General features: G+C 36.4%; 1 protein-coding gene and 1 non-coding gene across 4 annotated transcripts; one reads left to right on the forward strand and one right to left on the reverse strand.

Annotated features, from left to right (window-relative positions):
* Positions 1–6,545: 6,545 nt before the first annotated feature.
* LOC112536290 lies at positions 6,546–6,653 on the forward strand. Its single transcript, XR_003080333.2, has one exon. It is a non-coding gene; the product is annotated as a small nucleolar RNA R71 (small nucleolar RNA).
* A 28,768-nt stretch (positions 6,654–35,421) lies between these two features.
* Positions 35,422–48,332, reverse strand: LOC8282117 (CBS domain-containing protein CBSCBSPB3). Of its 3 annotated transcripts, none has more exons than XM_048376658.1 (14): positions 47,858–48,332; positions 47,605–47,776; positions 47,388–47,520; positions 46,480–46,650; positions 46,114–46,174; positions 45,888–46,001; positions 45,675–45,741; positions 44,766–44,871; positions 44,637–44,695; positions 40,708–40,814; positions 40,501–40,631; positions 36,824–36,906; positions 36,642–36,731; positions 35,422–36,020 (listed from the first exon to the last, which is right to left on the reverse strand). In XM_048376658.1, exons 1-14 carry the CDS (start codon positions 48,010–48,012, stop codon positions 35,847–35,849), a joined length of 1,623 nt encoding a protein of 540 aa, XP_048232615.1. In that variant the 5' UTR covers positions 48,013–48,332; the 3' UTR covers positions 35,422–35,846. The 3 variants fall into 3 exon arrangements, with proteins under 3 accessions (XP_048232615.1, XP_015580161.1, XP_002528012.1); XM_015724675.3 differs by having other exon boundaries at positions 46,114–46,192; positions 47,848–48,332; XM_002527966.4 differs by having other exon boundaries at positions 46,114–46,192; positions 47,858–48,331.
* Between the last annotated feature and the right edge of the window lie 23,757 nt (positions 48,333–72,089).

Consider the following 72,089-nt stretch of genomic DNA (forward strand, 5'->3'; position numbering starts at 1 on the left):
CAATTTGTTCAACTTGGTTCACATTGCTCAAGCTCAGCGCATATTCACCAACAATTTTTGGGTGATTACAATTTAATCTTCGGACAACGGAAACAAGAATATTTTGATCGTAAATGCTGTTCCATGAAGAGAAAAGATCTAGAAACCCACTATGTTCATATGTCCAAACTCTATTATGAACTCACTGGGCCCAATGTTGATGATCTCAAATATACTTTTGTCGTACTCTCACTGAAGAAATGCGACTGAAATTCAACGCATGATGACAGAGACTCACAGAGATATCACTCATATTTCTCTCGGGGAAATCTGGCAATTCACTCTAGCCACTCTGGACAAGATGTGTGAACAGCAGAAAATATTCAAAAAAATTGCAAAAGGAGAAGCGTTGCTAAAGAACTTATGCAATGGGGACTATCTTCGGATCAAATGCAAAGAGAAACACTGTGATCGCAGATCAAAAAGAAAAGACATTTTTCTTCTTATTCCAAGGAATCCTCTCATTACAAGCGGGAAAAGGGAAGAAAGATCTGTTGGTTCGGAAAAAGTCAACAAACAAGCGTAAATCAGATCGGTGCTACATCTGTGGCCAAAGAGGACACTATGCAAAGAAATGTCCTAACAAGCCGAAACAAACTGTTGCTCTTCTTCATCAATTGAAAGATTCATGTCCAGAAGACCTATCTGACCATGATCTTGAATCACTTTTTTCAGAAGAAGAAATGGCTTCTTCCCAAACACTTTTTGCCTTTCCTTGCTCAGATTCCAGTTCAGATGAAGATTCTTCTGATGAAGAAACTCCAATCTTAACTATAGGACCTACACTCCAAGTTAAGATTGAACCTCCGAACCCACGATTCGGACTCCGAAAATTTTCACTGGTTATCTCCTTTACCATCACCGGGAAACCATCCTTGCAGGATATAGCCTATCGCATTCCTGATGAACCACATCCCTACATAATACCTACACCGATACAGTCCAACTCTTCTTCCTCAACACTATCTATTCCTAGTTTTCCGGAAAACATAGGAAGTCCATCTTCTCCGAATCTCCGAAATCACCACAAAGACAACCAGCTCATCCTACACCCCTGGTTTCTATTCACATCCTTCCCGGCAAATATGACAGGCCTGTTCTCACATCGCACTATTGGATCGGTTCTCATTGTACCATGTTGAATCCAGATGCTCGGCTTGGAGAAAGAAAATTTATCATTTCACGGCGGTGACGGCAAAAGATTCCAAACTACGATGGTCTCAAAAATAAAGTTGGAATACAGTTCTTCCCGCATCGCATCGTATGGATCTATGTCATTGGATCTTACTTATTTGGTAGAGATCTTCTTGTCGGATTCGACACCTATCATGTCATGGAGAAACTTCAAATTTTGCCAACAGGACTTAAGTATAAGCGTCAGTTTCAACCTTATACTCAAAGTCCCAATCAATTCCTCCATAACAGAGGTCCCATCCGATTTTGCACATTTAAAAGAATTATTTGTGCCATGCCGCTCGACTCCCACTTGAGTTTCCATCATCCCTCTCCTGCATGCAGAAATCCAAATTTCTTCATTACCCTTCCTTTCAAGCTAAATGAAGACATAAATCCAACCAAAGCCAGTCATCCCGGAATGTCTCCTTCCGACTTAGCTTTGGCAAGACAAGAATGTCAAGAACTGCTTCAACAAGGTTTAATTGAACCAACCCGGTCTCCTTGGGCATGTCAAGCATTCTATGTGGAAAACGAACAGAAAAGTTAAGGGAAAGAAAAGGCTTGTGATTGACTATAAGCCTTTAAATCATTTCTGTCAGGATGATAAGTTTCCAATTCAAAATCTCTTCCCTACTAGTTCGTCTTCAAGGAGCGACTCTCTTCTCAAAGTTTGACTTAAAGTCGTGGTTCGCGTTAGGCATTCACCCTAATGACAGATACAAGACTGCCTTCGCATTCCAGACGCACAATATCGTTGGACCGTCATGCCCTTTGGCCTTAAAACGGCTCCTTCTATTTTCAAAGGGCAATGATCCGGATCTTTGAGCCACTTCGGATACTTGTATCATCTACATAGATGATATTCTCCTCTTTCTAAATCCTGTCAAGGAACATGAAGAACTTCTTCGGCTTTCAGCCTTGGTTCATTCCTATGGTATAATGCTCTCGGAAAGGAAATCATACATTGGGCAATCCGAAATGGATTTTCTTGGCCTGAAATTAAAGAATGGGCAATATGAAGCAGGCCCTCATTTGGCCCAAGAACCGAGGCATTTTCCTGACGAAATTTATCAAAAAGCAAGTTCAACAATTTCCGGGCATAATCAACTACATTCGAGACTTTATTCCAAAGGCCGCAGCCCATACAAAGGTTCTAACCGCTCAATCAAGAAGGATGCTAGCCCATGGGCCCAAGCCCATCAAGCGCTAAACTATTAAAACAATTGGCCCAAAAGACTCGCCACTCTCTATCCCTGCCGATGATGCACAGTTGATTCGCAACCGATGCTAGTGACCTTGCTTGGGGTGCTCTCCTTCCTGCAAGAACAAAACAAGAAGGAATCATTATGCAAGTATGTATCAGACAGTTTAAAGACAGTGAACTTCACTATCATTCCAACATAAAAGAAATTCGCTAAGTATGCAATTCAAAATGTGAGTTCTTCCTTGCTTCAAGACATTTCATTGTCGGAATGGACAACTCCAATTTTCCTCGTGATTCGGAGTTCAAAGGTCGCAAAATTCCCGATAAACAGCTTCCTACCGAAAGAATGGTTCTCTCTATATGATTTTGAAGTTCAACACATCCAGGCAACAAGAACCTCATTCCTGATTTCTTATCTCGCCTCTCCAAGCCCTTCACAAATCCCCCTAGTCCTTCTTTCTTTATCTTTATGGCTCAGTTTAGCCATCGAACCACACACCCGGATCAACCAGCCAACCTGTCTATTCCTGAATTCGAACTTTGGGTTTACAGACGCATCTTAGCCTTTTATAAAGATGTGGTTCCTCATCCGGAAGACTTCTCCGCTTCATTTCCATGGAGACTTTTTCCTACCATAACAGTAGACATTTCCCTCAACATCCGAGCAATTCTGGTACCTTTGGTATCTTTCATGTCTATATCATCTTCCTATAGAGCTTCCACTACTACGGACCTTATGGTTTTTGCATAGGGAAGAAAATAAGTCACATCCCGCCCGGCGTTTTTTCCCGTTATTTGAAAATCATTATGCATGGCAACATCGTCTCGGAAGATTAGTTCATCAAGCAGCCTCCTCAATATGACAGATCATGCAAAGGCTTTAACCTACCACACCATCCTCTTTCTTCACCAACAACACAATAAAGAAGACACTGTCTCAACAACCATCACTCCCTGGAAAACCTTCCATGGCCGCTTTGAAGAAATGCCTTTCACTATCAAACATGCTCTACTTCATAAGGGGAATGAACTCAATCATTCAACTAATGAGGCATTTCCAGAATCAGCATGCATAGGAGACCCTCGGATCAAAGACGACTGATTTCTCCTACTTCTTCAACACCTTCAACTTCATCCAATCATCCAAATGAAGCCACATCATCAATGGAGTTAAACCCGGCTTTCCTAGAACCATGGTCGCAACCGGAAGAACCTCCTCCATCGGATTCTCAATTATTGTCTCAAGAGATATCTCGAAATCTCCTCGATGCCATTCATCCGACACACCGGCCCATCACGACGCATTCATCATAATTATGGCATAAGTGAGTCGGGATGACTCGATGAAGACTACTCGAACATGGACCCACCAATAAGCGTGATTTGGTGAAGAGCGGATAAGCACTCACAAAAAGCAAGATGCTCCACTAAGAAGATGCTCTATATTATTGTACTTAAAGTAGATATTTTGGCTTTTATGTCACATGTTTTTTGGCTTCTTATGTCACATGTTTTCGTCTTTATGAAAAGGAATATATTCCTTTTTACGCATGCATTAAGCATAGTACTCTTGCCAGGTGGCAAGAAATTGTTGTTTGTAAGTTTATCTTGACATCTCCCTTCCTCCTATATAAAGGAAGGATCGTCTCTCTTGTAATTCAAGTTGTGTAAGAAATAAGCACTTATATTTCTCTTATCTTTCATGGCTTTCTAATTTCTCTCTGTTCTTCTTCTCTATCCTATGGCAATGAATTAGCTGTTGCTACGATCTGTTTCTGTTATAATCCAAAAGGGCTAACTCCACCACTCGGCTATTCGAGTTTCAAAGAAGCAGGAAGACCCCCATGGCGAGGTGCCTCTTTGGTCTTAGCTTAAAGAAACTCTCTTGCCTTGAGTAAGGATATTCTCCTTGAGTTTACAGCATGAGGATTATAGCATGAACAGCTCTCGGCGTCATTCTGGTATCAGAGCCAAAAGGGTGTAGAGAAGAAGAAACTCATCTACAAACATGGAAACAACTTCAAGTCCTATTGTCCAAACCTCTTCTCTTTCATTACCTACTTCATGTAAACAGTACATTACAGATAAGATCGATAATTTAGTTGAAATATCCCATATTCCGGTAAACCGCTCAAATTCAAAATTCTCTTGTCCCAATTCTCAACCCTTACGCTCGCCTTCCGACGTAATCGGGCCTTTCTCTAGACACCGAGACATATTATTTCCGGACCATCCTGTCAACATAAAAGAATATGTATACCATCTTCTCTTCTCAAAGGTGTTCTTTCTTCCAGAACCACCGAACAAAGACGTGACTTTAGAAATTCCATCTCACTTCATTCAACAATGGAAGCAACAAAAATATACCCATCTCCATTTTGGTGCTATCAGACTTGTACTTTCCTATCATGGAAGACAAGGACTTCCAGTCACTGCCAGACTTTCTTTGTTAGATACTCGTTATCTAAACTATGAACATGCTGTGATTGGCTCTATTGTCACTACTCTAAATGCAGGAAGCGTTGTACTTACGTTTTTTCCTAATTTTAATATGTCTCTAGAAGATCCTCATCTCAGTCAAGCCCTGAAAGTACAGGTACAAATCACAGGCGCAGATCAAGTTGCTGACACAATCTCAGCTACTCTTCATCACCAGCTAGTCTACAGGTTACAAGACCATGCCATTAACCTACGGACTCGGCCTCTCTAACTTGATGCAGTTTTCATCTTTCACGATAGTGGTCTCACTCCTACAATAGTTCGGACTCCCGCATAACCCCGTGAAGAGTTGGAAAAGTTAATCCCTTCCTGTGGATTACAAACTATGAAAAGCTGCACCAAAGTTCTCGACTGCATAAAAACAGGATCCTATTTTTATCAAGCAACTTGACAAGACTGTTAAAGTCTCCTATTTGTCCTCCACAGCGACATCCTCTTCAACTCCTCATTCTATTTCCATGATCCAACCAGTGAAGAGGACTTACAAGAAAAAGATTCCCATTCATAGTTTCAGATCAGATGGGTGGGAAGTCTATGTCTCTAAGATCAATGGACACTTTATCTGGGATTGTGATCCTTCAAAGTGTGATCCCGGATGTGCTTGTCAAGAAGATCTTGATGATCTTGAAACCAGACCCAAAAGAAACTCTCTTGCCTTGAGTAAGGATATTCTCCTTGAGTTTACAGCATGAGGATTATAGCATGAACAGCTCTCGGCGTCATTCTGCAAGATCTAAAAATTTACCAAATTGTTGATCAACTTTATCCTGCTTGAGTTTTGCAGGATATGGAATGGGAGGTTGGTATGGCCTCAAGGGAATCTTCTTCGAATCCTCCTTCTCTTCAACTGCTCCCTTTTCTTTCTCTTCAGGCTTGTCTTTCTTTTCCGACTCATCCACCTGCAAGGCTTAAATGAGCTAGTAAGTTCCTTACCTGATCTCAAAGTAATTGCTTTGGCATGCTCCCTTGGATTAGACTTTGTGTTACTTGGAAGCGTGCCTGGCTGCCTCTCAGCCATCATCCTAGACAACTGCCCAATTTGAGTTTCTAAGTTCTGAATTGAAGCTTGTTGATTCCGAACGGCAGTGTCCGTTTGCTGAAATCTGTTCTCTGAAGTTGCAATGAACTTCATCATCAACTCTTCCAAGTTAGGTTTCTTCTCTTGACTAGCTCCTGGTTGATGGGGAATAGATTGCATAGGTTGCTGCTGATGCAACCTCTGGTATCCTGGTGGACCTTGGTTATTGGAGTTCCTCCATCCAAAATTAGGATGATTCCTCCACCCTGGGTTATATGTATTGCTGTAGGGATCATTCTGCTGCCTACCTACATAATCAACATGCCTACCTCCCGCATTACAATTGGCACTGTAATGCGGTCCACCACAGAATTCACATCCGGGCTGAACTGCTTGGACCGGCATCTGAAGTTGTTCTATCTTTTTGGAAAGTAGCTCTACTTGTGCCGCCAAGGCTGCTGTAGGATCTGCCTCAGCCCGATATACAACGGGCCTTGGACCTCTAAAGGTGTTTTACTATTAATAGCTCCCCCTGCAGCTGCATCTACCATTTGTCTAGTGGCTGTATTCATGCCACTATAGAATGTCTGCACTTGCATCCAGAGAGGAAGACCATGGTGTGGGCAACACCTTAACAAGTCCTTGAAGCGCTCCCAGGCTTCGTACATTGATTCTCCTTCACCCTGCACAAAAGAAGATATGATATGAATCAAGGCTGCCATGAGATTCCATTGCAAAGGCATGCACCAAAAGGTCCAAAATGGAAATGCAACTCATGCATGAAAACAAGAGTCCAACCTTATAATGAAGCATCCAGTCCATTTTGAAGAATAAAATCCATTCGGCTATGATTAAGCCTTTGGGCTTAATTCATATTTATATGGGTTCTTATCTTTTGGGTTTTAGCTTAAGTAATTGTTTTAGTTTATTTTTATTTAATTAAGGATTATTTTATTAGGTGTGAGTTATATGAGTGTTATGTGGAGTTACAAATGAGTGCACATATTTAGTTGTCATTGGGGAGTTACAAAATGAGGGCCATCAATGTAAAAAACAGCCATTTTTAATGAGTTTTTAAGGGAATTAAAGGGAAAACGTGGGAAAGTAGAAAAGACATCCATTTAGGTTTTCTTTGTCTTGTTTTGCCTATAAATATCAAAGCCAAATTCATTTGTAAACATAGAATTTTGAATGATAATCTTTGTTTGCTCTTTGTGAGTGTTTTTTGCTTAAGTTCTTGCATGAACTTTGAACTTATCAAACTATTTTTAGTTTGTGGCGTTCTCTAACCAAAATCTTGTGTTTGATTCATAACTTATCAAATCATACTTGGTTTGTGGCGTTTGGAGTTGAATTCAAGTGCTAGTTTCATTGTTGGAACTAGTTTTTCCTATCTTCACTTGAGGAGATCCTTGGGTTTTGGAATCATCTTGATTGGAGGGTGTTTTCTTGCATTCCATATGTATCATAACTCATTAGTTATTGGGGTGTGTGGTTGCTAAGATGATGATTTCCTATCAAGATATGTTATTTCGCATTTGAGCAGTCTTAGCAGGAGGAAAATACTTATTCAAAAACTTTTCAGCCAAAGAAGTCCAGGTAGTGATCGTTTTCGGTGGCAAGGACTGCAACCATCTTTTCGCTCTATCCCTCAAGGAAAAAGGAAATAGCCTCAACCGTATGGCATCATCAGTTGTTCCATAAATCTTAAAGGTATCACATATTTCCAAAAAGTTGGCGATATGCTCGTTCGGATCTTCGCTCACCAATCCTCCAAATTGCACCGTATTCTGGATCATTTGGATTACATTCGACTTTATTTCAAAATTATTGGCCGCCACGGGAGGCCTCACTATCCCAGTTTGCATCCCTGCTAGAGAGGGCCTAGCAAACTCGTACATGGTCCTTTCATCATTACCTCCATTTGCATTGTGGTTCTCCATCTCACTAGTTTCACGAACAGAAATCTCTGCTTCAATCTCCTCCTCTACTGCCTGCATATGCCTCCTTAGCAATCTAAGAGAGCGCTTGGGTTCAGATAAAGGCTCTGTAAGATTAGGATTAGAGCTCCTGGTCATAAACTACCTGAGCACAATAAAGAACAACAACACCAACAAACGGGATAAGAACAAAACTATACACAAAAAATAAATTATGAACAAAAAGAGAAATGACTAGACTAACAAATATTAAAATTTCAATTTAGTTCACAAAAACCGTTACCCGGCAACGGCGCCAAAAACTTGATGTGTGCTAAGTCATGCAAGACTATGACCTAAGGCAGTGTACCTATCAGTGGAGTATAGCTTACGGCGAGTACCAAGTGTCGTATTCCCCAAAGAACGTGTGAACCTAAATCTACTCAATCTTCTCTGTTATCTAATCACAGAACATAAATGGTGTTTTGGTTAGATTAATGTCTTCATTTAGCTTGAAAGGAAGGGTAATGAAGAAATTTGGATTTCTGTACAGAGGAGAAGGATGGTGGAAATTCAAGTGGGAGTCAGAGCAACATGGCACAAATAATTCTCTTAAGTGTGCAAAAACAGATGGAACCTCTGTTATGGAGAATTGATTGGGATTTTGAGTATAAGGTTGAAACTGTCGCTTATACTTAAGTCCTGTTGGCAAAATTTGAAGTTTCTCTGCAGCATGGTAGGTGTCGAATCCGACAAGAAGATCTCTGCCAAATAAGTAAGATCCAATGACATAGATCCATACGATGCAGTCTGGGAAGAACTGAATTCCAACTTTATTTTTTGAGACCATCGTAGTTTGAAATCTTTCGCCACCGAAATGATAAATTTTCTTTCTCCAGCCGAGTCAAGAGCATCTGGATTCAACATGGTACAATGAGAACCATTGTCCAATAGTGCAGTAACAGGGACAGGCCTGTCATATTTGCCAGGAAGGATGTGAATAGAAACCAAGGGTGTAGGATGAGTTGGTTGTGCTGTGGTGATTTCTGGAGATTCTGGAGAAGATGAACTTCCTATGTTTTCTGGAAAACTAGGAATAGATAGTGTTGGGGAGGAAGAGTTGGATTGTACTGGTGTAGGTATTATGTAGGGATGTGGTTCTTCAAGAATGCAGTAGGCTATATCTGCAAAGATGGTTTCTGGTGATGGTAAAGGAGATAGCCAGTGAAAGTTTTCAGGAGTTTGTGGACTGTCTGGAGGTTCAATTTTGACTTGTAGTGTAGGTCCTATGGTCAAGATTGAAGTTTCTTCATCAGAAGAATCTTCATCTGTACTGGTATCTGAACAAGGAAAAGCAAAGAGTGTTTGGGAAGAAGCCATTTCTTCTTCTGAAAAAAGTGATTCAAGATCATGGTCAGATAGATCTTCTGGACATGAATCTTTCAATTGATGAAGAAGAGCAACAGTCTGTTTCGGCTTGTTAGGACATTTCTTTCTAAACCAGCGTATCTTTCTTCCCTTTTTCTGCTTGTAATGAGAAGATTCCTTGGAATAAGAAGAAAAATGTTTTTTCTTTTTTGATCTGCAGTCACAATGTTTCTCTTTGCATTTGATTTGAAGATAATCCTTGTTGCATAAGTTCTTTAGCAACGCTTCTCCTTTTGCAATTTTTTTGAATAGTTTCTACTGTTCACACATCTTGTCCAGAGTGGCTAGAGTGAATTGCCAAATTTCCCCGAGAGAAATATGAGTGATATCTCCGTGAGTCTCTCGCCATCATGCGTTGAATTTCAGTCGCATTTCTTCAGCAGAGTCGACAAAAGTGTATTTGAGATCATCAATGTTGGGCCCAGCGAGTTCATAATAGAGTTTGGACATATGAACATAGTGGGCTTCTAGATCTTTTCTCTTCATGGAACAAAGATCTCGCGATCAAAATATTCTTGTTTCCGTTGTCCGAAGATTAAATTGTAATCACCCAAAATTGTTGGTGAATATGCGCTGAGCTTGAGCAATGTGAACCAAGTTGAACAAATTGTATCCTTTGATACTCAGATAAATGGGAGAACCATTCTCGTAAGGTGCCAGTAAATCTTGATGTGAATTCAGTTAGAACTGCTTGGAGATTAGCCTGAGGATTTATCATCTGGAGATCAAGCCAAGCATTGAATTCTAAGATTTTATTTCTCCATTGTGATGGTGGCATCAGATTCAGAGAAAACCAAGGACCAGAGGCTGGTTTTGGAGGGAGAGAAGTTTCTGGAGCGAGGGATTCTCGATCTTCCGTCTCTTCTGCGAAGTCTGGCTCTTCTGTGAGGTCTAGCTCTTGTTGTGTGTTCATTAACACATGAGAACCTAATACCTGGGATTCAGCTGTGGAAACAGAGGATCTAGTTTCTTGGTCAGAAGAGTAAGAACTAGATCGTTGAAGTTCAATCGAGATGATCCGAATCCGAAACATACGATTCGATGAGGAAGTTGAGGTAGGAGTTGTATGTCACATGGCAAAATGTGGCTTTGCAGGTCCTTTGTCTTTTGTAGGTTGTGAGAAAGAAGATGAAGTTTTAGAAGATACCCTTTTTGCTGGCTTGGATGCTCTGGGCACCAGATCTGAAACTGTGGCATATTGTTTGAAAGGTACAACCGAAGACATAAAAGGATGAGGTGTAGAAATAGGAAAATTGAGTGGAGAGGAAACAGGATGTTTTGTAGGATAAAGATCTCTCTCTATTTCTCTGAGCTGCTCCTTCAGCCTTAAGATTTCTTTGTCCTTTTGCAAGAATAAAGGTGATGTAGGCTGAGATGCTAGTATCTGTTGCATTTCTTGCTCAAGTTTAGACAGCCTGAATGAAAGCTTTGTATGTAATTCCAAGGCTTCTTGTCTGAAAGAAGTAACATGAGCTTCAATAGAACTTGTTTTTTCATAGACTTGTGAAAGTCTATTATCAATCTTCTTCAGATACTGATTCTGAGCAACAGCGTTATTGGTTTGCCAATTTAAGACTTCTTCTGCAGCTGAGAGAGGAGCTAAAGTACCTGCAGGTTGTACTGTATCTTTTGCAATAAAAGGTCGTGCAGGTATCTTTGATTGCTCATTTTCCTTTCTTTCCAAAGGTGGAAAATCTTCGGAATTCATCATGAAGCAAGGAACCGCGGCTACCTCTGGAACTTTGACTGGTTCAAAGGAGCAAGAACAAACGACTGGTGGAGGAGGACAGGTCAAGAGTCCTTCTTCCTTCAAGATCTGGAAGCATCTTTGTAAATAGTCATCTTCAGTCATGGGTTTGTTCTTTTCCGGAGGGAGTCCGATCCAAGGACTAACTTTCTTGGGTTGAGAAGGAGCATGGAAGGGATTAGGCTGGTCATCATCCTTATCATGCTGACGTGGACCAGTACAAGCATGTTTCCTTCTCCAAGTTTTGTTTCCTTTGGGTCTGGTTTCAAGATCATCACAATCTTCTTGACAAGCACATCCGGGATCACACATAGAAGGATCACAATCCCAGATAAAGTGTCCATTGATCTTAGAAACATAGACTTCCCACCCATCTGACCTGAAACTATGAATGGGAATTCTCTTCTCGTAAGTCCTCCTTACTGGTTGGATCATGGAAATAGAATGAGGAGTTGAAGAGGATGTCGCTGTGGAGGACAAATAGGAGACTTTAACAGTCTTGTCAAGTTGCCTGATAAAAATAGGATCCTGTTTTTGTACAGGCTGAGAACTTTGGTGCAGCTTTTCATAGTTTGTAATCCACACAAAAGGGATTAACTTTTCCAACTCTTCACGGGGCAGTTGTTTGGGAGTCTGAACTATTGTAGGAGTGAGACCACTATTAGCAAAGATGAAGACTGCATCACCGTTAGAGAGGCCAGGAGTCTGTAGGTTAATGGCATGGTCTTGTAACCTGTAGACTAGCTGATGATGAAGAGTAGGCCGAGATTGTGTCAAGAACTTGATCTCGCTACCGTGATTTGTACCCGCATTTCGTGGGCTTGACCGAGATGAGGATCTTCTAGAGACATATTAAAATTAGGAAAAACGTAAGTACTACGCTTCCTGCATTAAGAGTAGTGATAATAGAGCCAATCACAAAGATGTTCATAGTTTAGATAACGAGTATCTAACAAAGAAAGTCTGGCAGTGACTGGAAGTCCTTGTCTTCCATGATAGGAAAGTACAAGTCTGATGGCACCAAAATGGAGATGGGTATATTTTTGTTGCTTCCATTGTTGAATGAAGTGAGATGGAATTTCTAAAGTCACATACTGTTCAGTGGTTACAGAAGAAAGAACACACTGAGAAAGAGAAGATGACTGTACATATTCTTTAATGTTGACAGATGGTCTGGAAATAATATGTCTCAGTTGTCTAGAGAAAGACTGGTTGCATCGGAAGACAGCATAAGGGTTGAGAATTGGGACAAGAGAATTTTGAATTTGAGCGGTTTCTGGAATATGGGATATTTCTACTAGGTTATCGATCTTATCTGTAATGTACTGTTTACATGAAGTAGGTAATGAGAGAGAAGAGGTTTGGACAATAGGATTTGAAGTTGTTTCCATGTTTGTAGATGAGTTTCTTCTTCTCTAAAACCTAGGCTCTGATACCAGGATGACGCCGAGAGCTGTTCATGCTATAATCCTCATGCTGTAAACTCAAGGAGAATATCCTTACTCAAGGCAAGAGAGTTTCTTTAAGCTAAGACCAAAGAGGCACCTCGCCATGGGGGTCTTTCTGCTTCTTTGAAACTCGAATAGCCGAGTTAGTCGAGTTAGCCCTTTTGGATTATAACAGAAACAGATCGTAGCAACAGCTAATTCATTGCCATAGGATAGAGAAGAAGAGTAGAGAGAAATTAGAAAGCCACTTGCACAACTTAATTTACAAGAGAGACGATCCCTCCTTTATATAGGAGAAGGGGAAACGTCGAGATAAACTTACAAACCACAAACTCTTGCCACCTGGCAAGACTACTATGCTTAATGCATGCGCATTAGAAAGGAATATATTCCTTTTCATAAAGAAGAAAACATGTGACATAAAAAGCCAGAAAACATGTGACATAAAAAGCCAAAATATCTACTTTACGTACAATAATATAGAGCATCTTCTTAGTGGAGCATCTTGCTTTTTGTGAGTGCTTATCCGATCCTCACCAAATACGCTTATTGGTGGGTCCATGTTCTGAGTAGTCTTCATCAGAGTCATCTGACTCACTTATGCCATAATTATGACGAATGCATCGTGATGGGCCAGGTGTGTCAGATGAATAGCATCGAGGAGATTTTCGAGATATTTCTTGAGACAATAATTGAGAATCTGATGGAGGAGGTTCTTCTGGTTGTGACCATGGCTCTAGGAAAGCTGGATTTATTTCCATTGATGATGTGGCTTCATTTTGATGACTGGATGAGGCTGAATGATTACTGGAAATGCTTCATTAGTTGAATGATTGAGTTCATTTCCTTTATGAAGCAGAGCATGTTTGATAGTGAAAGGCATTTCTTCAAAGCGGCCATGGAAGGTTTTCCAAGGAGTGATGGTTGTTGAGACAGTGTCCTCTTTATTGTGTTGTTGGTGGAGAAAGAGGATGGTGTGGTAAGTTAAAGCCTTTGCATGATCTGACATATTGAGGAGGCCTGCTTGATGAACTAATCTTCTGAGTCGATGTTGCCATGCATGATGATTTTCAAATAATAGAAAAAACTGCCAGGCAGGATGTGACTTATTTTCTTCCCTATGCAAAAACCATAAGGTCTGTAGTAATGGGAGCTCTACGGGAAGATGATATAGACATGTAAGGTACCAAAGGTACCAGAATTGCTCAGATGTTGAGGGAAATGTCTCTGTTATGGTAGGAAAAAGTCTCCATGGAAATGAAGCAGCAAAGTCTTCTGGATGAGGCACAACATCTTTATAAAAGGCTAAGATGCGTCTGTAAATCCAAAGTTCAAATTCAGGAATAGACAGGTTGGCTGGTTGATCTGGGTGTGTGGTTCGATGGCTAAACTGAGCCATAAAGATAAAGAAAGAAGGACTAGGGGGATTTGTGAAGGGCTTGGAGAGGCGTGATAAAAAATCAGGAATGAGGTTCTTGTTGCCTTGGATGTGTTGAACTTCAAAGTCATACAGAGAGAACCACTCTTTCAGGCGGAGAAGTTGTTTATCAGGAATTTAGCGACCTTTGAACTCCAGAATGCGAGGAAAATTGGAGTTGTCCATTCTGACAATGAAATGTCTTGAAGCAAGGAAGAACTCGCATTTTTGAATTGCATACTTAACCGCCAAAATCTCTTTTATGTTGGAATGATAGTGAAGCTCACTGTCTTTAAACTGCCCTGATACATATTTGCATAATGATTCCCTTTTGTTTTGTTCTTGCAGAAGAAGGGCACCCCAAGCAAAGTCACTAGCATCGCTTGCGAATCAACTGCATCAATGCAGGAATAGAGAGTGGAGGAGTCTTTTGGGCCAATTGTTTTAGTAGTTTAACTGCTTCAAGATGGGCTTGGGCCCATGGGCTAGCATCTTTTTCGAGCGTTAGAACCTTTGTATGGGTCACGCGGCCTTGAATAAAATCTCGAATGTAATTGATTATGCCCGGAAATTGTTGAACTTGCCTTTTGATAGATTCTCATCGGAAAATGCCTCAGCCTTGGGCCAAATGAGGGCCTGCTTCATATTGTCCATTCTTCAATTTCGGTGCCAAGAAAATCCATTTCAGATTGCCCAATGTATGATTTCTTTCCGAGAGCATTATACCGTATGAATGAACCAAGTCGTGAAAACGTCAAGAAGCTCTTCATGTTGCCCGACAGATTTAGAAAAGAGGAGAATATCATCTATATAGATGATACAAGTATCCAGAAGTGGCTCAAAAATCCGGATCATTGCCCTTTGAAAAATAGAAGGAGCCGTTTTAAGGCCGAAGGGCATGACGGTCCACTGATATTGTGCGTCTGGAATACAGAACCCTGACTTTAAGTCAAACTTTGAGAAGAGAGTCGCTCCTTGAAGACGAACTAGTAGGGAAGAGATTTTCGGAATTGGGAACTTATCATTTGAAAGAAAATGATTTAAAGGCTTATAATCAATCACAAGCTCTTGACATTCTTGTCTTGCCAAAGCTAAGTCAGAAGGAGACATTTACTAGGGAATGATTAATTCAAGTAAAAGAATAACCCTTTGGGAATTCTTGTCTCTAAGGAATGGAAACTAAGGGTGGAATTGATTGATTGAATCCAATTTCCGTGGGAAAGTCTCTACACAATTAATGCCTTTCTCAAGGACACTAACATCTTAACTTAGATTAATTAGGTTGAAATCTCTTCCTAACTCTAATTACCCAAATTAGCATTATGTACCATTTAACACTATTGAGAGTTGTTAATTCTCAATCTGATAGAACGAAAACCCTATCTCTAGGTGAATTCAATTCTAGGTTGCAACGGACAATCCAAACCTAAACGTCTTTCTCAAGATCATTCAAATTTTAAAAATCATTCAACAAGATATGAAGAACAAATCAATAAATACTTCCATTGCAAACCAATATTGACAATCAATACATTCAATTCAAAATTGAAGTACAAAAATCCCTAGATAAAGAACCCCAATAGGTTAATAAGCTTAGCTAATCATGTTCATAATCACAACCAATAAGAATTCAATTACAAAAAATGAGTAAAGGTAGAGGAACCCGAATACACCCTTGGATGAGAGTGAACAGCTCCAATTCCTCGTGCCCAATTTTGGATCGATTCTTGTTCCTCTTACTCGGATTGAAACCAATCGACAATCCTCGCCAATCTTTGATCTTCGAAGAGAATCCAAGTGAAACCTTGATCCAAGTCTCCTTTTCTCTTAGTTTCAACTCAGAAAACCCTTAGACAGGGAAAAAGATGAGTTTTGGATGTTGTAACCCTAGCTGCCTCCTTTTTTTCCTTTCTTCGTTCTTTTAATTAATACCCCCTATCGTCTCAAACACGGTCGTGTCCCTGGCCGTGTTACTGACACGGGCTGTGTTCCTGGCTGTGTTACTCTCTGTGGCCGTGCTCCATAAGATCTACTTCTTCTTTGATGACCAAAACGGCCGTGTTGGGTCCCGTGTTGGGAACACGGCCTGTGTTTGTGACCGTGCTGAGAACACGGCCAGTGTTGATACCAACACGGCCATGTTCAGCTTCCTCATGCTTGTACTTAGCTCGTTTCGGCAGCTTTGACGTCCAATTATGCTCTAATTCTTTCCTTTTTCATTCTTTGACTTCTTTTGGACCTAATGCACACAAACATATGCATAGGGTGAGTGTTGGTACCGATTCACATCCAAATATCTATAAAATCGATCTTAAAAACCCCATTTAGATGTGTGTATTTTACGCACATCAGAAATTAAAAAATGCAAAATGTATGCATGATCTAAAAGCTAACTCCTTTCGGTTTTCTTTAGAAGGACCATGAGAGCTTGTAGGGTAGGTAGATGAGCGCTAATGCTAGATCGAGGCCCAGAAGTGCAGGATCAATACTCTAACTCTCTAATTGTCCACTCTTTGGACTCAGGGAATGGATACCGACTCTGACAATGGGATGGGGGATTCGGAAGAGAACTCTGACTTTTGATTTCACCACCATTCTTTGTACTTTTATCTTTTTGCTGCTTTTATGGAACTTTGACTTTTTTATATAAAATTCGAGCATTTTGATTCATTCTCCATCATTAATTTCCTTTTAATTTTGCACATTCTAGGCTTATTGGAATGGTATTTGAGAGAATGCCTAAAAAGTCCTCAAAATCAACCAAAAATCGCACGATTAGACCATAGAGCCGATCGTCTGTGTGTTAAGACGATTCGGCCCTGTGCATAGCCAATGTGTGCTCAGCCGATTCAGCTCTGTAATAGATGAATTCGAATAAACATTGATTTGGTATCCTTAAATACATGTGCACCCCCACGCTTCCCTATACGCAATTTTCACCTCCAAAAGTCAAAAGAAACATTACTCAAAAAAGTGCCTAGAGCCTACAAACACTTTTCAAAACCCTAACTAGTGATGAATGGATAAAAATTGGGAAATTTCATCTTTCTTCCTTCAAAGCCATGCAACACACCAGGCTTGATTATGGATTTCTTCATTCTGTTGTCAACTTTTGGCGCCTAAAAGACCATGTCTTCAGATTTAATGGGCAGGAGCTGTGTCCCATGGTTGAAGAGTTCTATACCAATCTTGGAGGTCCTTAGATTCTTCCTATCCGATTGCTTTGCCAAAGCTTGATGATCCTATACCTAGCAAATTAGTGGAATTATTCAACATACTCCCAGCTTAGGTATTTTTCCATTCTATTAGTGAGTATATTACCTTTACTTCTTTAATCTCTTACTGTGAGAAAAAGGAAAGAGGTACATCCCCTTAGATCCGGATGCTGGGCTTTTGCCTCTTTGCCTAATTTTTGCTAATTTCTCCCTAGGGAGGAGGAGATATCATGATTGCTGACATCATTGATCAAGTGGAGCATAGAGCAGATCCACTTTCCCATCATCTTGGCTGAAACCATCATTGGGTTAGACATGTACAAAACCATCAACGATTTAGTAGCAGCATCATCCTAGTATGCAACCAAATTTCATTTCTTTTATAATTATTATTTTTGCCTTAATTTTTTTCTAAGCCGCCATTTTGAGTTTTCAACTTAGCAAGCTTTTGTTTTAACTTTTGCTTAAATCGCCCTTTCAAGTTTCCAACTTAGTATACTTTATTTTTGCCTAAGCCGCCCTTTTGGGTTTTCAACTTGGTTTTTTCTCTCCTTTTTTTCTTTTTCTCTTTTTCTTTATTTTTCTTTTCTCTTTTTCAAATTTGGTTAAGTGAAAAGCTTCAGATAATGACTATCTTGAACATCGATAGATACGAGGCAAAGCACATGCAACTTCGATCTATTGTTATCCCGCGGGACCATGATGGCTAGATGTCTTAGATGAAAGGCATTCCAAACATGCTCATTCGTTGGACCTGCCCCGGGTGGAGAATCAAGCATGTCATATTTATGGTGTACCACGATTGTGTGCCTTTATCTGGACTGCGGGCATCCACCTTCTATACACCTTTGAGATTTTGCTGCCAGTGTGAGTAGAAGCAACAGATTCTAGAATTGCCTCATGAATTTGAAGGCTTCCTACTGAGATAGGATTTCCTACATCAAAAAAGAGACTCTGGCCCCATCGAGACATAGGGCACAACCTTGACTTTGAAGGCGATATAACCACAGATGATAATTTCAAAGCTTGGGTCGAGCTTCAGATTACCACTTCTCCTAGATTTGCGAGGTTCAAGAGGATTCGAGAGCTAGCTGTTGATTCTAAGAATACTGATGCAAATGCAAAGAGGAGGAGAAGATGAAGATATGCTTCTTTTTACATCTCATTTATATTTATTAAGATTTTAGCTTAGTTTTTTTTAGTTAGTGCGCAAAGTAATAAACAAACATAAACAATTTATTCATTTAGTAAATGGGTACATTTTGACTCCTCATGATATAACTCCTAACATCAGCTTGTCCTTTCAGATTTTCTAGCTGATTATTTTCTCTCATTGCCCTGATTTTTACCTGACTAGCCCTTTTCGGATTTTCTAGTTAGCAGGCTATTTTTTCTATCATATTTATTTTTATACATAGTATTACTTGAGACGATCCAAGTTAATTAGGTTACAGAACTCGTTTCCTTCCAAGTCTGAGATCTTAACGGCACCCTCAGGCAGAATTTTCTTTACCAAGTACAAGTCTTCCCAATTAGGCTTGAACTTCCCTCTTGGGTCAAATGCAGTAGGTCATGTGTGCTTCAACACTAAATCACTGGCTCTAACCTTTCATGGCTTTACTTTCTTATTAAATGCCCTGGCTATCCATTTTTGGTACAACTGCATGTGGTATAGAGCTTTCATCCTTTTCTCGTCGACCAAAGCTAACTGTTGGTATCTCTGCTCAACGCACTGATATTCTGGTATTTCAGCCTCTAATACAACTCTCAAAGACTTCAACTCCAACTCAACTGGCATGACTATTTCAATCCTATAAACCAAAGAGTACAGAGTCTATCTTGTCTACGTCTGCTCAATTATTTGATATCCCCACACTAAAAAGGGTAACCAAAATGACTAATCCTTATGATTCCATACCATCTTTAAGAGTGTTGTTTTTAAATTCTTATTGGCTGCTTTCACCGCTCCATTTACTTGAGCTCTATACCATTATCTGTCATAATGTGATGTGGGTCTCCATATCTGTAGATCAGGTTCCTCTCTATAAACCTAGCTATTTTTCTTGCCCCCACAGTAGTGAACAACTCAGCCTGAATCCACTTAGAGAAATGATCAATTGCCACTACTATGTATCTATGACCATTCGAAGGAGGTTTTATCTCTCTGATGATGTCGATTTTCCAAGCTGCAAAAGGCCATAGGGATGTCAAATTGTGTAACTTAGTCAGAGATATGTGATTCAAATTGCTGTAAAGCTGGCACTCACGGTATTTTATTACTAGAGCTATATAATCCTTTTCTATTGTTAACCAGAAATAACCTTGACGCATAACCATTCATATAAGGCCTGCACATCCCTTTATGTATCTCCTTCATTACTACCTATGCCTCTGCCTTAGTAACACATCAAGATGGACACCTGAAGTCATTCTTCTGTATAGCACTCCTTCATGCTTGAGGTAGTTTCTGGCCTGTATCCGCAACGCATACCTTTCCTTCGCAGTTGCTTCTTCAGGATATTCCCTATCTTCAAACCTTTTTAGATCGTAAAACCAAGGCTTCTCTTCTGGTCCCATCTGGACTTGCATTACCCAATCCCTTAATAACAAGGCACTCCTGACTTCACGATCATTAACAGCTACGTTGGAAGTTACAAGGGGTTGTCCCCTATCGACAATAGGATAGCTAGTGCATCCGCCCTTTAGTTCTAATCTCCCAACAAGTGTATGAACGAACACTTAGAGAAATTACAAACCAAAGTCCTGAGATATTTGACATATGGCTTCAACCTTTCTTCTTTCACGTCCCATTCCCCGATGGCTTATTGAATCACTAGCATGGAATCCCCATAAACCATCAGCTACTTCACTCCCGCTACCATAGCTGCTTCTAATCCAAATAAACATGCTTTGTACTCTGCCATGTTATTGGTCACTTTAAAGTCCAATCTCTTGGTCATCGGTAGCATTTCTCCTTCCGACATGATCAAAATTGCTCCTAACTCTACTCCTTTTGCATTTATAGCTCCATCAAAATACATTTTCCATTCATAGATCTCGATTAACCCAGATTTTCATTAGAAAACTCCAGATCCTAAAGGTCATCTCCTTCGATCACATTCTAAGCTAAAAATTCTGCTACTGCCCTAGCCTTGACTACCTTCTTGGTGACGTACTCGATGTCGAATTCCATTAGGAGCACTAATCATCTATCCAACTCTCCTGTAAAGAATGGAGCTTTGAACAGGTATTTCAGCAAGTCTATTTTCCAAATTTATTTCACCCTATAAGCTTGGAAATAATGTATCAACTTCCTTATAGCCCATATCACGGCTAAACACGTCTTCTCTATGAGGTTATACTTTGACTCATAAGGCAGCAATTTCTTATTGAGATAATAGACTGCATGCTCCACATCATTAGGCTCACACTGTACTATCATTGCCCCTATGGCTTCCTCTTATAAGGCCAAGTACATAATCAATGGCTTTCCATCTTTTGGCAGCTTCAGTACTAATAGCTTCATCAGATACTCTTTAATTTTGTCGAAGGCTTTCTGACAGTGTTCATCCCACACAATGGGTGGATATTTCTTCAAAAGCTTGAATATAGGATTGAAATGAACCTGCTGATGTATTGCAAACATCCTAGAAATCCTCTAACTTCTTTCTCTATCTTTGGCACTGACATCTCTTGAATAGCCTTAACCTTGTCCGGATCAATTTCTCTTCCCCGTTGACTTACTATGTACCCCAGCAACTTTCCTAACATTACTCCAAACACGCTCTTCTTCGAATTGAGTCTAAGGTTATATATATTTCCTTTTGTCCTAAGAACTTATCAAGAGCTTGAAAATTTCCTTCCCTTGACCTTATTACAATACGTCCCCCACTCAATAATGAACGATGTCTTCAGCTTGTCTACTACTGCCATCATGATTTGATTGTATCCAGAGAACCCATCGGTGAAAGAGTACATCACACTTGAAGCAGCACTATCAACTATGACATCTATGTGAGGAAGAGGAAATCGTCCTTAGGGAACGCCATGTTCAGATCCTGATAATCCACACACATTCTAACCTTACTATCCTTCTTCGAGACTAGGACGATATTTTCCAACCATTCGGGATAGTCAACTACATCAAGGAAATTGGCTTTTACCTACTTAGCAACTTCTTCCTGAATCTTCTCTATCCATTCCAGGCTTAATCTTCTTATCTTCTACTTAATCAGCTTGATGTACGGATAAGTTAGAATGTGGTGAACTGCTATCTTTCTATCTAACCCTGGCAATGTCGTCGAGAACCAAGCAAATACTTCTTTTCTTTTTGCTATTATTTTCTCTAATTTCCTCCTCTCCTCAGGAGTTATATCATGAGTTATCAAAATGTTTCTAGGATTTTCATTTGATCAATTTATATAGAATTAATTTCAAACATGCATATATCATGGTTATCAAAATGCATACTACCTTCAGGAAAAATATCACACAAGTAAGCAAAATTATTGTTCATATCATTGATCTTTGAAATAAAAGAAACATCGTCCTCATAAAGATCGAGCGATATTACATCATCATAAAATACATCAATAATATGCTCCTCTATCAGGGTAGCTAGCTCTTGTTGACTCAGCTTCTCAAGTAGAGCAATGAACTCTTCCAACTTCAGCTCCTCAACCTTGGTGGAAAGCTTCTCATGGACTTCCTTGATATTCAACTCGACCATCCTGTCGACAATCAGGTCTTTGAATATCTCAAATCCCGGCACCTCAGTCCTAACTACTATAACAGGTTCAGGCTCCCTAGAGTATGACTTACACTTTTGGACGAATACATCTTTTAGAGTCTTACCCTTTGGTTTGCCCTAATCTTCATCCTCATGATAAACCAGCCCGTGTCGAGTCTTCTAACCTTTGAAGTCTGGCAACTCTATGATACCCTATTGGTTCTTCCTAGCCCCATTCCAGGCATGAAATCCATCTTCTTGAACATACTGGCTACTTTAGGATCCATGTAGTCCTCGTAAGAAACAACAACTTGGAATCTAATAGGGCCTTCCAGCTCCTTGATGGCTTCTTAAATGGCCAACACAACCTTACCACCTTCTGCATTGATAGTCACTATTTTGCCTTCATGAGGGAACTTGACCTTCTGATGCATGGTGGAAGGAACTCCTCCTAGGGCATGGAACCATGGTCTTCCCAATAACAGTGCAAAAGTTACTAGGGTGTCTAGGACGGTGAACTCCACCCATGATTCAATAGGACCCATCTTTACCAGTGTTGAGAACATTCCTTCCCATAATTTAAGGAGTGAACTCCTCTTATAACCATATATGATGGTTTTAGGTCTTTTGCATTCATCCCTAATTTAAAGAGTATGTGAGAAGGACACACATTGATGGCTAACCTATCATCAACCATCACACCTGGGGTCCTTTTCCTTTTAACCTCCACTATTATATAGAGACCTTATTGTGGTCTCTTCTTTCGAGTGGTAAGCCCTCATCTGAGAAAGTGATCATTCTAATGGTCTTGTCAATTATTGTTTTGATCATTTTCTCGAGGGTAGCTGTCGTGCTAGTGCTTATACTAGATAAGGCCCAGATTAAAGCCTTTATATGATCCGATGAGTGCATCAATAGCTCCCAAATGTCAGTCTTCTTCTTCTCTTTCTTCAATTTTTCTAACAACCCTGCATCCTCGTCTTTAGGTGCTTTCTCAACATGTTTCAACTCTTAAACCCCCCTGTCTTCACTCTTACCCACTGGCTCGACTTCTTTGACTAAATCACTATTTACCGAGATATGTTTGGCTCCAATGTCTTAGACTTCAGACTCATCCCTAGAGTTGTAGCAGATGTTGATAGCCATAATTGACTTCTTCTCACCCTCCTTCCAAACCTCCAAAAGACAAGGCTCACAAGTCGTTTTCTCCTCGTATGAATGGCTTATTAAACGAAAAATGCTAAAGCGGCAGATCGGGAAGAAGTTCCTTATTCCCCTAGCAGGTCTTCACATTCATACTAAGGAAGTTGTTCAACTTGTCATTCCCCACAATCAATCAAGTTCTAAATCCCATGGTTGAGATGGTTGCATTAGTCCGTCACATGCCTAAAAATCTGGTGATACTTACAATACTAATATTGTAAGGTTTAGGACTGTTCTTTTTCGATTAGGGCTTGAGTTTCTTGCTCCATTTTAGGTGTTGGAACATCACGGATGCCTAGCTTAGTAAATGTTCTTTATGGGTTATTTGGTTCTGGCTTTAGCTCTGGCTTGGGTTGGGATATGTCTTTGAAAGAGTTTATGACCTCCTCTTCACTGAAGTCAGGGTTGATCTTAGACACTTGGTTTGGGGGTGGTGGGTTATTGTATTTTGGTAGGGGGTTTCTTCTAGTACTAGGTTGGTTTGGTTAGTTTTCCAACATCGATGATGTCTTAGATTTTATGTTTCAACCAGATGCAGTTGTTTGTATGGTTGGGTGCTTGGTGGAACTTGTAATAAGTATTGGGTTTGTAGCCAAGTGCATTAGGGTTAGGTGGAATTTTGAGGGTGGTTGGTTGGAGCATATGCCATTCTACACTAACCTCTCGAAGATCTTCGAAATGTTGTCTAAAGTTAGAGAACTTCATGGGTTGCTAAATAGCATTCACATTTAAAGTCCTGCTCCCTCCAATTTGATAATTCGGCCTTTCGCTAGTTCACATAGTCTTCCTCTTGTCGTTTTCGATAATCCAGCCTTATTCCTCCACCTGGTCAAGAAATCAAACAAAGACTCATTTGGCTTATGTTTAGTAGACTCAAGATCTCTAATTGACAGCTTCAATTGAGTATCATAGTCATATTGTTTAACAAATGGATTACACATATCACGTCATTAAGCTTTGGCGGATTTTTTCAAACCATGATACCAGTTTACAACAGGTCCTTCTAGTGACAATACAAATAGCTTGACAATTTGGGTCCTACTTAGCTGAATAATTTTCATGATAGTTGCATATTACTTTAGATGAACTTTCGGATCACTAGTCCCGTTGAACTTGTTCATCTCAGGCATCCTGAACTTTGCAGGCAACTTCACCTGTCAATGCCAATCTTTGAAATCATAGGTCGGGTCTAAACGTTTAATTTTCATTGTAAAGACTTATATTTCTCTTATCTTTCATGGCTTTCTAAATTCTCTCTGTTCTTCTTCTCTATCCTATGGCAATGAATTAGCTGTTGCTACGATCTGTTTCTGTTAAAATCCAAAAGGGCTAACTCAACCACTCGGCTATTCGAGTTTCAAAGAAGCAGGAAGACCCCCATGGCGAGGTGCCTCTTTGGTCTTAGCTTAAAGAAACTCTCTTGCCTTGAGTAAGGATATTCTCCTTGAGTTTACAACATGAGGATTATAGCATGAACAGCTCTCACTCACACATTATAAAATAAATAAAAAAGCAATTTAGAGAGCACTTTTAGCTACCACACCAAAATGCCATATAGCGACCACTTTGCTTCCACTTGGAGACCAAATTTATCTTTTCTACATTTACGACTATATTGCAACCATATAGCGACCACACTACTACGACCCCTATATGTGGTTTGTAAGTGGTCGCTAACTTTCTACCAAAAGATGGAGGGATAATAGCAACCACTTTAGAGACCAAGCACACTAGAGACCACAAAGTGTGGTCTTTAATTTGGGTGCCAATCAATAGTAGACAAAATGATGTGAACCTTAGCAACTTGTGACAATACCTAACACGTGGAATTAGAATAAGATTCCCAAGAAAGCTAAATCTGAACTTTGATGACCTTGACCCAAAGATAACTTGTATCTTGAACCTTGGTATAAGAAATATTATTGACATCACACTCAAGCAATGTAGAAGGTGAGTCATAAGTTGATGTTGAACGACACAAGAATAAGTTCTTGATAAGTTCGAAGTTCTTCCAAAATAACAAAATAAAAAGCCTAATTGATTTAGTCAATCATAATTAATAAAGACATGACTTAATCAATTAAGATTTATTCTTAAATAACAAGATATGCGGCTATCCCATTGTTTCCTCTTTGAAGTTGGTGCACTCTTAGGTCAAGCAACATACGTTAGGCGCCTTCTTTTGGTTTCCTCTTTAAGCTTCTTTTCCCTTGTTTCCTATTGAAGGAAATTCGTCCCCTCCTTTTCCTTGTGAATATTTTAGCCCAAACTATTTTTTCCAAGGCCTAACATGTTAGATTAGGCTATTGAATAGCCTCCTTCATCCTCTTCGCCCTAGCTCTTATGATTGGACCTCCTTTGATGAATAATGAATCCTTTGAACTTATAATTGGACTTGGAGTAGAATTTGACCCTTGACTTGAAGTTGGATCATGACTTGGCTTTGACTCTTGATTCACATTATTCCCCCTTTATTTGAAAAGAATCATCCTCGAATCTTGCTAGAATACTGTGAAAGAACCAAACATATGATTAAAATCATTATAAACTCATTATTAACCTGAGATTCTTTCACAAAAGTTGTTAGAGGAATTTTTGGAACAAATAATATTTTCAATGCCAATAAAATCAACATGTTTAATGGCATCTAGTAACATTTCTGCACTTTTCTCAACCTTTGCCTCATCTTCAACTTTGACCTCTTCAATTTTAGATTCGCTCAAAGATAGCAAATCGTTGTCCTTTTCACCATTTTCAATCATCCACCCATAAGAATCTATATTTTCTTCAGGATAGCATATCTCTTTAACATCATCAACATTAGTCTCCAAAGATGGCTCAGATTCGATTTTATCTTCAATATGCTTAAGAAATCTATTAGTTAACCTCTTTAATTCTTCAAAATCATGCTTGCATAATTCAAAACTTCTTCTTATCGACTTTATCTCAATTGAAATTTCACCATCCTTAACTTAACGTGGTTGTCTTGCTAACCGCTTTGGCTTAGGTTTAGGAGTATAAAAATTTTGTATAGACTTTTCATAATGTTGTCGAGCAAACTCCTCTTGATAAAACATCTCACAATGCACACAAGCTCTCGCGTTTACACTCAAATATGTCAAACTCTAGCGTTTATGTTCAAATCAGCGTTTTACCACTCTTTTGATTTTAAAACAGGAAACCTTTTTTCTTTTTATATATAATCACACACACTAGATGTAACAAAAAAACTTAAGAATGCAAGAAAATGAAATTTTGCGATAGAAATTTAAAGAGCAAATTTTGGTTTTAAGAAACAAAGAAGAAATTTTTGGTTATCGGAAAAAGAAGAAACTAGAAATTTAGTAGGAACAAAAATTGAAAAAATAACAATGGAGTAAAGGATAGATAGATCAGATTTAGAGACTTAGCTATGATGTGAATCTTGGCAACTTGTGACAAGACCCAACACGCAAGATTGGAATAAGATTCCCAAGAAAGCTAAATCTGAACTTTTATGACTTTGACCTAAAGATAACTTGTATCTTGAATCTTAGTATAAAAAAGATTGTTGATGCCGCACTGCTCTTTACCATTAAAGTAGGCCTCTTTGGACATAAGTACAAACATAGGTCGATTGGCCAAGAAGGCTTTTCTCACATCACTCTCTCTCTTCTCTCCTTTTTCTCACTCTTCACACTCTCACATTTCTCCTTTTCTCTCATGCGCATATACTCTTTATTTTTTTCTTTTTGTGCACTCATACTATCTTTTTCTTTCTTTTCTAGCGCACACATCACTCATGTGTTTAGTATTACTCTCCTTTTTCATGCGCATTTGATCTTCATACACCTTTTTGGGTGTCAAAGGAACAAGTGTAATAGATTTGTCATTCATTATAAAAGAGTTTTTGTTAGTAAAATCATCATGAATGACTCGTCCATCAATCGCCATAGGCAGCAAGATGACGCCAAGAGCTGTTCATGCTATAATCCTCATGCTGTAAACTCAAGGTAGGAGAATATCCTTACTCAAGGCAAGAGAGATTCTTCAAGCTAAGACCAAAGAGGCACACCTTGCCATGGGGGTCTTCCTGCTTCTTTTGAATCTCAAATAGCCTGAGTTAGCCGAATTAGCCCTTTTGGATTATAACAGAAACAGATCGTAGCAATAGTTAGTCCATTGCCGTAGGATAGAGAAGAAGAATAGAGAGAAATTAGAAAGCCATGAAAGTAATAGAAAGATAAGGTTTTATTTCCAAAACAACTTGAATTACAAGAGAGACGAACCCTCCTTTATATAGGAGAAGGGAGAACGTCAGGATAAGCTTACAAACCACAAACTCTTGCCACCTGGCAAGACTACTATGCTTATCTCTCATGCATGCGCACGAGGAAGCTACAGGAAAGGAATATATTCTTTTTCATAAAAAAGTAAAACACGTGACATGAAAAGCCAAAACATTTACTTTAAGTACAATAATATAAAGCATTTTCTTTTCTTAGTGGAGCATCTTGCTTTTTCTTTTCTTAGTGGAGCATCTTGCTTTTTCTGGTGGCTTATCTGGTCATCACCAAATACGCTTATTGATGGGTCCATGCTCTGAGTAGTCCTCATCAGAGTCGTCTGACTCACTTATGTCATAATTACGACGCATGCGTCGTGATGGGCTAGGTGTGTCAGATGAATAGAATCGAGGAGATTTACGAGGTGTTTCTTGAGACAATAGTTGTGAATCTGATGCAGGGGGTTCTTCTGGTTGTGACCATGGCTCTAGGAAAGCTGGGTTTATCTCTATTGATGATGTGGCTTCATTTTGCTGACTGGATGAGGTTGAAGGTGTTGTTGAAGAAGTAGAAGTAAACAGACGTCTTTGATCTGAGGGTCTTCTGTGCATGTTGATTACTGGAAATGCTTCATTAGTTGCATGATTGAGTTCATTTCCTTTATGAAGTAAAGCATGTTTGATAGTGAAGGGCATTTCTTCAGAGCGACCATGGAAGGTTTTCCAGGGAGTAATGGTTGTTGAGACAGTATCCTCTTTATTGTGTTGCTGGTGAAGAAAGAGGATGGTGTGATAGGTTAAAGCCTTTGCATGATCTGTCATATTGAGGAGACCTGCTTGATGAACTAATCTTCTGAGATGATGTTGCCATGCATGTTGGTTTTCAAATAACAGAAAGAACTGCTAGGCAGGATGTGACTCATTTTCTTCCCTGTGCAAGAACCATAAGGTTTGTAGTAATGGGAGTTCTACGGGAAGATGATATAGACATGTAAGATACCAAAGGTACCAGAATTGCTCAAATGTTGAGGGAAATGTCTCTGTTATAGTAGGAAAAAGTCTCCATGGAAATGAAGCAGCAAAGTCTTCTGGATAAGGCACAATGTCTTGATAAAAGGCTAAGATGCGTCTGTAAATCCAAAGTTCGAATTCAGGAATAGACAGGTTGGCTGGTTGATCTGGGTGTGTGGTTCGATGGCTAAACTGAGCCATAAGGATAAAGAAAGAAGGACTAGGGGGATTTGTGAAGGGCTTGGAGAGGCGAGATAAGAAATCAGGAATGAGGTTCTTGTTGCCTTGGATGTGTTGTACTTCAAAATCATACAAAGAGAACCATTCTTTTAGGCGGAGAAGCTGTTTATCAGGAATCTGGCGTCCCTTAAATTCTAGTATGCGAGGAAAATTGGAGTTGTCCATTCTGATAATGAAGTGTCTTGAAGCAATGAAGAACTCGCATTTTTGAATTGCATATTTAACCGCCAAAATCTCTTTTATGTTGGAATGATAATGAAGCTCACTGTCTTTAAACCGTCCTGAAACATATTTGCATAATGATTCCTTTTTGTTTTGTTCCTGCAGGAGGAGGGCACCCCAAGCAAAGTCACTAGCATCAGTTTGCAGAATCAATTGTGCGTTATCAGCAGAAATGGAGAGTGCATGAGTCTTTTAGGCCAACTGTTTTAGCAGTTTAACAGCTTCAGTATGGGCTTGAGCCCATGGGCTAGCATCCTTTTTTAGTTGAGCAGTTAGAACCTTTGTATGGGATGCGGCCTTTGGAATAAAATCTCGAATGTAATTGATTATGCCCAGAAATTGTTGAACTTGCTTTTTTGATAGATTCTCATCAGGAAAATGCTGCAATTCTTGGGCCAAATGAGGGCCTGCTTCATATTGCCCGTTCTTCAATTTCAGGCCAAGAAAATCCATTTCAGATTGCCCAATATATGATTTCTTTTCTGAGAGCATTATACCGTATGAATGAACCAAGCTGTGAAAACGCTGAAGAAGCTCTTCATGTTCCTTGACAGATTTAGAAAAAAGGAGAATATCATCTATATAGATGATACAAGTATCCAGAAGTGGCTCAAAAATTTGGATCATTGCCTTTTGAAAGATAGAAGAAGCCGTTTTAAGGCCAAAGGGCATGACGGTCCACTGGTATTGTGCGTCTGGGATACAGAAAGCAGTCTTATATCTGTCATTAGGATGAATGCCTAACTGCCAAAACCCTGACTTTAAGTCAAACTTTGAGAAGAGAGTTGCTCCTTGGAGACGAACTAGTAGGGAAGAGATTTTCGGAATTGGGAACTTATCATCTGAAAGAAAATGATTTAAAGGCTTATAGTCAATCACAAGCCTTTTCTTATCCCTTAACTTTTCAGTTCGTTTTTCCACATAGAATGCTTGACATGCCCAAGGAGACTGAGTTGGTTCAATTAAACCTTGCTGAAGCAGTTCTTGACATTCTTGTCTTGCCAAAGATAAGTCAGAAGGAGACATTCCAGGATGACTGGCTTTGGTTGGATTAATGTCTTCATTTAACTTGAAAGGAAGGGTAATGAAGAAATTTGGATTTTTGTACAAAGGAGAAGGATGGTGGAAATTTAAGTGGGAGTCAGCACAACATGGCACAAATAATTCTTTTAAGTGTGCAAAATCAGATGGATCCTCTGCTATGGAGAACTGATTGGGGCTTTGGGTATAAGGTTGAAATTGACGCTTATACTTAAGTCCTGTTGGAAGAATTTGAAGTTTCTCCGCAGCATGATAGGTGTCGAATCCGACAAGAAGATCTCTGCCAAATAAATAAGATCCAATGACATAGATCCATACGATGCAGTCGGGGAAGAACTGAATTCCAACTTTATTCTTTGAGACCATCGTAGTTTGAAATCTTTTGCCATCAGCTGCTGTAAAATGATGAATCTTCTGTCTCCAGGCTGAGCTAGGCAGAGCATCTGGGTTCAACATGGTACAGTGAGAACCAGTATCCAATAGTGCAGTAACAGGGATGGGCCTGTCATATTTGCCAGAAAGAGTGTGAATAGAAACCAGAGGTGTAGGATGTACTGGTTGTGCTGAGGTGATTTCTGGAGAAATCGGACTTCTTTTGCTTTTTGGAGGACTAGGGACAGATAGTGTTGGAGAAGAAGAGTTGGACTGTACTGGTGTAGGTATTATATAGGGAAGTGGTTTATCAGGGATGTAATAGGCTATATCCACAAAGATGTTTTCTGGTGATGGTAGAGGAGATGGCCAGTGAAAGTTTTCAGGAGTCTGTGGATTGTCTGGAGGTGTAGGGCCAATGGTTAAGATAGGAGTTTCTTCATCAGAAGAATTTTCTTCATCTGTACTGGTATCCGAACAAGGAAAGGCAAAGAGTGTCCGGGAAGAAGCCATTTCTTCTTCTGAAAAAAGTGATTCAAGATCATGGTCAGACAGATCTTCTGGACATGAATCTTTTAATTGATGAAGAAGAGCAACAGTCTGTTTAGGCAAAGAGTGTCCGGGAAGAAGCCATTTCTTCTTCTGAAAAAAGTGATTCAAGATCATGGTCAGACAGATCTTCTGGACATGAATCTTTTAATTGATGAAGAAGAGCAACAGTCTGTTTAGGCTTATTAGGGCATTTCTTTGCATAGTGCCCTCTTTGGCCACAGATGTAGCACCGATCCGATTTACGCTTGTTTATTGATTTCTTCTTAAACCAGCGCATTTTTCTTCCCCTTTTTTGCTTGTAATAAGAAGACTCTTTGGAATAAGAAGAAAAATGTTTCTTCTTTTTTGATTTGCAGCCACAGTGCTTCTCTTTGCATTTGATTTAGAGATAATCCCTGTTGCATAAGTTTCTTAGCAATGCTTCTCCTTTTGCAATCTTTTTGAAAAGTTTCTGCTGTTCACACATCTTGTCTAGAGTGGCCAAGGTGAATTGCCAGATTTCTCCGAGAGAAATATGAGTGATATCTCTATGAGTTTCTGTCATCATGCGTTGAATTTCAGGCTGCATTTCTTCAGGCAGAGAGCTGACAAAAGTATACTTGAGATCATCACTATTGGGCCCGGCGAGTTCATAATAGAGTTTGGACATATGAACATAGTGAACTTCTAGATCTTTTCTCTTCATGGAACAGCATTTGCGATCAAAGTACTCTTGTTTCCATTGTCTGAAAATTAAATTGTAGTCTCCTAGAAATTGTTGATGGATTTGTGCTAGAGCTTGAGTGACAGAACCAAGTTGAACAAATTGAAGCTGTTGATATTCAGATAGGTGAGAGAACCATTCCCGTAATGTGCCAGTGAACCTTGATGTGAATTCTGTTAAGACAGCTTGGAGACTAGCTTGAAGATTTATCATTTGGAGATCAAGCCAAGCATTGAATTCCAAGATCTTGTTACGCCATTGTGATGGAAAAAGACACTAGTATTTGCTTAGCAACTCTAATCTCACCACAATCATTCAATAATTGAAGCTTATATGGCCTAGGGTGTTTAAAAGTTGGCAAACATAATTTCTCAACAAGTTCGATACTAGCTACATTAGTATAACTACCCCTATCAACTATCATGATACATACCTTGTCGTTGACTCAGCATCTAATATGAAAGATATTGTCTCTTTGTACCTCTTCCTCTTTTGCTTGCAAATTCAATGCTCGCCTTGCCACTAACATATCACCATGTTCAGCATACTCTAGAGGTGACATCTCTTCTTCTTCTTCATTTTCGGACTCCACTTCCTCATTATCCCTCATAATCATGGCTCATTTTTTTGGACATTGAGAAGCTATGTGGCCCATTCCTAAACACCTAAAACATTTAATATCTCTAGTTTTGGATGTTTGAGGAGTGGATTTACTTTGGAATTTGTTGCTGCCCTCCACTTTAGGATCCTTGAAAGACTAAAATTTAGGCTTAAAAACAGCCTTTTCATCCTTCTTCCAATTCGACTTTCATGAGGAAGTTGAGGCCGAATTGGTCTTGACTCATTTGCTCTTTACTTGCCTCTTAATCTTCATGGCCATATGCAATATATCGTCCATCTCCACATAACGCTGAAGCTCGACCACATTGGCTATGTCTCGGTTTAATCTATGCAAGAACCTTGCCATTGTGCTTCGTGGTCTTCTTCTATATTAGCCTAAATCATCGCAACTTCCATCTCCTTGTAATGCTCTTCAACATTTTTAGATCTTGTATTAGACTTTGTAATCTATTGTGCAATTCTCTATGATACTATTGAGGAATAAAATGCTTCCTCATGACTGCCTTCATCTCTTCCCAAGTTGAGTAGGTTGCTCTCGATTCCTCCTCCTACTCATCACAAGTTGATCCCACCAAATAATTGCATAATCAGTAAATTCAACAGCGACAAATTTTACCTTTTTCTCTTCATAGTAGTTGTGGCAATCAAACACAAGCTCTACCTTCTTCTCCCACTCATGGTAAGCTTCAAGGTCACTCTTTCCTTGGAAGGTTGGGATTTTCATCTTGATGTTTCCTAAATTTCCATCTATCCTTCTTACGCGTTTCTTATCATAGTTAAATCTGCCCCAGTTTGCATTAGACCCACGTTCTACCTCTTTAAAGTCTTCATCATCATATTCCTCATGGTTCATGTCATGGGTGTACCTCGACCTCCTATTGTGTTGGTTGAGACGCCTAGGTTGCCCCCTTTAGGAGCTTGATTCCACTCTCTCCAACCTCTCATCCATGCCCTCGAATCTTAGATTGAGTTGTTCCAAGGTCCCTTGTATATAGCCTTCATGTACAATTTTAGGTCCACATCCTTTGTTTCCTCCTCTGTATCCTTTACCTTTATTTTCCACTCCCTTACGTGTTTGCACTAAAAAAAAAGGTCACACTCTCATGTTTTACACAAATTGGCTTTTACCCTCTTTTAAGCTCACACTCTTGCCTTTCTTCACTCTAATTCTTTTCTATAGGTCTTGTAAGAACCAAGTATTTTTCAATCAAAACAGCCTTTTTAGAGCTCAGTTGACACAAGTCACTCAAAATCTTTCAAAAGCTTAAGTAGTGTGTTTTTAAGAAAGAAAGGTTCAAAGAAAGGGGTTAAAGGTAAAGTAACAACAATTAAGAAGTAAAAGTAATAAAATATGGCAGAAATAAATAAACAATTAAAACAGCCTCAATAACTTGAATAATGTACCAAATCTCACAATTGAAGGAACATAACACACTTGTGTTTCTTTCTTGATCCAAAACTACTTTCGCTTTCTTTTTTTTATATTCATTTCTTTTCTTTTCTTCTTATTTTCTTATTTTTTATTAGTAACTGAATTGAAATAACTGAACTTGAATCAAAGAAACAAAGAACATAAAATTAAAAGCCAAATCTTTTGGATTTGTGATATGGGTAATAGGTGGCAGCTAGGTTTTGAAAGAATGGTGAAAGAAGGAATTTAGAGATGTAAAGTATAAATTTTTAACAAACAAATAATGAAAATAATCAAAGACAACCCGAATATGATTTAGAGCCAAAGTTCTGATACTAAATGATATGATTCTTGATGGATTTGCAAGAGTCACGTTGTGAAATTGTTGCCAAGAACGTCTAAAGTCATATTCAAGAATAAGGACATCGACCAAACACTTTACTAGAAGTGTGAACCTTCATATAGAAATGGTTTTGGACGCCACACTCAAGATTAAGAAAGAAGGTGAGTGATAAATCACAAAGGGACGCCACAAGACAAGTCTTGATAAGTTCACAAGCTCTTAAAAGAACCAAGAATTGAATTCTCACAATGGAGTCAAAATAAAAATATTCATTACCCTTGAAACTTGCAGCTGCAATGAGTTTAAATAGAGAAAAACAAAACCTAATTCCCATATGCAATTAGGAATTAACCTAAGATAGAAAATAATAAATAAAGCCTAAATTAGAATCTTCGTAAATAGCAAAATAAGCAATTTAATTGACTTAGCAAATCAAGGAGATATTTGTAATCCATTAAAATGGCTCCTCCCCCTTTAATTCCTCCTAAAACACGCCTAGGTAGTATATTAAGCATTATTATAATGTGTCCTAAATGATAAAACAAGAAAAATAAACTTTTTTCACTAAATAAGGAGGGTGGCGAATCCTCTTGAAATTTCCCTCTTTAGTTGGCGCCTCTTAGGTTAAAACACACTAGGAAATGCGCCAATCTTAGTTTCCTCTTTAACCAACATGCCAAGCTTCCTCTTTAGATAATTCGGCCCTCCCTTCCTCCTTGTGTATAATTTCAGTCCATACTAGAGTGAACTTGGCTCAAATAGATTAATTAAATTAATAACACTACCGGGCTTAATTAACTCTACTTCTTCAAGTGGATTAGGTGCATTGGTCCAACTCCCTTGGATAAGCCATTTAAGGTCTTCTTCATTCTTTTGACTCTAGCTCTTGTAATTAGGCCTCCGTTGATGATTAATGGATCACTTGGGCTAGGAACTTGATCTCCTCAACTCAATTGGCTACTAAGTTCCTTGGGCTTTGGGTTTGCATCATATAGATATCTGAACTAAATCTCAAATCCCCATATCTCTGTGTCATCAACTTTGGTTAATATGTATTCAAATGTGGGTAATTATGTGATCCACAAATCATGTTTGATAAAATTTTTCAAAAAAATATTGTAACTTGGAGTGAATATATTCAATAACATCCAAATAAGAGTTACGTAATTTAAAAAAACTAGATCAAATAGCTATAAGAACCAAACAAAAGTTCAAAAAGTCAAGTCACTATTCTCGAATAATTAAAGGGGTCGTGTATGCATTCAACCTAATTTAATCTAACTTAACTATTTATTCCCTATAATTAAACATATTAAATACTTTTTTAATCTAAGTAAAATATTAAAAAATATCAATTAACATAGAATGAAATAAATAACAATAATTAAAATCTTAAATAATAATAATTAATATTTAATAAAAATAAAATTATTTTTTAAATTTAACATTAAACAAAATTATTAATTTACCAAATATCAAATATGATTTTTATATTTTGGAATTTATAATAAACTAGTTTTTGACATGACCATTTTATTATTTAAAAGACAAATAAATTAAATTACATTAAACTAAATACGATTGAGAAAACAACCAAACAATGGAAAAGTGTTTATACATTATATGTTGATCTCAAATTAAAGAAAAAAAGATATTATATAATTCATCCCTCCACACGTGTAAGACAATCAACTTTACAATATTATGTGGACCTGAATCCATGATATCATTTACCTTTGAATTACCCATGCTTACAACTAGAAATTAGACTCCAGCTTTTATCAGTCAAATTATTTCCTGTGCGCAAAAATGCAGCCCAGCTTGCATTGCAACAGCATTGCGGGTTAAAGCATAATGGGCATTGCTAGTTGTGTACTCTACATTTAATACAATATAACGCTGATTTCAGCAAAATTTGTTTCCTTCCGCAAACTATGCCCAACAAAATATATTCAGATGTTGGTAGAACCCTAAAATGATCAAGCTCCCAATACCTTTAATTCATAAAGTCGGAAAAATTCACATCACAACTTTGAGCGCTTTAGGTAAACCAGCACACCAATGCCTGTTAATACAACTGCACCTGCCAGGATAGCAGAGTGGAAAGACCCCCATCTAGACCTCTGGGTTGTCATTGTATCTGGCTGAGATCTTATTGGCCGACTTGAATCAGAAAAGTCAAGATGCAACTTTAGAACCTGCAGAGTCACACAAAGGAAAGAAGACATTAGAACTAAATGCACAAAAAATAACTCTGCACATTAGAACTGCCATGCATGATGGCTCAGGTATCTCAGTATTTCAATGAGAAGAACAGGAAATTCAAATATCGGCTTAGTACATGTATTATAATGTCATAATGGCATCAGATATATGGCCTAACAATTCGATTTCTGATGTAGATCAAGAATATTGTATTTAAAAATTATTTGTCTTATTATTTTCTACTTAGAAAGCTTAGGATTTAGTATTATTTATGAATTCTATGGTCATTACGAATATTTATATTCATAGTCTTTCTATCCTATTTCATAGTCATTTAGAACTTTCCTAGTTGGTAATGCTGGTTTATAATTCTGGTCAAAATTTCTAATCCTAGTAGATGTGATATTCAGTTTAGTTTACAAATAGTCATGCAAGCAAGCTAAGCTATTTCTGTAACGTTATGATTTGACCAATTAAGAGTTTATTCTCCTTAGCTCTGTGCTTCGTTCTTTTTCCTTGGCTTCACACTTTGGTTCTTGTGTTGGTTCAACCTATGTGGTGCTTCATCGATTTGGTATCATTCATCCAAATAAAATCATACTCGAAATCATTACCTTCAATCCTGCTGTTTTAGCATGGTTAATAGCACTGATGAGATCACCATCAGTCACGAGTAAAACTTTGTCACCTTCATCATCCTCATACTGGAAAAAGTTAAGAAAAAAAAACTAAATAAATAAGCATAACACAAAAGTCAAACAGTAACACAAAACAAATCACATAAATATAGCCCGACCAAAAGTTGAGGATGTTCTTGACCAAGGCTAACCCCAATCCTTTGTAGTAAAGCAGATGTAAGCTCATCTAAATTCTCAGTGCCTGAAAAATGCCCAAGACAAAATAAAAGCTTTATTTCTGCGTTTGATCAGATATTTCACTGAGATACATTATGTAGGGCCTGGAGTAAAATATGCCTTTGTAACTGAAACTATAGCAAACTAGCAAGATGTCAATTTGCTATTTTTCTTTTATAGCATCAGTTTTCCACCCAGTAAAATAAGAGAGGTTAGATTTGCTGTAACCATATCCAAATCCAAATCATGTAATGATATTCTCCTGCAAAATAAATCTGTCATGTCGCAGGTTAATATGCCCATGCTAAAGTAGTGCACATCCACTCATGTCTTGGGATATAAGTAATAACCTAATGACTATTTAATAGGACACCACTGTGAACCTTTGGAAAAGTTGACAGATAAGTCACCCTCACTGCCACTCTACAGAACCGTACTTGAGAGTTTCCTACCTCATACGGCTCGGCAGTCAATTCTTTTGGTGTCCCATTTTTTTTCTCGAAGACATTTTTAGTTTGTTGACTTAATATCTTTACTGCATTTAAACCATGGACTGAAGCTTCTTGATATCAGCAAATGTGTTGATGGATATATTGCATTGTCATCAATAGGATATATCACATACATTATTTTTCAACATAAGATCAAGTCATGGTTTAGCGACATTAAATTCATCATGATATACACCGGGATTTTTTATTTATTGGGCATTAAACATTAAGGGGCTGTTTGGATTGAGGGATCTTAAATAAGGGGTTTTATAAAATCCATGGATTTAACTTAAATCCATTGTTTGGCAAGGAAACAAGTGGTCTAAATTCATGAATTTTAAGAAATCTCTCACCCTCCAAAATCCCTCATTTTTTAGGATTTTAATTTCCCACCTTGAAGGTGGGAGATTTCAAAATCCGACATTTTAAAAGAATGGACTGTTATAATACTTTCTTACTCTCTAATAAATTTATATTATCTCAAGAATTATCTTTAACTTTAAACAAAAATACATAATATTTATGTTTAATTCAAACAATGGAATTTTTAAAATTCATAGATTTTAAATCCATGAATTTTGGCTAAATCAATGGAATCTAGAAACTCTCAATCCAAACAAGGCCTAAGAGATTTTTTCCTTCAAAAAAAATATTTGTAAACCTTAAGGCTAAACATAAGACTTTCAAGTACAAAACAACTACAATATAACCAGCACTATTTTACTGCTATTCACGAATCATGACTGATAAAAACATGACCTAGTTGACATAATCAAAATCAATATAATTAATACAGAAATGATAAATGAAAATACAGCAATTGTAAGACATCTAAAGAAATAAAAAAAAATTGGCCAGGAATAGTCATTAATATAGCCTGTCTTATCAAACCAACTACTGAAAAGGGAGGGATCAAACTTTTCTTGTAATCTATAAATGTAATTAAATGTAAAATTTAGTCTCTAATCTAATGGGATAAAAACATTGTTATAAATGAATCTATAAATAAAATGATGAATCCATTTATTCATGTTGTATTTTCATTAAGTTTTGCATCATTTAGTATCCTGTGCCATGAATTTTTTTCCCTGCCCTTTTTCTCAATATTTTGAGATAAAGATAAATAAAATACATTAGTATTTTACATAAAACACACATAAAAGATCCTTAAGACCCAAATATTTCTTTTAATTCAATATCAATATCCTATGTAGTTGTCAGAGTTCACATCACGTCAGTAAATTTGGTAGATAATTTTGCCAAAGGCCAAAAATGAATTTAATGTTAAAGTATAATGCTGAAATGGAAAATTTAATAACTACATACTAGATTTGATAACAAGTGCAAAGTACATGATACTTTCGGCAATTATACATATATATATATATATGTGTGTGTGTGTGTGTGTGTGTGTGTGAGATATTAATATCATATTTTTGCCTCTTAAAGAAGACAAGAAAAGGATAAAAAGGCATATAATCATGCGATTTTGTGTTGAAATCAATGGACCTTTCATGTTAATAGTTAACTGATAATGGACCACTCCATAGGATAGGTCGTGAACCGCTTCTAAGGTATTGTTTGCTTTTCTATTTGCCGCCTCACAGCTTTATCCATTATAAGGGCCCCCAAAAGGGAGAGGTAGTACCTTATAAGATTCAAGTGTTCTTGACCCTAAGTCAACGTGGGATGTGGTTTTGTCATATATCTCCCTAGTCATATATCATCAGTAACTAATCAAACAAAGGTCATTTCATATCAACCCTAGGTCACCTAGTGCATGGATCTAAGATGGAACTAAAACAGGAATGAAAATCTCATTGTTTTTAAATATGATACAATAAGGTTAGGCTTCTTTCAAATTGCTTAGTAGGAGCAAAACACAAAACCTAGAATACATATGTATCAAAGTATTTGTAAAATAATACTTTTTGGAATGAGATGAATATACAAAAAAATTACAATGTCTTACAACTGTAATTATTTAATTTAAATTGCAATTCTATGTTGACTACTTAAAACAACATAAAATATATCTCAATCCCAAAATTGGAAGTAGAATTACAATAATTATAATGAAGCTCTCAAAGATATTTCGATCAAATGGTTTGATGCACTAGCTATAGTTCAACATTCTAAATTGCTTATGCTCTACAATCTGGATCAATCGATTCAGAACTTAAATCAATAATGCTGCAATGTTTTCTTGTACCACCAGCCTATCAAGCCCTATAACAAATTCTAATATTACATAAATCTTGTTTGCATTAGTTCTTGAACTCTTTTCTTTTATACGACCAAATCCTAATACTTTTAGAACTACTCATCACTAACTAGTTCGAAGACAGGAGTATCCAGCAAATTGTTGCTTGTCAATTCGCAAGTCAAGGGCCAGATTATACTGTTTTATTCCATTTTGAGTCTTATAACTTAATGAAACTAGAACCACCTTTCCTTTTCTTTGCATTGCTCTTGAAGTATTAATAGTTTTCTAAAATGACCCAATGTTCCTCAAAAATGGGAGGAAAAGATAAGTTGTCCAGCTTATTAATCTAAATCAAAAATAGGTGATCCAAATTAAATAAGGAAATAAAAGTTAGAATATTTTGATTTCTTGCTCGAAAAAAACAAATAGTATGGAATAGTTTTGACTGTTAATTATTAGTTTAATATGTGAGTGTTTCCTATTTTCCAAGAAATTTGATGGATAATTCAAATTTTAATCAATAAAGACATGGTGGTGGTGATGGCAGAGGTTCTGAAGTTGGTGAACTTTCAGGGTTTAGTACAAATTGAACAATAAGAAGTATGTGTGGCACACTGGCAATAACCAACCAAGATTTTACTGAAGTTCCTTTTTTAACTAATGATGAGCATTTTTAGAAGTATCAAAACTTTGTAATTAATTGCAATAGAAAAACAGTAAACACGGAGAAACATGACCACAAACACTTGATTATAATTTGAAACAAATATATACACAAGGTATCAAAATTAGTTGACAGTTAAACTTCTGCATATTACGTACCTCTTTAAAAGTTGGAACATGCTTTTCTAATCTCAATTGATAAATGCAATAAATTATGAGTTCATGAAAATTAATGACATGGTCTTAAATCAAAACATACCACAATTGAAACGATGCACTCGACCCTTGAGATCCACAAACTTGAAGGCAAATGAATTTCCAAGACCGACAGGTGGATAAGCATACTTCCCAAGGTCAGTCCCATCTGATGTCATTATTGCAGACATTTCACTGAATTCAACATCCTAAGGATCAGTTACCGAAATAACCAGGTGACAAGATAGCATTATTATGTAACAGGAAAGACCTTTGAGTGTCATAATCATCTGGGGGCTCTAATGCTAGGGCAGAATCCCAGAACTTTTGCATCATTGTGTTTGCTACATCATTAGCAGCCCCAGAGCTATTCTCAACCTTGCAAGGTTCAAAACACCTTAACTGGCTTTCTAAAAACAACAGGTAAAATATAATAAAAACATAACGGAAGCAAGCAATGACTATACATATCGATCAGTGCTGCACTTGCATTCCCTCATAAGCAAACACTATTATAACTTTTACTTAGTTGCTATGATATAGGAACTAATTGAAGTAATCAGCAGGCTTGGAAGGATTAACTTAGACACATACAGATGTCATCTCTGCTACAATATATAAGAATGAAGAAAAAATAAAAATTAATAAAGGGTCGCTGAAGAAATGGGGTAGGCACCTGAGATTTTTGAAGAGTAGGAGTGCACATGAGGCAATTTAGAAGTACTTGAAGAAGATGGTTTATGTTGACATGGCATGCTTTATAATGCTATAGCTTTAGCCATTAAATTAATAAAGAGAGAATCAGGATTTCCAACTCAATTTTACCTTGTTCAGCTGACTTTAGGATTGCATAATGATATTATTCAATAGCAAAAATGAGATGCTTATCAACACACTGTTGTCCACCCATCATACATTCACCAGAACACATATCATATGGAATGATAAATGTTTATAGCAAGTCATGGAACTCCAGTTAAAAATAAACAATAAATAAATAACATAAAAGGCCTTAACTCCAATATATTGGCTACAGTGGTTAGAAATATTTTCTCTTGAGAACCAAAGAATGGAGCTAATATGTATAAAGGATTTATTCTCCTTGTAATTGACAGTGTTACTATTTTTGGCCAGTATTAATAAACAAGAAAACTTGAACATGAATTCTCTGAAGCCTTAAGACTAATAGAATATAATTGAGCCTTTTCTTTTTTTAAGTATAATCCAATCAATCATTTAATTTTATCAGTTTTAGCCTAACATGCAACACTGATAACAATTATAGCCAATTTAGCACATGAGAATAAATATATATGTCCAAACCCTAATTAGCTATATTACTTGATGATTCACTTATTTATGATGATAACAAATGTAAATATTTTTTATTTTGAAAAAATTAAATTAATTCTTTGACTAGTCAATAGATAAAAATAAATTTCTTGCAAAATGAAAAATCTTAAGAAAGATTATATTAGTATCCTATCAGCATTGGAAAATGAAAGAAAAATATAGATCATATTTCTCTTTTACATGTTAAAATAATTAGGGTTAAATACTATTTACCCCATGAGATTTGGTCTAATATACAAGTTGGTCCCTGCATTTTTTATTACATCAAAACCCCCTTGAGTTTTAATAAAACTAACTACTACCCCCCTTCCGTGTTAGTCGAAAGACTAAACTGGTAATTTAAGATTACAATTTGATCCTTGAACTTATTATCAAGTATTAAACTCGTCCAAAATTAATTTTATTATCAAATCAAATTAAAATCTTTTTTTTAACACAAGTTAGTTTTAGTGTTTAATTAAAAAAATTAACTAATATTCTTTTCCTTGATCTAATTTTTTATTTTTAATACAATTTAATTCAAGCAAATTTAAACATTTTAAAACTACTTATATTTACAACAATATTATTAAATTACAAAATAATTTAATTTTAGTTGCAAATATAAAATAAACATTTCTAGTTAAAAAATATTATTCTATTGTTATTTTTATTACACATTATAGTTAAACTATATTAAAAGTAAAACTTAAATTAAATAATCATGTTTTAATCTAACGAAAGAATCTAGACACCAATTAGCTTCACAAAAGAAATGTTGAATTTGACAAGTCCACTCAATGAAGAAGATCAAGACAATCTTGTATATTAAAAATGGAGCTTTTTATCAACTATTCAAATGAGATTATATGAATAAAATTTTCATTTTTAATATAATTTAATTTTAGTGTCTAATTAAAATAATGACATTTAACTGTTTATTTTATTTAAAAATTTAAAATTAAACTACTCAGTAATTTAATAATATTAAACAAAACATAATTTCTTTTAATACGTTTAAATTTTTCTAGGACTAAATTATGCTAAAAAAATAAAAAATATAAACAAGTAAAAGAATATTAATTAATTATTTTAATTATACACTAAAACTAATTTGTGCTAAAAATAAGATTTCACTCTAATTTGATAATAAAATTAATTTTGGACGAGTTTGATATTTGATAATAAGCTCAAGGATCATATTGTAATCGTAAATTACCAGTTTAGTCCTCTGACTAACAGGGAAGGGAATAGTAGTTAGTTTTATTAAAACTTAAGAGGGATTTGATATAATAAAAAAATACAGGGACCGACTTGTGCATTAAATCAAACCTCAGGGGGTAAACAGTATTTAACCCAAATTATTATGTAGCTTTTATATATAAATTTTGATTCACTTGCTAAATTAGCTATAATTGTGAGCAACGTAATAATTTAGGGTTAAATTGAAAATTTTAACAATATTGGACAAAATTAAAAATGCATTAAATGTTTTATTTTTTTAATTCTTTAATCATTAGGCCTCCCAAACATTATGCAAATTTGTTCCAGAATTTCCAACCAAATTATTCTCCATGTGTTACTTAGTTTTCCAACTTTAGTTCACATTTTAATATGTCCAAAAATCATCTAAACTAAAATCCATCCAAATTAAATTAAATCAATAGTAATAATTTTGGCATCAATACAACAAACAAGAACATAAGAATAAAGAAGGATGCATTTGTACTATAATAGTGTCAAAAATTTCACAAGCTCACACAAATTACATTTACAAAAATAAAGCAGTATTCATTCTCGCCGTACCATTTCATGCGGGGATTAGTATTATGTAAGTCTCAATTACTCAAACAAAGAACCGATGAAGCATAAACACTTTCATCTATAGTTATTAAAAGGCGAAAGAGAAGTGCACATCAGATGCAAGACGCAAGGGTTAGCAACTCAATCACTAAAAGGCAGGCAATGTCAATGAGGCACACACCTAGGCATGCCTCTGTACATTTTAATTTAGAACTACTTTTTCCTTCTTTACTCTAAAGTATTCCTTCATCTATAAATCACCAATATTGATCTGACTATGCAAGTGACTTACCATGATTGTCACGCATGGCAAACTACATTAAAACTTAGAAAAAGGAAGAAGCCCATGTTGCTTTAGATCATGCACAAAGCCTATACAACTGAAAGAAAACATCATTTTGAGGGATTTCTATACGTAATCAGGCCCTTTTCTACTCTTTTTCGATCTAAATTTCCCTTTGTTTTATTTCAGTCCTTCTTGGTCCTCCTCCCTTTTGTTTTTTTTACTAAAAATATTGTGCTCTGTCATTCACTTATATTAAAGCATTATGTTAAAGCATTATAACCAACAACCCCTTTTCTTCATTCTACTTCTACTGCCTCTCAGCCTACCCGCCTCCCAATCTCACTCCTTTATCATTTTAACTTTTTTTCTTCTCTCCTTTTCTAAATGCCTTTGACATACTACACTATCGACTTGCAAAATGTTAGTTATTAATTCTACCATGATCTTTGTGCCCTACCAAGTTAAATCGTTAATTATGCCACACAATCTCCTATGGTCAAGTTTTATATACTTGTTTTAACATAAAATTTGTCATGAAAATGGAATCATGGATTATTCATGTGTATAGATTCAATTTGATTTCCACAAAAAATGTTTGTGCACTTGTATTGATTAGTTCTCTTATTTTCTTTTCTTTTGTGACAAACCTCTCATAGCCTGCAGCTTATGACTAGGCTCTTGACCTCTTTGCACCTTAAATAACTATGTTTTTCTCTCAAACAGGACCCCAAAAAATACATATCAATATCATATCCTGCAGCTCAAGGAATGAAGTTTACCATAGAAATTGCAGCATGAGTTATCTGCAGAACATCTACACAGGCAGTAGCAGATCCATCTGCACAAAAGATGTTAAGTAAATTGAAGTAAAGATTGCTTTTCTAAGATTTGAAGGGAGTAATGCTCACCCTTGTCCACAACAGGAAGATGTAAAAATTTCCCATCATGCATTATATGTAATGCATCAAGAATTGTTGTCTCCAATGTTGCACATTCAGGGTTTGATGTCATTACCTGAAGCATTCCAAGAACAGAGGTAAGAACATAAAAATGATAAAAAGTTTCTGAAGGTCATACATGTTATCACTACTCATTCCAATACCAAGATATGCAGTGTTGATTTAAACACCGAATGAAGGTTAACTCGTAGCAATAAAATTGAACAGAGCCTTATTTACAATAAATTAGAAGATAAAGGATTAAGTAAGCTGCAAATAATAATGATAACCAACTTAAGAGAGGAAGGAGAAAGCGCTATATTAAAATATTTACTATATCAACAATATTAAAATATTTACTATCCCAACAATAAATCCAACCTAGTGGATTTATAAGGGGGATGTTCAATTTTCAGTTCAGTGAAATTACAATGAACAGGGTTTAGCATGGATAGTTAATATGGATCGACAAGCCAGCAAAAGCATCTATATAGAATAGAGTCAACAGACTACTTCTTAGGGATAGAAAAATACCAGTGGCCAACAAATTAATTTTCTAAGGCAGCTTCAAGGAGACTGCATTACAAACTATGCATAAGAAATAAGTATGGGATATTGGTTATAGATAAATCAGAATGCCTAATTTTTCTTTTATATTATACCCAGGTAATATTCACCCTCATATACAAATTTAATCAAGTTTATGAATTAATATTAGAAGAATTTCAATCCCCCAACCACAGATAATCTCCTAGACATGGTTAGAGCAATGATGGTGGCTATCAGTAGCAATGCAGCTATGTGACTGACTAAAACCACAGAGCATTGAGCTAAAGTAAGCAGTATCAGAAACCGAAAGTTTTTTCTTTTCTAATGAACCTTTTCCACTAGGGTTAATTCAGGAGAAATATTATGTGCCACAACTCGCATGAGAATATCCTTTGAACTGCAAAGCAACATGATCAAATCTCAGACGTGAACATCAATAAAAAATTAAAAAGAAATATTGAATGACATTTTAAATATTTTTAGTGCCCTAAGACATTAAAAGATAATTTATTTAAGAAATGCAGTTTGAAGCAAGAATAGTACGTGAGTATCCCCTGAATTTTGTTCCCTGTCACAATGATAACTGAATTAACCTGCAAATCCCGCATTCTTTTTGCAGCAACATAGACAGGATCTGATGGTGAAGCAATTGCAACCCTGGAAACACGCAAGGCTACAAAAAATTGGTAACACAAATGCAACTAGACACTGCTGATAAAAAGATTCTACCAAAAAGAAAGGCCAAATGCAAGTTAAGATCAAGAGTTACTTGGTCTGTTCGCCAATGATAGTAGATAAAGAAGGTTTGAACATCCGCTCCCTCAGTGTTTCTATAAAAGCATATGGAGCTGAGATGGAGAATGACAAAGAAAGCAATAAAAAAAATGAATGTAAGTGAGTTCTATTGCATTCTCTCAAGAAGAAAGTGAGAACATAGTTTACGTACTTCCAAAGTACATTGTTCATCTGCCGAGGAAACTTCAGTAAGGATAAACAAATGAAAAGTAGGATCAAATGTCATTCCATGGACAAAATATAGGTTTAAATACTATTAAATAAAAGCACTGTAACTGACTATCGAATATACTTTTTTCTAATTGCACACAATTCTATCATATATAAAAATTTCATTTACCAGAAAAATTGCTTCCCCATTGACGTTCCACCCCTTCAACTGCAGCAGCAATTGCACTCCCCTGTTCAGCCACCTTCTCCATTCTGGATATAGCATCATAAAGACACTTTGTAATATCCAGCAATGCAATAACTTCGCCATTCTCCACAACAGGAAGGTGTCGGAATTTGCCTGTTCACATGAACACCATTAACTGAGATGCTGAGCGAGAAATATGCTTAAAGGTGATTGCAAAGGAGAATCTGATCCATGACTGCAATATTAATGCTCACCACCAAAATATATATTTATTTATCTTCTTTTGAGAGGATAAATTTAAAAGTGCACTAATTGCCTGATTTCACAAAATAATAAAATAAAATTCTAAACTCTTTAAGCCCTTTTAGCCATCTTCCTTCAATGTAACAGCCATAGGAGGGTGGACGCATTATAGAATGGAAAGGTGACCATAGCTGCAAAATTGGCAATGGTAACACAAGACTCTCATAAGCTATACCATCTAAATTTTCAGATCATCTTAAATTGTTTAGAACTTTGCATGCTTGGGTTTCATTCTTATTGCTTTTCTTTAGATTCAAATGTCACTCTAGGATATAATGGAGAAAGGTCTGAAAAATGCTTCATAATCTTAAAAAATAAAGCAATTGCAAGATTTCACAAGAATTTTCAGGCCCTTTACATCCAATTTATATCTTTTCTTTTTCTAGTGTAAATTATCAAGCTGAGTAGTTAAATAATTCCCCTGTTCATAATGTCCAAACACTAATGAGAATAGAATTATGAGAGCGCACACACAAACACACAAGTAGAGGCAATTTAGATAAATATCCAGTACAGGCAAGCCTAATAGAAAACCCAAAATAATAAAATAACACAAAAATTAATCAATCATTGAAATAGATGCTAACCCTGGACCATCTTCTGAAGAGCATCAATAGCTAATGAATCAGACGCAACAAAAATAGGATTCCTTGTCATAATCTTTGATACTATCGTCTGCTCCGGTCTCAATCCCTCTGCTATTACTCTGGCAGAAATGTCCTAGCCAAAACATATCCAAAATAAGAAATAAAAAATAGAAAGGCGAAAATGAAAAAAAAAGAAGGAATTAGGAAAAAATAATACCTTGTCTGTAACAATCCCAGAAAGCAAAGCATTAGCATCAGTTAATAAAACAGCATCGACGCGTCGAGCTGCCATCCTCCGACAAGCATCAGAGACAGTGGTGCCCTCAGGTATCGTGAGAGCTTTTGACAACCTTAACTTCTTCACGGTTCGCTCTCCGCCAACAACAGAGCTGCACCATACCCAACAACAAAATCAATACTTATTAACAATCGATATCCAAAAGCACAAATAAATAATTACGTAAACACACGATTGGGGTGGAGGAGAGGATGGCTTGTTAACGGTTCCATTATCAGATGCCGAGAGGGACGATGAAGATTTCCTGGAGGATGTGGAAGGACCTCGCTTCTGAGTCAGACTGTTTCTCTTCAGACCTGGAGGAGGAGGAACCACCTGGCTGCTCATTCTTTAACAGAACTAAAATTTAGGGTTTTGGTAATTTCAGTCAAATTTAGAGAGACAGAGAGAGGGATTAGGGTCTGTATTCAACCTCTCTCTCTCTCTCTCTCTCTCTCTCTCTCGCGTTGATAAAACTTTTTTTTTCCCACCTGAGATTAGAGTTCAAAATCAAACATTTATAACGTTTTTGTTGTCTTCAGGTTCCAGCAATTACCCGCTATTTTGGAGCCAATGCTGTTTCTAGCCCATACTAGTTCTTCAGCGCACGTGTTTGAGGACCCATTTTAGCCTCTCATCTATGAGCTAATCAGTTGAAACATTCTTCATAATCAATTGAAACATTTTTCTTTTCCCAGAAAGGTCAATTAAGTCATTTTCTTTCTGTTTGACTTGGTTTAAAGTCTATTCATCTTGAAAGTGGATTACACAAGTGAAGCCCACAAAAAGCTCTTATTCAACATATCCATCTCCTTTTACCCCTTTCAAATCCGTCAAGTAAGATTTTAAAAGAAAAAATCTTTAAATACAAAATTATTAATCAAAATACAAATTTGATTATTTACAATGATGTTGCAGTGACTATTATTCAAAGGAATATGAGTTACACAAATTGGTCTTAGTTTCTTAACTTTATCATATCTAATATAATATATATGTATTAAAGATGAAAAAAATAATTAACAACTGTTTGTTATTTATTATTTATTATTTAATCAATGAATGTCATTTATTATTCTATTATATTTTTAAAATTTTAATTATTTTATTTATTTATTTTTTATTGTTGTTTATGTATTATCAATTTTAACTGTAAAGGAATAAAAATTATAATTATATAAAAATATTTATCTTTTTCACAGGTTTAATATTTTTTTCTTTAATTGAGCTATAAATAATTGCATTAATTTTTGATACATGCTATCCGCACAAGGTAAAATGCACCGATTATATCAAGTAATACAATGATGAATAAGAGTATCGTTTTACTAGGGACTTAATTGTAAGTACTGTCTTCAATCATATACTAATGTTTAGCAATCAAAATGTTGTTTAGATGTAAAAGTATTTAAAAGTAAAACAATCTTAAAAATAAAGATTAAAACAATTGATAAACTTATCAAGGATAAAGCTTATTTAGATAGTGAATCCCCTAATAAGTTAAGTATTTCATGACACAAACAACAATTAATTCAAATCAAGAGTTGAGTTGGCATTTCACAAAATTAGGTTTAAACCTCTTTCAAGTAATTAAACCCCTAATATCTAAGAGGAGGGAGATGAATCTCTTTTCAAACCCACTCACTTAAGTCATGCATTAAGATAAGGAACTATTGAACCAAATAATCCTATAGATCTATATCTCTAGTATCCCAATCAATCATCAATCCCTAAGATGTGATCAATTCATAAAAAGTTATCTCTAATCAGTTTATGAAAACAAATCCCAATCAATACATCGACTTATCAATTGAAATAAATAATTAAGTAATCAAAGGAACAAAATAACTCATAGAAAAGATTAATTGCATTAACTTTAAATCAATCCATATAAAATAAATTAGGATTTATTGAAATCCAAATAGCAAGAAAATTAGTTCTTAGATGTTATAATAAAGAAATAAAGATTAGGGAAAGAAGATCTCAAACTAGTCATGGAAGAGTAGGGATGAAAATCTTTAATCTTTAATCTTCAATCTCCAATCTTCAATCTTAGAAAATAATGAAGGAATTGATGTCCTTCCTTGAGAAATGACCAATCAAAGCCCTAAAAGTGGAAGCAAAATGAAGTTTCTAAGTGTTTCTCCCTCTAGAAATGAATAGATGAAGAACTTCTCTAAAACAACCTTAAAGTTCCTTTAAATAGTGTCTTTTTATGTTCCACAGGGGCACCACACAGCCGTGTGGCTTCCTTAGCTCAAAATCGCTCTTGAAACAATCCTCTGGTCATACGGGAAGGGCACACGGGCATGTCCTCTTCCCATGTCGTGTCTTAAACAAACTGCCATTCTTTGCATCTCACACGGGAAAGCTACATGGGCATGTGCTTCCTGTGTCTTTCACTCCTTCAATCTGCCAATTCTACACTTCACACGGGAAGGCCACATAGGCAAGTTCTTCCTATGTCGTACCCATGTGATCCTCCAAAACAAGTGTTCCTTGGCTAGTTTTCGTGTATTTTGATGCCAAAACTTCTTCTTGTCATGCAAGCTTTGCCAAGTACCTAAAAAGGACTGAAAATAAAATCTAGCAAACAAATTAAACTCAATGTAGAGCAAAATCAAGATAAAAAAAAGGCTTAAAAGTAAGAGCTTCTAGCACTTATTAAATTTTTCCGCACTTGAGCAATTGCTTGTCCTCAAGCAAATTGAATAGAATCAAAATGAAGAGATGACAAAACTCTCTCTTTTCAACAAATAGATGTCCAATAATTCAGAGGTTAATCATTTATATTATCACAGTCTATAATCATTAGCTAGGGCTCGATTCTTAAACAAAATATTGATTTTTAAGGTAATTTCATAATAAGAAGCACAAGAATTCAAATACTATGAGCATTCTTTCCAACAAACTCAAAATTTTGAAGAAAATAGAGATAACAATTTTCTCCCTAAATACAAACATATTTTCATGAAGCAATACTATTTATTTTTTAGAGATTCGCACATTTTTTAGATGGTTAATCTAGTCTTTTGATGCGAATGTAAATTTTTGTAATGCCTACCCCTGGTTACTCAATTAGAATTACAAATTCAAACGTCTACTTATATTCTCGAGTTTTCTTCAATTTATTTTCTTTTTGTTTCGGACCCTTTTTTGAGAATAGCGGAATAGAGTGAGAAACTCTTAGCATCATATTATTTTTTACTATACTTTCGTATTGTATTCTTTTAGATATCTCAAAAGAATAAGAAAATGCAAATGGGTATTAGATGTATTTACCAAATCAAGAGAAATGTGGAAAATATCAATGCTCATAAACATAACTAAGGCTTCAAGATAGAATAAAAGATATGCGACGGATATCAATCAAAAATCCTAGTATGGATACTAAGTTTAATGTACAATCCATAACCAAATCAACTAAATCATGATTTTAATAAACAACTAACCAAATTTATTATTTTGAACCTATAAATTTGAGAGAAAGAAAATCATACAAATTAATTAATTGAATTTAATAAGCTTAATGGAGATCAATCATAACTAAATAAGCAAAAGACAACAAAACCTTCCCTCACACTTATTAGTCACATTTGTTCTCAATGTATCTATAAAAATCGAAAGAAACAATGGGAAAAGAATTATTTTCCTAGATGTAAGTAGATTTCATAATTCTGAGTCTAAAACTTTGAGGTACCTGTTCAACTAACACACGTTAAACACAATGCCAAGCGTAAAGGTAATAGGAGATCATAATAACACATTAAATTAGGGAACCACAATTACTTCGAAATAAAACCAAATAAAAAGTTTTGAATAAGAAAATTAAATTGTGTAGAAATTAAAACCGTTCTAATTCAAAACACAACAATATAAAAAAAAAACAAAGCAAAGCAACTAAATTGTTTAAAAATACATAATGAATAAAAACAAATTTGGCATTTAGCCTGCCATTCCATCGTTGTCGTCCTCCTCATTGCTGTCATCAGAATCAATTTCATAAAGCGCTCCATCATTTGGCTGCACTTGATGAGACTGATAAAAACTCTATAGAGGTCGTAGTGAGGCATATCCTTACGATTGCCAATAATGCACCATTGAGCTTTGGAGCCAATCCATGTTCATTTGTTGACGACACGTCATATCTTGTTGATTTCAAAGCATCCCTAGCATTTGGACTTGATTATTGAGCAGCTTATTGTCCTGACATTGAAGCCTATGCAATTGCATTTCCAATCTGCAAATTTGCTGCTCAAATTTTGTCGGCTTCTGATCCTCATCCGTCCGCACAAAGTTGTAGGCCATCTAATCTTTAAATGGCTCACCTCTGGAAGGCGGAGGATGGAAAAAAGAAGATGGTGGTCTATCTGCTTGCAGAGTAGCTAACGCACCCGAAGTATCAGTAGTGAACGCCGGTGGCCCAATTGGCAAGTCAAACTGAAAATCTTGAGGTTGAGGTATGTTAGGTAGAATGCATTTGTCCTTATCCATGCATTATAAGGTTTCAAGACCCATCAATTTTAGAAACCCATCCAATATTATTGCCGAAAGTCTATCAAAAACCTGCAAATTCTTAGCTAGCCTTGTTATATACATTCCACCACACAAACACCCTTTGTCCAATTTCTTGGCTTGCTTTAGCAAATACACCAATAAACTCAAAGCCACATTGCACCATATACCCTTCTCTAGACACATCAAATAAAATAGGTCATGTTGAGTGCAATGCCCTCCGCTCTCTCCTTTACCCTTGATTGTAGTAGTTAACAAGAAATGCATTAAAGAATTAAAAGCAAAGGCTTTAGATTTAAAGGTCATATACCTAGGTGCATTCGATGCCAACTTTGCCCAAAGCCTTTCCGGAGTGCGATTTTTAAAGAACTTGAAAGGTGCATGCATATATTCATCGGATACTACTTCTTCCTCCTTGTAGATACCCATAGCAATGGTGAACTCATTCACCGACATATCAAAATATTCTCTACCCAATTGAAACTTCACTGTCTTACTCGTACAATCAATCCTTAAGCCGACCTCGAAGCGTACAGTACACAAGAACTCGAGGGTGATCTCTCTAAAAGCTGGTTCCGACATCTCAAAAAATTTCTTCCATGCTGGTTGGTTTACTCGTCCTCTAAGTTGCTCCTCAAAGCCAATAGACCGCATAAGCTCCCAATCAAAGTGACGAGTTGGGTAAAATTTCTTGTTGGCTAAATTCTCAAACAGCACTCGGGAAATGTTGTTACTGAATTGCAGGATGGATGATTGCAGTCAAAGAAAACTAATAGGGCGGCTGAAGGATGGGTAGAAGAGGAAGGGAGGAAGAAAAGTGAAAGAGAAAGAGAAAGAGAAGGGGATGAAAAGTGTATTAAGAAGAAAAATAGTGTTTGGAAGCAAAAAAATGAGAAGAGATGAGGAAAAGATGATGAAGTTTTAGAGAAAAGAGAAATAGGCTGCTAGGGTAGATTGATGATTAAGTGAGAAAATGAAAAATAACTTTTATATTATATGTTTTGTGATGTTACAAGGGTAGGAGACACGGGCGTGTCACCTCCCCGTGTCTTATGCGTTTCTTCTCAACCAGTTCCCCTTGCTCCATACGAGAAGAGACATGGTCGTTGATATGTGCTAAGTCAAGCAAGACTATGACCTAAGGCAGTGTACCTATCAGTGGAGTATAGCTAACGTCGAGTACCAAGTGTCGTATTCCCCAAAGAACGTGTGAACCTAAATCTACTCAATCTTCTCTATTATCTAATCACAGAAAATAAATGGTATTGATGAATAATTTCTAAATTAACTAATAGCTACTCTAATTGTTGTCGAACTACGTATACTAGGGAATGATTAATTCAAGTAAAGGAATAACCCTTTGGGAATTCTTGTCTCTAAAGAATGGAAACTAAGGGTGAAATTAATTGATTGAATCCAATTTCCGTGGGAAAATCTCTACACAATTAATGCCTTTCTTAAGGACACTAACATCTTAACTTAGATTAATTAGGTTGAAATCTCTTCCTAACTCTAATTACCCAAATTAGCATTATGTACCATTTAACACTATTGAGAGTTGTTAATTCTCAATCCGGTAGAACGAACACCCTATCTCTAGGCGAATTCAATTCTAGGTTGCAAAGGACAATCCAAACCTAAACATCTTTCTCAAGGTCATTCAAATTTCAAAAATCATTCAACAAGATATGAAGAACAAATCAATAAATATTTCCATTGCAAACCAATATTGACAATCAATACATTCAATTCAAAATTGAAGTACAAAAATCCCTAGATAAAGAACCCCAATGGGTTAATAAGTTTAGCTAATCATGTTCGTAATCACAACCAACAAGAATTTAATTACAAAAAAAGAGTAAAGGTAGAGGAACCCGAATACACCCTTGGATGAGAGTGAATAGCTCCAATTCCTCGTGCCCAATTTTGGATCGATTCTTGTTCCTCTTACTCGGATTGAAACCAATCGACAATCCTCGCCAATCTTTAATCTTTGAAGAGAATCCAAGTGAAACCTTGATCCAAGTCTCCTTTTCTCTTAGTTTTAACTCAGAAAACCCTTAGACAGAGAAAAAGATGAGTTTTGGACATTCTAACCCTAGCTGCCTCCCTTTTTCTCTTTTCTTTCTTTTTAAATGAATTTGACCAGCTGCCATGAACATGGCCATGTTGATGCCCGTGTTCCCAACACGTTCTGGTCTTGATGCCCATGTTCCCAACACGTTCTGGTGTTGATGCCCGTGTTACTCTCTGTGGCCGTGCTCCCTAAAAACCTTTTTTTCTTTGATGTTTGTTGCATCCAACACAGCCGTGTTAGTGGCTGTGTTGGGAACACGACCAGTGTTGAATCCAACACGGCCGTGTTAACATTCCTCATGGGCATACTTAGCTTGTTCCGGCAGCTTTGACATCCAATTATGCTCCAATTATTTCCTTTATCATACTTTGGCTTCTTTTGGACCTAATGCACACAAACAGACACATAGGGTGAGTGTTGGGACCAATTCACATCCAAATATACATAAAATCAATCTTAAAAACCCCATTTAGATGTATGTATTTTACGCACATCAAATAACCCCACACTTAGCTCATTGCTTATCCTCAAGCAATCAAAAGTAAAATAAGGAAAATAAACCACTAAGGAACAACACTTGAACTGACAGACAAGCTAGGGAGCTCCTGCCCATATCCTTAACAAGCGCAAGTCAAACAAAAAGAAATGAAGCAAGCAATTCAAGTATCACAACCAAGATGCCAATAATTTGCAAAACACTGTCTTAATAAAATTATTCAAAACCAACTCCTCACCAGATTCACTCTAAATCACTCAAAGTGTTTAAAGGGTAGTATTTAATCGCTCAATGCATCAACTACTGCCTTACTTACTATATGCTTGCTCTTAAATCCTACTCCTACCACTTATGGAGAGTCAACAACCATGTCAAGAGGTCTTTATAAAGCTTGTAATAAGGATTAGGTAGGGGTAGGTAAATTTGGTTAGCGTTGAACCTATGGTGTTCTGCAATGAAATACATGACCTGCACACAAGCCACAATGATCACAAGGGGTAAACAATTAAGCAATTAGCTTACTTACTTTCTTTCTTTTCATCACTCTTCCCTCTTATTCTTCTTATTATATTTTTTTCTTCTTCTTCTTTTTTCGTCTCTTTTTCTTTTCTTTTTCATAAGGGAAGAACATGTTCTTTTGGATTGAAGTAAGTTACTACAAGATTCTAACGCTATTCCCAAGACAAATATTCCCAATAAAAATAACTCATGTGCAGAATCATAACCCAAAGCAGAATAAAACTAAGTGGCAATGAAATATGATAAAAAAAATGGTGAAAGAGGGGGTTATCTACAAAATCAATAAACGAATGAAGGCTATTTGGCTAGAATAAAAAACCTAAGTGCCTCTATCATACCAAAGTGTTAAACTCTCCTTGTGGCCCTCATAAGCATTACCGAGCAAGTTCTAAAAGTAAAGACAATAATTGGCACTCTCAATAAGAAATAAATACAAGCATATAAAGTGTATGCTTACAATTTAGGCTCAATTTCTCACAAGTGTGTTTTTGAGGAGGTTCCAAATAAAAATCATCAAAACAGAATTAAATAAACCAAAGCAACTTAGTGCAAAACTCAAACTAATTATTTTACATTCTTCCACAAAACTCAACACTATCGGTTTTACCCGATCACATGGATATAAACAGGATTTCCAAAAGCAAGTCAACAGTAAAAGCATCGAAACAAAGTGAAATTTTTTTAAAATTTTTACAAAAAGTTGCACAAAGAATAAACAAATAACTGAGATGGGATAATTGAAATGGATATGAATTTCATATACAAAATAATAAAACATGAAAGCAAGTGTATATTAATATCACCACCCCACACTTGAAGGACACACTGTCCTCAGTGTACAAAATATAAGAAATACAAAAGGAAAAAGAAATAATACTGCCCTGACTATAGCTCCAGGGTGAAAAGAGGTGCATCATCAGGTATATCAGGGCGCTGGCTGGTCTGTGGTGGAGGAGTGGCTGCTCTCTAAGGGTCGAAAGTAGTGTCACATGTAGGAGCAAAAACCAACTGTAAAACCTAATCACCTAAGTTCACATAATTCAAACAAAAATTAATACCCAAAATGGAAAGAAAAAAAAATGAAAACTAAAGAATTAAAACGAAAATAAAAGAAACAAGCTTCTTTAAAGTCATAAGCTAGACTTTATTCTTTTCTTTGAATCAGAAATGGAATGCCCAATTCACACGCTCCTCCACATCCAGTGACCCTCCAAGGTAATGCTTCAACCTCTGCCCATTAACCTTGAACTTTCCCTTTTCTGGATGATGCACTTCAACCGCACCATAAGGGAAGACTTGCGTCACTGTAAATGGCCCCGACCAACGACTCTTCAGCTTCCCTGGAAATAAATGGAGACGAGAGTTAAATAACAACACACTATCTCCTACGTTAAATTCCTTCAAATTTTTCCATCGCTTGTCATGCCATTGTTTGGTCTTCGCCTTGTAGATTGTTGAATTTTCATAGGCTTGTTGACGCCACTCCTCTAGCTCATTTATTTGCCACTGCCTTTGTCTACCTGCGCTATCCAAATCAAAGTTAAACGATTTAAGTACCCATAATGCTTTATGTTCTAGCTTCACAAGTAAATGACAACCTTTTCCATACACAAGCCTAAAGGGAGTGAACTATGTGGAAGTCCTATAGGCAGCTCTAAATGCCCATAAAGCATCATCTAGCTTTGTAGTCCAATCTTCCCTACTAGCTCCTACAGTTTTCTCTAAAATGCGCTTAAGCCCCCTATTAGTAACCTCTACTTGCCCACTCGTTTGTGGGTGATAAGGCGTGGAGAATCGTTGAGATACTCCATATCTTTTAAGCACTTTCTCAAGTTGAGAATTACAAAAATGGGTTCCCCTATCACTAATTAATGCTCGAGGTGTTCCAAACCTAGAGAATAGTCTCTTAAGGAACCTCACAACTACCCTAGCATCATTAGTAGGCAAGGCTTGTGCCTCAGGCCATTTAGAAAAATATTCAACAGCCACCATTATATACTTGCATCCATACGAAAAGGACCCATAAAATCAATGCCCCAAACATCAAAAATTTCCAACACTTGTATAATATGTTGGGGCATTTCATCTCGGGAAGAAATATTACCTGACTGTTGGCATGCATCACAAACCTGGACATATGCTCGTGCATCTTGGAAGATAGGCGGCCAATAAAAACCAGCATCCATAACCTTCCTAGCCGTATGGTTTGTGGCTTGGTGTCCACCAACCAGTCCCTTATGACAATGCTTGAGAATTTGAATGATCTCCTCCCCATATATACACCTCCTGATAATTTGATATGCATAAATTCTAAACAAGAAAGGGTCGTCCCAAATGTAATACTTCAAGTCGAAGAAGAATTTCTTCACGGCCATACCCTTTGGGAGTACCCTTGCAGCCAAATAATTTGCATAATCAGAAAACCAATGAATAGCATTTGCCACCTGCATTGAGCATAGGTGCTCATCCGGAAAGAAGTCATCGATCTCTTTCTCATTAAGCTCCTCCAAGTGCGGGTTCTCTAATTGAGAAAGATGGTCTGCTGCAAGATTTTCAGCTCCTCGTTTGTCCTTAATTTCCAAGTCAAATTCCTGTAACAGAAGAACCCAACGAATCAATCTTGGCTTAGAATCATGCTTTAAAAATAAATACCTTAAAGTAGAATGATCCGTGTAAACAATTGTCTTTGACAGCACAAGGTAGGAACAGAATTTGTCAAAAGCGAACACGACAGCTAGGAGCTCCTTCTCTGTGGTTGTATAGTGTTCTTGGGCATCCGTAAGTGTCTTGCTAGCGTAGTAAATAGGCTGGAATTTCTTCTCCTTGCGTTGGCCTAAAACAGCTCCAACTACAAAATCACTAGCATCGCACATAAGCTCAAAGGGCAGCTCCCAATCAGGAGAAACCGTGATGGGAGCCGTGGTTAGTTTTTCCTTTAATAACTCAAAAGCTTTTAAACAATCATCATCAAATTCAAAAGGTATATCTTTTACTAGCAATTGAGTTAAAGGCCTAGCAATCTTAGAAAAGTCCTTAATGAACCTTCTATAGAACCCTGCATGCCATAAGAAACTTCTAACAGCCCTAACCGAAGTAGGGGGAGGTAGTTTACTTATAACTTCTACTTTAGCTCTATCTACTTCCAACCCTACATGTGACAAATGTCCTAAGACTATACCCTCTTGGACCATAAAATGACATTTTTCCCAATTCAACACAAGGTTAGCTTCAATACACCTAGCTAACATCCTTTCCAAATTTTGCAAACAATGGGAAAAAGAGTTACCGAATACAGAGAAGTCATCCATGAAGACCTCTATCGACTCCTCTATCATGTCATGGAAAATGGCCATCATACACCGCTGAAAGATCACAGGCGCATTACACAAGCCAAACGGTATCCTCCTATAGGCAAAAGTGCCATCAGGACAAGTGAATGTCGTCTTCTCTTGGTCTTCTGGTGCTATGGGAATCTAAAAATAACCAGAAAAACCATCAAGGAAATAATAATACTTATGGCCTAAAAGCCTCTCAAGCATTTGATCGATAAAAGGAAGGGGAAAGTGGTCCTTTCGGGTTGCGTCATTCAAGCGTCGGTAGTCTATGCAAACCCGAAAGCCTGTTACCGTTCGTGTAGGGATCAACTCCTCCATTTCATTTTTCACCACTATCATGCCCCCTTTCTTGGAAACCACCTGCACAGGACTTACCCAAGCACTGTCATAAAAACCTGCATCAAGAAGTTTAATTACCTCTTTTTTAACCACCTCTTTCATATGAGGGTTCAACCGCCTTTGTGGCTGCACCACCGGTTTGAACTCATCCTCCATCAAAATCTTATGAAGGCAGTAACTCGGGTTTATTCCTAGTATGTCAGCCGTCTTATACGCAAATGCCTTTGCATACCTTCTCAAAATACACAGCACCATTTCCCTCTCCTCAAGTGTGAGATGAGCAGAAATAATAACCGGTAAGTGCTTTGCTTCATCTATGTAGGCATACATTAAGTGCGCTGGCTCTTTCAACTCAAGAACGGGCAGCTCCTCCAAAGAAGGCTTCAGCTTCATTACTCCTGACCTGTCAAGATCAACAAAACCATCAGTCTTTTCATCATTAACATCAGCAGCTAATAAGTGCTCTAGCTACTCCAACACTTGTTCATTGGATAAATTATCCTCATTTTCTTGCATTGCCACTTGTAAAGGATCATCAATCATTATTTCCTGCAATTGAGATTCCACAATATCATTGATAAAATCAATCGAACAAACAGTACCATCATGCTCATATGGGTATCTCAAGGATTTAGTCAAATCAAATGTAATGCTCTCATCATCTACCCTAAGTTCCAGCTTTCCGCTACTAACATCTATCAAAGCTTTAGATGTAGCACATCCTCTATAATCCCTTTCAGGTACTTAACAGTTGTGTCTGCTAGTTGTATACTCATCCTGGTAGGAGTTAGCTTAGAAGTGCTTAGTCCTAACTCCTCAAACAATGAACTAGGCATCAAATTGATGCTAGCTCCCAAATCAGCTAATGCTAGCAATTTCAATTTATCCCCAATCAAATAAGGTATAGTAAAACTCCCTAGATCGCATCGTTTGACTGGAATCTTGCTCTGAAACACTGCTAAGCATTCTGCATTCAAGGTCACCAATCCCAAATCCTTTAACTTCCTCTTGTTGCTTAGAATTTCTTTTAAAAACTTCGTACACTTTGGCATCTGCGAAATAGCTTCAACAAAAGGCAATTTAATTCACAATTGTTTAAAAAGATCTAAAAATTTACCGAATTACTGATAAACTTTATCCTGCTTGAGTTTTGCAGGATATGGAATGGGAGGTTGGTATGGCCTCGAAGGGATCTTCTTTAAATCCTCCTTCTCTTCAACTGCTCCCTTTTCTTTCTCCTCAGGCTTGTCTTTCTTTTTCGACTCATCCACCTGCACATCAAAATCATCATTAGTGAAAGGCTTAGATGGACTAGGAAGTTCCTTACCTGATCTCAAAGTAATTGCTTTGGCATGCTCCATTGGATTAGACTCTATGTTACTTGGAAGCGTGCCTGGCTGCCTCTCAGCCATCATCTTAGACAACTGCCCAATTTGAGTTTCTAAGTTCTGAATTGAAGCTTGTTGATTCAGAATGGCAATGTCCGTTTGTTGAAATCTGTTCTCTGAAGTTGCAATGAACTTCGTCATCAACTCTTCCAAGTTAGGTTTCTTCTCTTGACTACCTTCTAGTTGATGGGGAACAGAATGCATAGGTCACGCGGATGCAACCTCCCGATATCCCCGGTGGACCTTGGTTATTGGAATTCCTCCATCCAAAATTAAGATGATTCCTCCACCCTGGGTTGTATGTATTGCTGTAGGGATCATTCTGCTGCCTACCTGCATAATCAACATGCTCAACATTAGAAACATTAATAGGCATAGAAGATGCAAACATACCTCCCACTTTACAATTGGCACTATAATGCGGTCCACCACAGAATTCACATTCGGGCTGAACTACTTGGACCGGCATCTAAAGTTGTTCTATCTTTTTGGAAAGTAGCTCTACTTGTACCGCCAAGGCTGCTGTAGGATCTGCCTCAGCCCGATATACAACGGGCTTTAGACCTCTAGCCCATGGAGTTTGCCATTGATAAGTGTTGGTGGCCATCTCTTTTATCAAATCCTGGGCTTACTCAGGTGTTTTGCTATTGATAGCTCCCCCTGCAGTTGAATCTACCACTTGTCTAGTGGCTGTATTCATGCCACTATAGAATGTCTGCACTTGCATCCATAGAGGAAGACCATGGTGTGGGCAACACCTTAACAAGTCCTCAAGTGCTCCCGTGTCAGATATAGATTCTCCTTCACCCTGCACAAAAGAAGATATGTTATTTCGCATTTGAGCAGTCTTAGCAGGAGGAAAATACTTATTCAAAAACTTTTCAGCCAAAGAAGTCCAGGTAGTGATAGTTTTAGGTGGCAAGGACTACAACCATCTTTTCGCTCTATCCCTTAAGGAAAAAGGAAACAGCCTCAACCGTATGGCATCATCAGTTGTTCCATTAATCTTAAAAGTATCACATATTTCCAAAAAGTTGGCGATATGCTCGTTCGGATCTTCGCTCGCCAATCTTCCAAATTGCACCGTATTCTGGATCATCTGGATTACATTCGGCTTTATTTCAAAATTATTGGCCGCCACGGGAGGCCTCACTATCCCAGTTTGCGTCCCTGCTAGAGAGGGCCTAGCAAACTTGTACATGGTCCTTTCATCATTACCTCCATTTGCATTGTGGTTCTCCATCTCACTAGTTTCACGAACAGGAATCTCTGCTTCAATCTCCTCCTCTACTGCCTGTATACGCCTCCTTAGCAATCTAAAAGAGCGCTTGGGTTCAGATAAAGGCTTTGTAAGATTATGATTAGAGCTCCTGGTCATAAATTACCTGAGCACAATAAAGAACAACAATACCAATAAACGGGATAAGAACAAAACTATACACAGAAAATAAATTATGAACAAAAAGAGAAATGACTAGACTAACAAATATTAAAATTTCAATTTAGTTCACAAAAAACGTCCCCGGCAACGGCGCCAAAAACTTGATGTGTGCTAAGTTAAGCAAGACTATGACCTAAGGCAGTGTACCTATCAGTGGAGTATAGCTAAGGGCGAGTACCAAGTGTTGTATTCCCCAAAGAATGTGTGAACCTAAATCTACTCAATCTTCTCTGTTATCTAATCATAGAAAATAAATGGTGTTGATGAATAATTTCTAAATTAACTAATAGCTACTCTAATTGTTGTCAAACTACGTATACTAGGGAATGATTAATTCAAGTAAAGGAATAACCCTTTGGGAATTCTTGTCGCTAAGGAATGGAAACTAAGGGTGGAATTGATTGATTGAATCCAATTTCCGTGGGAAAATCTCCACACAATTAATGCCTTTCTCAAGGACACTAACATCTTAACTTAGATTAATTAGGTTGAAATCTCTTCCTAACTCTAATTACCCAAATTAGTATTATGTACCATTTAACACTATTGAGAGTCATAATTCTCAACTGGTAGAACGAACACCCTATCTCTAGGCGAATTCAATTCTAGGTTGCAAAGGACAATCCAAACCTAAACGTCTTTCTCAAGATCATTCAAATTTCAAAAATCATTCAACAAGATATGAAGAACAAATCAATAAATACTTCCATTGCAAACCAATATTGACAATCAATACATTCAATTCATAATTGAAGTACAAAAATCCCTAGATAAAGAACCCCAATGGGTTAATAAGTTTAGCTAATCATGTTCATAATCACAACCAATAAGAATTCAATTACAAAAAATGAGTAAAGGTAGAGGAACCCGAATACACCCTTGGATGAGAGTGAATAGCTCCAATTCCTCGTGCCCAATTTTGGATCGATTCTTGTTCCTCTTACTCGGATTGAAACCAATCGACAATCCTCGCCAATCTTTGATCTTAGAAGAGAATCCAAGTGAAACCTTGATCCAAGTCTCCTTTTCTCTTAGTTTCAACTGAGAAAACACTTAGACAGAGAAAAAGATGAGTTTTGGACATTCTAACCCTAGCTGCCTCCCTTTTTCTCTTTTCTTTCTTTTTAAATGAATTTGACCAGCTGCCATGAACATGGCCGTGTTGATGCCCGTGTTCCCAACACGTTATGGTGTTGATGCCCGTGTTACTCTCTATGGCCGTGCTCCCTAAAAACCTTTTTTTCTTTGATGTTTGTTGCATCCAACACGGTCGTGTTGGTGGCTGTGTTAGGAACACGGCCAGTGTAGAATCCAACACGGCCGTGTTAACCTTCCTTATGGGCATACTTAACTTGTTTCGGCAGCTTTGACGTCCAATTATGCTCCAATTCTTCCCTTTATCATACTTTGGCTTCTTTTAGACCTAATGCATACAAACAGACACATAGGGTGAGTGTTGGGACCAATTCACATCCAAATATACATAAAATCAATCTTAAAAAACCCATTTAGATGTATGTATTTTATGCACATCAGTCGTGTGGCAGAGTTTTAAGTGAATTTCTAATTTTCCTTTGAATAGAATCATGCAATTAACTCCTACATACCTTATTCAATTAATAATAAAATTGACAAATCAACAATTCATATAAAAATGCTTAAAATATAAATGAAACTTGAATTGAAAGAAATTGAATTTATCAAAAAGCATAAAGAACTAGCCAAAACTAAGACAACTCGTCTCCAAACCCTAAATAAAAACTAAAGAACAATCAACTAACTAACATAACAGTTTATTAACTAAAGCTAAAATACCAAAAACTATTCCAATGGATTCCTTGGGCGCCCTCTCCCTCTCTTAACCTTAGGGGATTGTTGAACCTTCTTTGGATGTCTGCGTCCTCTCTTGGTTGTCGAGATAACATGATCACACTTCCTGAGACAACCTCAAGGTCTTAGGGTAGGTGGGATGGCTTCTCTACCTTCCCAATCACTAGGTTATTTAGGATCACTCTCTATACTTGCATCAGAATTTGGATCTTAAGCTCTCTCATGGCTCTCATTCTCCACTTATTCCTCCAAAGTGTAAACTTGTTCATTGATTTTGAGGTATGCTCTTTGATAAGCTAATAAGGTAGTAAACTCCTCCAGCCTTGGATCCCATGGTCTTCTTCTCTTATAGAATAGTACCCATCTTTTAGGGGATGTTGAACGAGGTAAGGGAAAATCCTGCTTCACAGACCTATCTAGGCGTGGTGTGGGTGATCGTGATCTATGCCTATATTTAGGTGGTGATGCAGAAGGTGAAGAAGGAACATCATGTACCTAGTTTTTCTTGAGTGCTCATGGCTATTAGAGAGATAGGTAGAATGAAAAATGTTAAAGGAAAGATAGAGGAGGTCCTATTTATGGAGCAACTCCCAAGAGCTATTACAGTGAAACTAAACTCTTATTCTTTAAAGAAAACTCTAATACAACAACTAGTTTAATTCTAATTAACTAAAACTCTAAATCTTATAGGCCTTAATTGGATTAAAATGGGCTCGAACCTATGAAAAATTATACTAAAACCCAGTAGGAGTAAGGAATGGGCTTAAATCCTTAGTCCTAAAACAAAAGAAAAAGAAAATAATAATAAAAACATAATTAACCAAAGATAAAAATAACAGTAAAACCAATTAAAAGGAAATAGTAGGTTGCCTCCTACCAAGCGCTGCTTTAAGGTCTTGTTAGCTAGACATATCTGTATCAACTCACGTTGACTCGAGAAGTTGTAAAACTTGTTTTCCTAAATCAGACTCTCCTTCAAAATATAGTTTCAACCTATGGCTATTAACTTTAAAATCACCCTTTTCAAGATTAGTTAACTCAACTGTTCCATATGGAAAGATTTGCTTTACAATAAATGGGCCTGACCAATGTGACTTTACTTACTCAAAAATAGCCGAAGTCTCGAACTGAATAAAAGCATCTTATCTCTAGCTTGAAACTCTCTCCTTGGCTTAGTCCTAGCATCATGCCACTTCTTTGTGCATTCTTTGGTTAGACAGGCATTCTCATATGCATACAGCCTCCATTCATCTAATTTTTTAACCTGCAATTTTCTCTTCAAATATGCACTAGCTAGATCAAGATTAAGTTGTTCAATTGCCCAAAAAGTTTTGTGCTCAATTTCAACAAGTAGATGACAAGATTTTCCATAAACTAATATATAAGAAGTAGTTTCTAAGGCTGTTTTGAATGCAGTCCTGTAGGCCCACATAGTATCATTTAGTTTAATGGACCAATCCTTCCTAGATCATTCTACATTTTTTTCAAGGATCCTCTTTAACTCTTTATTAGTATTCTCTACTCAACCACTAGTCTGAGGGTGATAAGGGGTAATAAACTTATGCGTGACTCTAGCCCTCCTTAACACTTTTTCTAGCTAAGCATTATAAAAGTGTGTACAGCTATCACTAATAATAGCCTTGGGATGCCAAACCTGTAAAAAATCTTTTTCAAGAATTTCACTACTACCCTTGCATCATTACGAGGCAAAGCTTGTGCCTCGATCCATTTAGAGACATAATCAATAGCCACCAATGTATATTTATTACCAAAAGAACTGGGAAAGGGTACCATGAAATCTATGCTCCACACATCAAAAATTTTGCATTTAAGTAATGCCGTGTTGGGGCATTTTATTATGAGGCAAATTATTACCTATACGTTGGCAACGATCACATTCTTGCAGAAATGATTGGCTATCCTTAAACAGAGTTGGCCAATAGAATCCTGATTCTAGGACTTTTTGAGCTATTCTACTTATCCTATAATGTCCTATAACTGGTCCATTATGATAATAACCAAGAATGGTCATAGTTTCTGGCCATGCCACACACCTCCTTATTATCTTGTTTCAAAATAATTTGGAATTAGATTCTTGATGATTAAAGCAAAACTATGCATATACTATAATATTTTTGAGAAAATCATATAAGACTTGATCCATAGACTTGAGATAACATTATATTATATGAGGATTACTATACTTTGATGCTATTTTACTAAGAGGTATAGTTTTCCTATCTGTGGAGCGCTCAAGGGATAGTTATTGGGTATACTAAGAGTCATATAAAGATAATAAGTTATCAATAAAGAATTCATTGCCTATGATAATATGTCATGGGACCTTATCCCGATGATTCTTAATATGTTATAACATGGAAATTCTTAGCCAATGTTGTATGAATGAAGATTATAAAAAGTGTTTCATAGATCTTATTCAAAATGTTATATGCAATTATCATGAATTAATATGATTGGTTCAATTATAGAGTTGACACTTGCATCTATGCTCTATAATATCAATTGAGATAAAAGTACAATGAAAGGATTGAATTACATTATAAGATTGTTCACTACAAAGGTTGATTAAAGAACTTTAATCATTCCTACACATTTTCGTGGTCATGATGCATTGCTAGATGCCAATCTTGATCTATAAATATGGATTAAGTTACATTAGAGAATTCACATTGAATTAGAAGAGTTTAATTCATAATCCTTATTCAATGCTAACATGTTAGGAACCTTTTGGGTCACACATAAATGGGCTTTAAGTGAGGATTAAAATGAGTCATTAAGCATTATATATTGAGCGTAATTAAAGGTTTATTAATTAAGAGCTAATGAGCCTTCTTTAATGGGCTTATGATGGGTTTATTATCCATGGATTAGTTATTATATTAATTAAACTCCATTTAGGATAATAAAGCCCAACTTAAAGTAAGTTAGAATTTTGAGAAGTCCTAAACCATTAAGGACTTTGATTAAAGGCTATATATATATATATAAAGAGATGCATATAGGTCGGCAAGGATGATTGCACATCTAAATGAGAAAAAAGTTCTCTTGAAGAGAATACCCTAGGTGAATCAATCAATAAGATTAATTGGTCCATCCCCCTTGTTTGAAACTAGCATTCAATCTCCAACATCTCTTCTCAATCTCATAAAAATGGTTTAGCAAGATCTTTGCTTAGAAGCTTGTGTAAATCACCAAAAGAGGCCGGTCACTTGAGTGGCTTTGAAGTGCATCAATCATCCTTGAAGAATCAAGAATCAATAAAGTAAGAAGCACTCATTAGAATTGGCAGCACTCCTTGGAATCAATGGAAGTAAGAAGCCTTCTCCATTTTTTACTTGTTTTATGTGTTATGACTACTTTACATCAATGAGATCCTTGATGGAAATTGAAAAAAATTTAAATTGCTTCTATTGCACCTTTCCTTATGTCTTAAAATCAATTTCCAGTAGTGGTATCAGAGCTTCCATTGGTTAATTTAGTAATAATGGCTGCATAATTGTTAATTGATCATAAGCATGCAAATATGGAATTTTATGGTTGTTTTAGAGATTTTATTGGTTGCCAGAGCTATATTTCGAATATGTGGGTGATTCTTATGGAATATGAATCCTAAAGGATACAAATTATAATCTGAAAGTTTATAGAATTTTTGGATCTCTTTTGATTATGATTTGGGTGTTGGGAGTCCATGCCATGCGCATAAACAGCTTTGATGTGATCAACAACAGCTAATCTCTAATCAAATTTAGATGGGCAAATTAATTGAAATAAATGTATGTATAATTTTTACAACAACTCTTCTTAAATATTTAACGTTCAAAATTTGTTTAAACAATTTAGAATTGGATTCTTGATGATCAAAGCAAAATTATACACATATTATACATCCTAAGGGTTTGGCATATGCATGTGTGTACGGGTTTTGATTTGATTTGATTTTGGATAAAAATGAAAATAATTTAGAAAACGAATAATGAACCTTTAGATTTGTCAAAATTTATAGTTTGATCTTTATGAACACCATATATGCACATAACATACAAATAAAGTGTTGATTTGACGAGTTATGCGCATAGTGCAAGTTTGCTTGATGAATTCAGTATATGCATGAGTTCTTGGTCTAATGGAGAGCCTTTTTTAGGAATAATAGTAGATATAGATCATGCATAAGATGAGTTCTTGAAGCAATCTTGAAGGTTGATTAAATCATGATCATGTTTGTTTTATAGTTGCCTTATTTGTTGATGATTGAATCTTGATTATCTTGAATTGTTTGATAGAAAATTTGATTTTCTTGATAATGGATCTTGATGATTCTTGATAAACTCAATTAATTCTCAAATTAATGTAATTAATTGGCCTTGTTAGATATTTAAATCTTATTAAATAAAGAGTTTCCTTGTTTGTAGGGATTTCTAGATAAAGTATCATAGTTGGTATGTGACTCCTTGTCTTAAGACAAATTCTACTTGTCCTAGAATTATAACTACTTGTCCTAATAAGAGTAAGAGATTAATTAAAATTTATTTTAATTAATACAAGAATTATTAATCCTTTAGGATAAGGAAATGTAATTTTAGAATCGTAGTTGGACTACATAGTTGTCTAGATTAAGACAAGAGTTTGACTCTTGTCCTAAATTTAGACATGGCCAAAAATTACAAGGATTAAAAGGAAATTCTTATTTTAAATTTGATTTAATTAATTAAAATTCTCATTAGTCCTAATTAACCTAGAACATATATCTTAGTATCCTAGTATGACTAGGTTGTTTGTCTTAATTAAGACATAAGTTCGACTTTGTATCCTAAAAGGACATTAAATTAAAATTAAAAATATTTTAAAGGGAATTAGTTATTAATTAAATCTAATTTAATTTAATTTAATTCTCTACAACTTTCTTCGACTAAGATTTAATCTTGGCTTCCTAGTATGTTTAGGATCAGTAAAGTTTGTTTGGTCAAAGGTTGACTTTATATCCTAATTTTTGTTTTGGCCAAAAATTACACTCTAAAATAAGGAGAATTTTTATTTTTGAATATGACTTAATTATTTAAATTCACCATACCTCATTTAGTCCTAATTGCATACAATGATCAATTCACTTGAATTATACTATCTTGAATCTTTTTATGTTTTATATAATATGATTATGCGGTGATGGATGGTTTTGGACTATAGAAACCAATGTGATTGTGTTGAATGGTTAAATGTTTTGATTTGGTATTTTTTTGAAATAAGAACTGCGCTCCTTTTGAATGTAACTCAAGGTTTCTCCAAATCTTATGTAAATGGTATATAGTTTTAGATTAGTTAGATAGAGTTTTATTTTGCAATCTAAATGGAAATATGGCACTAAATGAAGATGAAGGGAATATTGCTTCAAGATTTGGAGATCATGAAGGAAATACCTAGGTTTGACCATCTAGTTTGTCAGCCTTAAGAAGCTAATAATCTAAATTTTGATGATAATAAAAATGTTGTATATACAGATGACTAACAGTGTAGGGTGGAGTGGATTAGATAGCTATTTGAGTTAAGGGAGTTCATCAAAGCACTCTAAAAAGAAGTTAAATAGTTGAAGTAATCCTCATTAAGGGATGTATGTGTTTTAGATACCTTGTTAAGTGGATCAAGTTGAAACTAAAATAAGTTTTTGTACACCGTAAAATCTCAAATCTTCTTCTGATTTTAAATCATAAAAAGATATATCTTGATTTTCTCAAAGTGATTAGGGTTGCATAGAACTTGATATCTTTTAAATCACTACTTTAAGATATATACTAAAAGTCAGATATTTGTTCGATATTTTTAAGGTATCTACATGTTATCTGAACTAACACATTAGCTTTCACACACTTATGTTCTTCCTACATATGTCTAAACAACTAGTTTAGATTGGCTGAAGTAAAAGCAATCTAAAGCTGTCAACTTTAGTTGTTTGTCATATTGGTAGACTTTTCTAACAACTTTTTACTGTCTGCTGACAGACAGGTACAAAAGTTGTCAGATATCTAAATCAGCAGTTGTAAAGAGAATCTGAGGAAAAGTTAAAATAGTTTATTTAAATATATTTAACCCTTGTCTCTAACAACTAGTCTTTTTAATTGCTTTATAAATATAAGTCTCACCTACCAAAATCAACAACGAGAGAATTGCATTTAAACTCCAAAAACACCCAAGAGCCGGAAGTTGCATTTATCACTCGCCATCTACTTCTTGTTTCATTCTTGAGTATTTTCATATATTGCTTTCTAAAATCAGTTTTCCTTGCAGTTATCCTGCACTTGATATAATAGGAATTCTATGTATTTCTATATTGCTTTAAAAAAAAAAAAAATTCTCTTGTTAAGGTTGTCAAGTACTTAGTGGTAAAGCTTGTGATTTGTAGGGTGACATAACCTCCTTGGTTAAAATCTGTAAGAGGTCCATTTGCACCTAATGTAGCAAGTGAGAGGTTGATAGAAGCCTACAAATTTCTATAGCATAGTTAAAGAGGGGATATCTCGAGCTATATCAAGTGTCTTAGTGTTAGACATTGTAAAACTTAATCTCTAGCTATTAATAGAGTCAAAATAGTTGTTTGACTACTGTTAAACTCAATAATTGCTGACTCAGACATCTAACTATCCTTTAAGGAAACGCTGATAGGAAATCATAATCTTAACAATCATACACCCCAATAACTATTTAGTTATAATACATATGGAATGCAAGAAAATACCCTCCAATCAAGATGATTCCAAAACCCAAGGATCTCTTCAAGTAAAGTTAGGGAAAACTAGTTCCAACAATGAAACTAGCACTTGAATTCAACTCCAAACGCCACAAACCAAGTATGATTTAATAAGCTAAGAATCAAACACAAGATTTTGGTTAGAGAACACCACAAACTAAAAATAGTTTGATAAGTTCAAAATTCATGCAAGAACTTAAGCAAAAGCACTCACAAAGAGCAAATAAAAATTATCATTCATCAATTGGTTGTTTATAAATGAATTTGGCTTTGATATTTATAGCCAAGACAAGACAAAGAACCCTAATTGGATGTCTTTTAAGCTCTCTCATGTTTTTCCTTTTAATCCCCATTAAAACTAATTAAAAGTGGTTGTTTTACATTAATTGTACTCATTTTGTAACTTCCAAATGACAACTAATCATGTGCATCCATTTTATAACTCCAAATTATAAATAATCATGTGCATACATTGTGTAACTCCATATGACAACTAATTACACCCTAACTTAAGAAAACCTAATAAAAATAAAAATAAAAAGGCTTCAAATGAATTGTATTGGACCTTTGAGTTCAGCCCAAACTTATTACACTAAAGTGATGATTTTGGTCCCTTTTTGCAATACTAAGCCTTGGACTGGCATTGTTGTGTTTGAACACTCCAAATGTCTTTAATTAAGCCCACCAAAGCTTGTTGCATCCTTTTGGACTTTGATCTTGTCATTGGACCTCCCTGAATGCTTAAAGGATCATTTGTAGCTCTTGTCTTTGTTGCATCATTCCCTCTCTTCTTGTAAGAATCTATCCTCGAATCAGCCTCATTGTCAACTTCATCACCTACATCAAATAAAGAAAGATCAACAATATTAAAAGAAGCACTCATATTGCTATACTCATTTGGAAAATCTAGCTTATAGGCATTGTCATTGATTCTTTCAAGGACTTGGAATGGCCTATCCCCTCTTGGAATTAATTTAGACTTCCTTTGGTTTGAAAGAATTTTCTTCCTTAAATGCACCCAAACCCAGTCATCCGGCTCAAATCCAACTTTCTTTCTCCCATTGTTATATTGCTTTTCATATTGTTGATTTCTTTTGATGTGAATTCTATTGGCAGTAGGAGTCCTACTCTAGTAAGAAATCCTACTTCAATTAGGATTCAAGATCCACTTCACATCCGTGGAGGCCCAATGACAAGATCCAATGCTATGAAGATAAAAAAAGCTCTCAATTGGCTTATTCAAGATGTTTGGGCTAAGGACACATTAAGGCTTGAAGAGTTAGATTCAAATTCAAGGCTCATTAATCTAATTCAGTTTATTGGGCTTGAATAAATCTAATTTGGGCTTAATGAGCATAAAAGAGCACATAAGGGAGTTTGAGCCTAATTAGCTCCACTAAAGATTACCTATGCGTATGGCTTAAGGAAACTAGGGTTTCTTATTTCTAATGGGCGGCTACATAGAATTTTGGGAGTATTAGGACTTTGTTTTTAGTTTTCTATTTTAGTTAGGATGTCTATTTCTATCTTATTTGAGTTGTAATTCCTTAATAGCTTAGAATTAGGGTCTTCTAAAGGCTATAAAAGCCTAGTACGAATTTTCAAGTTCATCGATTGATGATTAATATATTTTTTGAGTTTATACTCTAGTCTTAGTTCTTGTTTATAGCTAATTTGAACTTATCAAGCAATTTATTATTTTGTGGCGTTCAAGTACGACTTATCAAT

Source organism: Ricinus communis, chromosome 7 (assembly GCF_019578655.1).
Source record: "Ricinus communis isolate WT05 ecotype wild-type chromosome 7, ASM1957865v1, whole genome shotgun sequence".
In the NCBI taxonomy this organism is placed as follows: Eukaryota; Viridiplantae; Streptophyta; class Magnoliopsida; order Malpighiales; family Euphorbiaceae; genus Ricinus; species Ricinus communis.

What these genes read in the sequence shown, in the direction of transcription:
- LOC8282117 (XM_002527966.4), bottom strand. Translation starts at nt 48,012, where the DNA reads ATGAGCAGCCAGGTGGTTCCTCCTCCTCCAGGTCTGAAGAGAAACAGT. An exon ending in TCTTCAGAAGATGGTCCAGG is followed by an intron (nt 46,651 to 47,387) that starts GTTAGCATCTAT and finishes TCATGTGAACAG; the next exon opens with GCAAATTCCGACACCTTCCT. An exon ending in CTCATGCTGCAATTTCTATG is followed by an intron (nt 40,815 to 44,636) that starts GTAAACTTCATT and finishes GAACCTTGCAAG; the next exon opens with GTTGAGAATAGCTCTGGGGC.